This window comes from Nannobrachium achirus (genome assembly GCF_963921795.1).
Source record: "Nannobrachium achirus genome assembly, chromosome: 10".
NCBI lineage: Eukaryota > Metazoa > Chordata > Actinopteri > Myctophiformes > Myctophidae > Nannobrachium > Nannobrachium achirus.
This window is the reverse complement of record NC_137819.1, coordinates 51,862,619-51,927,257: the sequence shown is the minus strand read 5'-3', so window position 1 is coordinate 51,927,257 and position 64,639 is coordinate 51,862,619. Positions and strand designations below refer to the sequence as shown.

The following is a 64,639-nucleotide window of genomic DNA, read 5'->3' as shown; positions in this document are numbered from 1 at the left end:
CACCAGATAGCATGGTCTGCACACACACACACACACACATACGTGTGCACACACACACACACACACACACACACACACACACACACACACACACACACACGCACACACGCACACACGCACGCACGCACATGCACACATACAGCATGCTTACACAGATTAGAGCAGGGGATCTTCAACGGGGGGTCCAGGACCCCTAGGGTGTCCTCAGAGTTACTACAGGGGGTCATCCAAATCTTTTTGTGATAGAAAACATTTTCTCCTTTTTTATATGCATGCACTTGAACCCTATAGTGTCCATATCCTGAGAACTTTAGCAAAAAATAGCAGATCTACAAGCTCACAACGCCTCGCGCTGCGAGGCATCGTGAGTTTGCAGATCGGCTATTTTCGGCAAAGAGGTTTGGTGTAGAGGGGGAAAAGGGCAGACCAAGTACAGAGTGAAAGGTCAAGTTTACTATTCAAGTGGTTAAATATCTGGAAAACACAAATTGACATGAATCCAAAATACACTGATGATGATGCTGTCAAAAAATGAAACAATATGGAATCTATGAAAAGTTTGTGGGGGTTCCTGCTTCATCTCTCTCTCAACTAAGGGGTCCTTGGCCTGAAGAAGCTGAAGATCCCTGGTTTAGAGTGAATTAGCCTTGTACATACTGATCAAACAGGTCAATTCCAATTTCTAAGATGTATCATCATAACGCATACACACACACGTACGCATACACACGTGCGCGCACACACACGCAGACGCAGTTTGTTTTATTTGTCCATCTTGGTGACACTTAGCGCTCAGTTCCGCTGCCACCGTGGGAAGATTGCTGGCACCAGTTGTCATGGCAACAAGAGAGACCCGGGTGCCGGGTTGTTAGGAGCCGTGCCTTACTGACCCAGCAGTGTGTGTGTGTGTGTGTGTGTGTGTGTGTGTGTGTGTGTGTGTGTGTGCGTGCGTGCGTGCGTGCGTGCGTGCGTGCGTGCGTGCGTGCGTGCGTGCGTGCGTGCGTGCGTGCGTGCGTGCGTGCGTGTGTGAGCGCACCCTTCCACACAATGTCCAGCTGAGTCCTTGTCTTCCTGCCTGGCCCACTGGAAGGGTGTGTTAGTTTAAACACATTACAATGCGTGTGTGCCTGGTCTTTGTGCAAGGCTTTCAATGAGCCGTGTGTGTGTGTGTGTGTGTGTGTGTGTGTGTGTGTGTGTGTGTGTGTGTGTGTGTGTGTGTGTGTGTGTGTTTTGTGCTTGTTTTGGCCTTATCTAATGCATGCTAATGATTCATAAAGGGGTTAATTCAACTCTGAGTGTGCATGAGTTAAAGCATACATGGGCAACTTGCGGCCAAGGGGCTACATGCGGCCCCCACCTTCACTTAATGCGGCCCGCGGGTTAATATTTGGAATACTGATGTATTATTGATTTCAGCTGTTACAATTCCCACCATTCTAACATGACTCACTTTAATTACTTCAGTCTATATTAGTAGCTTTTAGTCTTTTTTATGACCAATGAATTTGAATTTAAAGGGATATTACACTTTCAAAGTCATTTTATCGTCTAATCAGGCTTTTATGAACACCCTGAACAGTTTTTAATTTGCTTGATTCAATATTTAGATATTTGATGTAAATGTTACCAGGCCCGACACGCCCAGGCCCTCTCCACATACACACCCATTGTAACTTCAAACTCCATTTTAACCGTGATAAATTCATTAAAAACAACCATTATTTTTTCTGGTGACTCAAACTACCCTCCTAATACGTGAGCAGGCCGTGTTTTTTTGATAACTTTTTTCATTTATTTTTAATAATCCATTTTTGTATTAAATATTTGTCATTTTCCCAAATAATTATAAAAAATTAATGAAAAAAGTTATCGAAAAAACACGGCCTGCTCACGTATTAGGAGGGTAGTATGAGTCAACAGAAAAAACAACGGTGTTTTTAATGAATCTATCATGGTTAAAATGGAGTTTGAAGTAACAATGGGTGTGTATGTGGAGAGGGCCTGGGCGTGTCGGGCCTGGTAACATTTACATCAAATATCTAAATATTGAATCAAGCAAATTAAAAACTGTTCAGGGTGTTCATAAAAGCCTGATTAGACGATAAAATGACTTTGAAAGTGTAATATCCCTTTAAGTTCATGAAGTTAACATAAGAACAGTCATAAATGCATTTGAAATCAAATAAAATTTTAACTTTTCAGGAATCCAATTAAAATAGCTAAAAATAATTCCGGATTCCAATTCAAAAATAGCAAAAATACAAGCTCAAAACGCGTTTTGAGCTTGTAGATCGGCTATTTTTGCTATTTTTGACTTGTGTACATGCATTGTGGTCCTCTGGAGTGAACATGGAAATATAGTGGCCCTCTCCATCATCAAAGTTGCCCACCCCTGAGTTAAAGGAAAACAATTTGATTGTATACTGTGTTTTCTCTGGGTGTGCAGTCACTTTTTATTTTCGACATACAGTAGGCCTACACACAGTTGTGTAATCTTACATGCACCTACACATATGTACATAATGGTGTACCACTCATATAATCACAGTTAATTTAATGTGCATCAAAACGTATAACACATTTTTATAATTCCTTTCCTTTAGTTTTTTGTTTATTTACTTTAATTTTAGGTTTCATGTAGTGTATATATTTGATAGTTATCTAATTCAGTTGTGCTCTATAAGTTTGTGTGTGTGTGTGTGTGTGTGTGTGTGTGTGTGTGTGTGTGTGTGTGTGTGTGTGTGTGTGTGTGTGTGTGTGTGTGTGTGTGTGTGTGTGTGTGTGTGTGTGTGTATGAGAGAGATAAATGACGAGTGTCGATAATCATTGGTGGTGAATGCACGCCAAGACAAGCGGAAAAGCCGAGATCCCTCTCTCTCTCAGTCTCCCTTCCCTCTCTCTCTCCCCCTTCTCTCTCCCTTGCACCATCGCTGCCTCCACAGCCTCCACACTCCCCGTCCAACATGTCCTTTCATTACCAATCATTCTTTAATTTAGGTCTGGATCTCATTTCAGTCCGTCTCCATCAGAAAAGAGAAGAAGAAAGAGGCAGAAAGAAGAGAGACATCTATGAAGTCCCGGGCCTCGCTCCCCGCGCTCCCTTACTGTTATTTTTATCACCCCCCCCCCCCCCCCCCCTTTTCCCCTTCCCTCTGCCCAACGCCCCCCACCGTCCCCCATAGCCCCCCAACCCCCGGTCTTCAAAGAATGGCTTTCTTCTCGGCCGTATCACAAGTCATTTTTGTATGAAATCACTTTGGTTTCGGCTGATCATTTTTTGGCCGTCCTCCACCTCTGTTAGACAGCCACCACCCGTCCACTTTTTTCTAATTCCCGCCTTCTTTTTTTTGGAGGGGGGGTCGGAGGCAGAGACGTGCAGAGAATGTTAGAGAGGCAGGGTCTGACATTTCTAAAAGGGCCTTTTAGTGAAAATATCGAAAATAGCAGACCTCCAAGCTCAACGTGTCGCTCTGTGACGCGTTGTGAGATTGGAGGTCGGCTATTTTCGGTGCTTAGTAAAAACTGCATTCATGGTCTGGAGAGGGCACTTTTTACAGACGGGTAAAAGGGCAGGGGCTCAAGCCCCCTTTGATGTTTATGTGTGCACGCCTGCACAGGCCTGGTTGGAGGAGGCAGAGGAGGATGAGGAGAAGAGGGATGATGCGAGTTGAGCGGAAAACGTGCGCGAAGTGGAAAGTAATTAAGAAGATGAATAAATAAATAAGTTAATTATAAAAATAGTTTTGGGGAGGGAGGGAGGGGACGGGTGACGGGAGAGAAAACACAAAAGAGAGCTGGCACCGGATGGTGGGCTGGAATTCTGGGAGATTTCTGGCGATCCTGGTCTGCCACTTCAGTCCTCTCTGCCCCCCCCCTCCCCCTCCCCCCCTCCCCACCCTGCCCACGCTCCCCCCAGACCACAACAAGGCTGCGTCCCCCTATTGAAATTAACAAGCTCATACTTTTACAATTTGCACACACACGCACACACGCACACATGCACTCACGCACACACACACACACACACACACACACACACGCACACACACACGCACTCACACACACACACACACACACACACACACACACACACACACACACACACACACACACACACACTAATGCACACCCACACCCACTCACTCACACCCACTCTCTCTCTCTCTCTCTCTCTCTCTCACACACACACACACACACACACACCAACAGCTACTTGATTATGAACGTGTGCACACTTGCAGGGACACAAGACGCTTGCATGTTACATGGCCAACCACTTTCTTTTTTATAGCCTACACACGAGCGCACACGCTCGCACACACGCACGAACACACAGAGACGCACACAGAGACACGCATAGGCCTAAGCATGCACAGCCCCCTCAATCACACAATGCGGACAAGGCATGCCCGCATTTTAAAAGGCACAAACACTCAGCGCAATTATTGTCCTTGATGCATGACTATTGCTATTGTTTTAAAGTCTGTGAGATGGAACCACAGCCTGGCATTTTGTTTGTGACTTAGTCTCTGCATTCATGTCAAACACAATAACTGCAAGTTCCACGCTTGACTCTTTGATCTTTTTTACTTTTCTGACTTTTTGAAGCCGATTCGAAGCCATTCCCCCCAGAATGAGGTGTCACCGATAGAAAGCAGCGTAGGTGATGACCTGATGGGCCAGCATGTTCCTGTTAGTCCAGGGACGTGCTGGGCCCCTGATTCAGCCCGGGAAAAAGAGTTGGAGAGGCCCTCATTGCGTGCTATAGAGAGAGATCTCTCTCTATAGCGCTGCTGCTACTCAAAGATTTGCCATTTCAGATCATGACAAGTGACAAGCCAGTGGGCCAATTACTGTACATGAGTTATATTTCGTCGTTGTCAGGTGGAAACCTTGTATGTCCAAAAACGTTTGTTTTGTATTTATCATTTTAAAAATGATTTAAACTAGTGAAAACAGCCGATCTACAAGCACACAACGCCACCGCGAGGCGTTGTGTGCTTGTACCGGTAGATCTGCTGTTTTCACTACTTGTGCAACGGCCTTATATGATGAAGCAGGGCTTTGCTTTGCGAAAAAATGTATACATTTGAAACTTGGAGATACAAGGTTTCTGCCCGACAGCGATGATTTACTTTGTTGGCCGCCCAGCCCCCAAAATGGAACCAAGGCCGACATTTAATTTTTATTTTTTTCCTAATGGCCGGCCTGGACCGGCCAGGAATGAACCGGCCGTTGGGGAGTTGTCCCGCTTTTCCCAATGCCAGCACGTCCCTGCCTGTTACGGTTGCTATGTCTGTGTAATTGAGTGCCAAGGACGTAAAAAAGAAAAGGCCTTATTTGGGATGTTCCTGTTGGGCAGGGTGTTCAAACTGTACCTGTGCTGTGCTGCATCTTAAATGTGACTACTGTACATGTAATGTTGTCCATTGTGACTAATAAAATGTTCAATCAATCAATCAATAATGTCATTGTCAGTTTAGAATCCAAAGAGACCGTCAGCTCCTTGGGTTTATATTCATTTGAGTTTGAATATGACTCTGCAAACAATATGCTCTGCATGTTGTATGAACTAAAAACACTTTCTGGTGTCTTTTGAAACACACTTAAAAAAAAAAAAAGAAAAAGAAAAAAAAAAAAAAAGGTTTAGCCATGAATGGAAAGATGCAGTCATTTAGACCTGAGGCCTGAATGGGTTCTAAAACTTAAAGCTATACTGTGTAAGTTGCTCAACTAGTGGTCAGTAGCGTCCGCGTCTTTCGGCCGTTTTTCGCCGCGGACCGGGCCTCACACCCCCGCGTCACCCCCGCGTCTGCCTCCACCTCGCCGAGATCTATCTTTAGAGGGGTCCCTGGTTCCTGTGCGTTCAGGCATTCCGGAGAAACGGAGTGTTTCACCCGAGTATAGATAGAGACACACGGGCGCCTACAAATATGGCCGCCCTATTGTGATAGCTAGCGACCCCACTTCAAGATGCGCTGTGATTGGCCGGCAGTGTATAACCCTCGCTGTGATTGGCCGGTAGTGTATGACGACGTAATTTTTGCGCGAAAACCGGACCCCGGTCAGGATCATAGAAAACATATAAAGAGAAGGCTTCAGAAGCTGAAAATAACGGAGTGGGTGTTCTAAAACTTTAGCGATTTAAGAGTTAGGACAATTTTAAGATTTGTTTTATAAAAAAAGTTACATGGTACAACTTTAATCTAAGGTTTATGAAAACTATCAAATTCTTATTCAAAAACTTTAACATAAATGATGTTGCTAAATGTATTGCAAATACTGAGTAACAGAGGTGGCTCCCAGTTTGAAAGGTATAAGGTCACCTTGTATCGCACGGTGAGATTGTAGTATCTATCAATTTTCACTCCTGGAAATGTTTGCCTATTTTTGCCAAATGTGTTCAAGTGACTATAACAGTTGAATCATCACCTGCAGCTGTATGGATTGGTGTGTTAATTCTGTTCTGTTCTGTTTCCCAAATACTGGGATGGGACACATTTTTATGGGTCGCGAGTAAATATCTCAGTATTTCTGTTTCCTAAAAAAAGTTTAAAGAGAAAAACATCACACTTTTGAGCAATAAAAAAAAGAAAAAGAAATCAAAAGTATTTCATAAAAAAAAAAAAAGATTCTAATAATTTAGAGTATAAATAAGAGTATAGTGAAAATAGCTGAGTGCCGCGTTGTGAGCTTGAAGATCTGCTATTTTCACGAGTTTCAGTCCCGGAGAGACATCAAATCTTCTCAAACTAAAGGGTTTAGGAACCACTGTTCTAGATGTGTAAACATTTTCTGGATGGCCGTTGTGCCAAGCCACACCACGATCGGATATTGATCTAACTGAGATGGCCCATTGTATTTTGGCGAAATAATGTGGTTCCAGAGTGCAGACATAGACTTTCACGGTTTCAAGATAATGAGGCCTCCCATGTTGTTTGTTCCCGTTTTAGGCTCCAAGCTCTGTAATTTGCGACGCATTACATCCATTGTTTGGGTGCTGACATTTGAGTCGGTTACGTAGGTGACAGTGTTTACAGAAACACTCAACGGAACTTATTATGTAGACCTACGGTTTGGTTATTGCTTATGATCCAGCACTGTCTGTGAAATCTTGCAGCCCCTGCCAACCCCCAACCCCCCCTCTTTCTCTCCTGTTTTTGGCTTTGGAACCGGGGCTGATTTGTTGAGTGTCCAATTTGCTCAACGGGGGACCCACTTTTTGCGCGGTGCCGGTATTTGCGACATCTTGGCCACATGCACCCGGGAAATGAGTCGGTTCCTCGCTGCTACGAGGCTTTTGTAGCGTACAGTCTGCAATCTGGTGCTCAGTGAGGAAGGTCAAAATCTGGATTGGCATGGGAACTGGCACCCGAGTATTTTGGCAATGTCCAGTCTGAACCCCGGAGGGAATTATCTGCCTTTCAAACATGCAAGGAATGCCTGAGACCTGTGTGTGTGTGTGTGTGTGTGTGTGTGTGTGTGTGTGTGTGTGTGTGTGTGTGTGTGTGTGTGTGTGTGTGTGTGTGTGTGTGTACGTGTGTGTGTGTGTGTGTGTGTGTGTGTGTGTGTGTGTGTGTGTGTGTGTGTGTGTGTGTGTGTGTGTGTGTGTGTACTTACGTGCGCGCGTGTCTGTCTGTCTGTCCGGCCCACTGAGAAATAACCTGGATATGTCAGCTGGTCCTGGGAACGTCGGCTTGGATCCCGGGAACCAGAGATCTACGAGGGATTTGTGACGGTTCTGTTCCCTCTAAAGATCAGTGGTTCTCAAACTTGGGGCCGGGACCCCAAGTGGGGTCCCCAAATTATTTTGTGGGGTCCCCAAATGATTATCTTAATGTCATTTCTTTCCTCACTCAATGGTAAACAAACCAACACACAGTATAAGTGTATACAATCTATACATGGTATCTGCACATTTCTAAAGTGACAATTTAAGGACTTTCAAGACCGTGTTAATACCAAACAGGCCAAACTGTCAAATATTGAGTAAGCAAGAGGCGAACATTGTGAAAATAGCGAGGCGTTGTGAGCATGTAGATCTGCTATTTTCACAATATTTATCTGTGGAACCGAGTCACATTAAATGTAATACCTACAATTCCAAGTGCTTGTCAGGGAGGGGGTCCCCAGTTCAAATATGTTTATTTTGGGGGTCACAGCCTAAAAAATGTGATAGAGATAATATGAGCTGTGAACTATAGATAGAGAATGGATTAGCGTTTCAGCGATCAGGCTGAAGGATGGAGACAGACAGCCATGATAGAAGCCAAGGTGTCATGCGGGTAAGCATGTAATAGCAACAATAATTCAATGACGGAGAGAGAAGGGGACAGAGAGAGAGAGAGAGAGAGAGATGGAGAAAGATACAGAGAGAGAGAAGGAGAGAGAGTCATCCTGCCTCCCCTACCCAAAGATAAATAAAGAGGGTAAAAGCCAAAGGGAGGAAGCAGAAAGGGTCTTTTGTGGCTGTGGAGTGGGGTCTCTTTCATGGCGGTTCCCACAGCACTGGGCCTGTGATGACATTCACCATGTTTCACACACACACACACACACACACACACACACACACACACACACACACACACACACACACACACGTACGTGCGTGCGCGCGTGTGCGCGCGCTCAGGGCGCGCTGATGGGGCCTGTGACTGCGGTGACTTTCGCTGGTGCCGGGCCCCAGACGGAGAGGCGAGGGCCCCGAGAGCCACAGGCAGCCATTGTGCTGTCGCCGCGGAAACCAGCCTCTTCATGTCAGACATGTTTTTCTGTTTGTTTTCTTTTTTATGTCTTTAATGTGGGCAAGGGGGAATGTTTCCCCTCTCATCTCCCCCCTGCTCCTCCTCCTCCTCCTCCTCCTCCTCGCTGCTCTGCGTTTCTACCCAAGCCCCCCGCTTCCCCCCCCCCCCCGCTTCACCCTCCCACCAATGCATTTACATTTGTTGCTATCCACGTCAGGGGTGTCACAAGGGGGGGAGGGGGGGAGAGTGGGACTGAGTTACTAGGGCCCAAGGCGGAGGGGCCTTAAGTATTTTATACTTTAGCTATTGAAAAATAGCAGATATACAAGCTCACAGCGCGGCACCGAGTGCCGCGCTGCGAGCTTGTAGATCTGCTATTTTTGAAAAGTTGTGAAAATGTGTGCAAAACTTTTTATTTTTCAAGCGAACATTTGTAACTCAAATTTTGCTTTTTGGGGGGGCGAGGGGGGGGGGGGGGGGGGGGGGGGGGGTCCCTGGAACTAAATATTTTCAGATGGGGGTCCGTGGCCAAATACATATCATTTTTGGGGTCCTTCACATGAAAAGGTTTGAGCACCACTGACATAGAAACATAGGATTAGCCTAGGATTTGAAATATTCAAAGATTTTCAAGATTTTTCAAAAATAGCAGATCTACAAGCTTGATTGAGCTTGTATATCTGCTATTTTTCAATAGTTAAAGCACCCAGGGCCCAGAATTAGGTGCGACACCCCTGATCCCCGCCACCCCCTTAACCCTTGCCCTCCCTCGTCCTGTACTCGCTTCTTCTTCCCTTAAGTTTGCCTGTCTTTCTTTTTTCCCTCCCCCTGGAGTTCGTCATTTGTAAAGCTCTTTGCTTATAGACAGCCCATATCTTTGTCGTGGCGTTGCGGCCTCTCCCTCTCACTCGGTTCCTTTTTATCTTTGCTTTATGAGGTTTTGGCACAAACTGGTACTTTATTCTTCCTGGAGTGCAAAAAAAAAGAAAAAAGAAAAAAGAGAAAGAAAAGAAAGCCCCCAAAAACACAGTACACGCAACTCTACAACAACAAAACCTATCCCCAAAGAATTCTTGCCTTTCCCACGCTAAGCCAATTTTCTTCACAAGATTAAACAAACTCCAACAACAGAGAGAAAGAGAGCGAGAGAGAGAGAGAGAGGGTGGGGAGGGGAGACAGACAGACAGACAGACAGACAGAAAGAGAGAATCTGGTTATGATTCCATTCTCCAAAAAAGCCAGCCAAGGATGCCCCCACAGTCCCTGCGATGAGAAAAACAAATCTGAAAAAAGGCCAACTGTTACTATTTTTAAGTGCCTAAAGAATGCCGCTCGGTGCCATGTCTCAAAGGCACGCCGTCTCTCGTCCGTAATCAGTTCATTCTGACTGCGCTCCTCCACCACATCACACGCAGGACACAATCTTTTATGGGCCGCAGAGAAAGGGGCGAAGTGAAGGGGAAAAAAAGGGAAAGTGAAAAATGAAAGAGTTCAGGGCTAATCGGTTCTGTCCCCCTCAGCCTACGCACGCGACTCTAACTTGTTTGAAGACTTGGCTGATATTAGCCTCTGTAAAACTATAGCACAATGACTATGGGGAAAGGCACAAGGCAAAAAAAAAAGAAAAGAAAAAAGAAAGTTATGCAGCAAACCAGATGTTTTTAACTAGCAAACAGTAATAATGAATATGTCAACTGTGGCGTTGCCCCTGTCGCAGCAATAATTTATATGGGATAAAACCCCATAAATTAATTACATTCTGAATATCCCCCCCCTGAGAAAAACAGATGGGGTCTTGACGCTAGAATGTACAGCATATGTACCACGATGAAGTTTAAGTACACAAAACATGCAAGCAATAAAACAATACATCAGCGGGGGAACAGGTGTGCAAAGAGAAATAATAAGAAAGTGCATGACATTTCTTTTTTCCTGCTTAAACTTGCATTGAGAGCTCCATTTTTGACCAAAGATTTAGAGGCTGACTATCATTAATGCTTAATGTTTTGTCCAAAGCACTTTGAAAGGCGAGTAAAGCAACTTGCCTTGCCTTGTCTAAACATCAATCATTCATGTTTACGGTATAGCCTACTGTAAGATTTAATGCATGGCCATAAAATGTGTATCGTTGTGTCAGTGTGTTTGACATGAGGCCTAGTAAAACCGGTGAGGAAATTAAGTTTTGAAAATTGCAGATGACATGTACACATCCGGAATGAGAAGCATGATGCACGCTGTACGCATCCGGAATGGGGAGCATGCAAGCTGTAGCCTACGCATCCGGAATGGGAAGCATGCAAGCACAGGGATTTAGAAATGCGGTCAATTTATATCTATTCAAATTCAGGGCATTATAATGTCACATATACTGTGACAACATTTATATGATATTTTCATTCCTATTGAACATCTCTTTCAATTTTACATCCCATGCAGTTAGTGGTCCATTTGAAAGCAAAAGAGGAGGCTCTGCTAGCCTGTTTTCAGTTTCTATCATGATGACCCAGGCAGGGGTGTCGCACCAAATTCTGGGCCCCATGGGTACTTGAACTATTGAAAAATAGCAGATATACAAGCTCACAGCGCGGCACCGAGTGCCGTGCTGCGAGCTTGTAGATCTGCTATTTTTGAAAAATCGTGAACATTTCAAATCCTTCTAAGGTTTTTTGAAAAACCTATATTTCTATGTCAGTGGTGCTCAAACTGTTTCATGTGAAGGACCCCCAAAATTAAAAATAAATAAATAAAAAATAGCAGATATACAAGATCGCAGCGCGGCACTCTGTGCCACACTGTGAGCTTGTAGATCTGCTATTTTTCAATAGCGAAATTATAAAATAATTCCAGGCCCCTCCACCTTGGGCAGTTGGGCCCTAGTAACCCATGCAGTCCCACTCCCCCCCCCCCCTTGTGACGCCCCTGGGGACAATATTGTCCTTGTGTTCATACAGACCCCAGACACCCTTTGACACGCTTTCCTGACAGCCTCTCACTTTCCCAAATCCTTCTATAACTTTACACCTCTGAGTGTGGCCTTATCGGGGAGGCATCCAGCCGACACCTCGTGGTGACGGCGGCCGTGGAGAGCAGGCGTAAACCCCTGAAAACCAGCATTAAAAAGACCTGCCGCCAACCGCACCACAGATCTGTTGGGTAATTTTAGACTTCCCGGAAGGGGATTAAGGTGAGTGTGCGGGAGAAGTGGAGGAGAGGCGAGGAGGAGTGGGAGGGAGGGAGAATGAATGGGGGGTTCGCTCAGAACAGCATTTTTTAAAATAATTTATAGGCATTTCTTTATGTGTTTTGAGTGAGGTTTTATATGGAAGAGAAAAAGTACATACTAAACTAAAGGTTCTACAGTATGGAACCATTTTACTTGGTTCTTCAGCCAAATGGTTCCATATGGAACCTTGTAGGGGTCATATGTTTGGTTTCCGTTCTCGTGCTTACTTTTGTCAAAGGGCCTTTCCATAACTCAGTAAGTACGTGGTTTTATTTCACAGTTTCTATGTAAAGGACTTTGGTTTAGATAAATGCTCTATATGCCTAAAAAAGTTGTGTTATTATTATTATTATCATAATACTGTTTTTATAAGAGTTTTTGTAAGAATTTGGTCTGAATTGTTGCATTTTGTGCTGGTTCCTAAATAATACCCTTTGTGACAAACAAAAACCACAGTCTGTATGTATTGGAACATGCAAGTTTGTGGAACATTCGTGAATTCTGTTGTGTGCACGTGTTCCGCGAGCCGCTCAGTCTGCGCTGCGGTGAGCGTGTCAATGTGATACTGCTGTATCTGAGCCTGCAGCCTGGGCCACCCGCCCGCTGTGTTTTTGCTTTAATTACAATGCGGACTCTCTTGTCATCGCACACAAACACAGGGGCACAAAGACAAAGCTTTAGGTTGAGCGCACGGATATACAGACAACACACGCATCCACAATGAGCATGCGAGCTCTCATGCCCTTTAGTAGTACACCCACGCTTGGGCTCATGCCATGGGCAAACATAACGCTTGAACATGGCGCAACCACGCATACATACACACACACCCACCCAAAAGCAGGCCCATGCTATATTTGTTCATAGTTCATCACTAGTTATATAATAAACAAGACATTTTGACCAAATCCAGTTTACACCAGAAGAAAATACACTGGCTAATATCAACGCATTGTCCGAGAGTAAACAAATGGAATCAAATGTACCCGTTCGGTTCCATTTGCTTCCATTTGTACTCTCCCGGAGTTAAATGGACCCTGAGGATTTGACTGTGAAGGAACACTCTCCAGCCCAGTGGTTCTCAAAGTGGATTCTAGGGACTCTGTGGGTTCTTTTAGAGGGGTCTAAATTGACCAATACAAGTCTGTAACTCTAACAGAATAAAAATGGAACCAAATGGACCCTGATTTGGTTCCATTTGTACACTGTCAGAGTTAAGGGGAGACCTTGAAATTTGAAAGTTTGAGAAACACTGCTCCCGCCAACCTCACACACCAGGCCTTGATTCTTTTCGCCCCTGACCGAGGAACGTCTCTGCCCCGCCTGGGGCCCTAGGCTACCGGAAGCTCTGTGGTCTGGAGCAACTTCTCTCGCTGCTCTCCTCTGGTGCTAAATATACAATAATAAAAAGGCTGACAGATTTATTTCAGGCTGTGCTACATTTCCTCCTCGGCAAAGAGAAGAAAAGACTATAGGGGGAAGAGACAGACGTCTCCAGATCACCGAAGAACATTAAGCGGTAATTACAGACAGAGAAAAGACCACCCCCTCCCCCCCTCTCCCTCTCTCTCTTTTCTCTCTCTCTCCCCCTCTTTTGACTTTTCTCTTTCTCTTCCTCTTTCACCGCCACCACAGAGGAGAGTGGCGTCTACAAACTAAAGAGGGGCGCCCGTCATATTAGAATCCCAATGATTGGCTATGATTACATTATCTGATCCCAAGGGGGGGGGGCGGAGTGACAGGGACATGCACGCATGGATACATGTACACACACACACACACACACACACACACACACACACACACACACACACACACACACACACACACACACACACACACACACACACGACGTCTGCATCTCATTGCTTGGTGATCACAGCCCCCTCAGAAGTCAAACATAGCTTGAGACATGTAGTCCATGAAGGAAAATAAATCACATTCAAACATTGTCTTTATCATCTTCAAAAGTATTCTTTGAAACAACTCTTGCATGCATCCGCACTAGAGCGCATGCACGCACACACACGCACGCACACACACGCACACACACACACTCTCTCTCTCCTATATACTCTGCTTCACCACCAGTCCACCACACTCCACTCGGGGCTCTTTGATCCCCGGTCGAGGGTCCTCTCCGCGGTGCCTCCGTCTGAATTCCGAGGATTCTGGGATAATTCAAACGCTTCACGGCACATACTTGGTCCCCCCCAGGAGACAGCGGCGGAGATGGAAAATGCCACCACGGTCCCCGTCTCTCTCTCCCTCCATTGTCCCTAGTCTTTAATCAGGGAGCCTCTGTGGCTCGCGCTGCCACCGTGGTGTGTTGTCTCTGCCTGGGAAAATGCCGGCCTAAGTGGCTGTTATGTGCTGAGGCACCGACCACAAGGACTCGGAGGGGTGCTGCTGGAGTCCTGTGTGCCAGCCATGGGTCTCCCGGGTGGCTGACACACACAATAGGAGCACTCCCAAATCTGGATGTGCGCCTTACATAACAGCCACCAAACGGCTTCCTCTGTGTAGGCTTTTGTGAGCCGGGCTCCGATCAATAAATCACAGTGCCGTCGTAATCACAGGCGAGAGGCGCAAACCGGCCATAAAACATAAGCTTATTATTATTTTGTTTCCAGTCGGTCACGGGGTGTCAAAACCGCCGCGCCATCAAGACAAGATGGGTACTGCAGAGGAGTAGATCCTCCACCACGTCTGTTTCCTCGCTACACATTAGCTAGCAGGGTAATTACATGGCAACGAAAGGTCAGTGGAGGGAGATTTTCTCATCTTCCTATACCACGTCATGGTCACAGTCACAGTGCATGGCAGCATGAAAAGAGTCGCAGACGCAGAGAAGCGTCTTGCTCTCTGTAAACAAATGACCAAAACAAAGGTCCCGCGTGTGCGCGCGTGTGTGTGTTTCCCTGACTCAGAGGGAGAGGAAGGTCAAGAAGCAAGCAGCCATCTCCAAGGTCACTTCAGTTCAGCGTTGCACTGAAGTAGCCGTAGCGCCAGGGCCGGTCTACTGGGTTATTGCCTGTACAGTAGGTTTGCCTGCTTGCCTGCAGTGCAGCAGCCTGGTGGAACTCTCCATCAGGTCAACTTTACAGGCATCAGGGCACAGCACACTGGCTTATACTGGTTTATATTTAGGGGTTATGAGCATGAATAGAGTTTTTATGGGGTGCCATAAATTTCATTTTCAAAAGGGGGTGAGTATGGAGGCTCATGTACGCCTACTCTGTGGTTTCCCCAGGCCACCACGAAGCCTTTGTGTTCGAACGGTTTACCATGGGAAAATATCTGAGACAAATCAGTTGCCCGAACCGGGACCCCTCAGCGTAAAAAAGCACACTTCTAAAGGCTGTGGATTGTGCTGCGAGGGCGCGGCGCAGTGTTGAAGGAACTACTTGTTTACTCTCACCATGTCCGAAAATAAAAGAGGGAACTATTTTCTCCTCGGAATGGAAGGCAAATAAACAAGCATTCCTGTGCAGACAATGTGGGCAGCAGCGACTGGGCTGCGGTTCCGCAGCGGCACGCTGGACTTAGGGGCATGTGAGGAAGGGGCCCACAAAGTTGGCCCCTCCGCCGACCCACCCGTCCTCCTCGCCATAATGATCACTGTCACTGCATTGGAAAAAGAGCTGGAGGTCAGGTCCCAAACTTTTGGTCACACTTTAACTTCATTACTGTGAGCCTTCACGTCAACAGCTGTGGCCTATAAGGCGTACATGTGTGTATGTCCAGGGGGTGGATGATAGCATCTTGTTTTAAATGTAGATGCTAATTCCTATAATACCCGTTGTGGACAATTTCACAGCTTGAGGCCATGCACACAGGTTCAATCAAACGAACGCTCGCCATATTCAATGTGATCTCCGCAAATTAACCACTTGCGCTGACCACATAATGATGTGAATTGTGGTTGAAAATAGCATACCAACAATGAATGTTTTATAACTCTGGACACCAAGGCACGTGGGTATGTTTGGGTTTTGTTGCACTTTGTGGAAAGTAAACCTCTGCTCTTTTTCTTTTCCCCATGTCAATTTTCAAGGTAGCCTAATGTTTCTTAACAATCACAACGTAGGCGTTTAGCACACGGCAGAATCTGAATCAAGCTATAGGGTCCAAGCATACAGGAGTGTGTTTTTGCAGGTCTTCCAGTCCGAGTGTATCAAAAAAGCAACTGAGTTAAGCACTGTTGGTCCGACCAGTTTAACATTCACCAGGTTAGCATTCACCAGCGTCGCCAATTATTTTGGGGGGTCCCCAGATGATTAACTTAATGTGAAACATTGTTTTCTCACTCAACTGTAAACAAACCAACCTTATGTTTAAGTGTATAGAGGGTATCTTCACATTTCTAAAGTGACAACTTAAGGACTTTTTAATACCTCTAAAATGACAAATTAAACAAATTGTCCAAATTGCCATATGGCAGAAATTGTGAAAATAGCCGGTCTACATGCTCACAACGCCTCGCATCGCGAGGTGTTGTGAGCATGTAGATTTGCTATTTTCACAATAGAAAGTATTATTTTATTTTTTTCAACTTCGACTTTCTCTGGTGGGAGTCGACTTGTGTAATGAAGTCGACTGAGTCGACTTGTTGACTTGAATGCCCTACCTCAGACTTTATTAGTTAAGTAACTATAAGCACTTTAATGTGTTGTTAGAGGACAATTGTATAAGTAGCTCTGGATAAAGAATTGTATTTAACATTAATGTTGTTTTCACAGCCTGTTCTTATTTCAATATTAATTATTAGGCCTACACTGTTGTATTATGCCTTCTGTAATCTCTGCATCATTGAAAATGAGGGCTCTGCCATTGATGTATTTCCGAGAAAATAAATTACGTTTGACTGAATAAAGTAAGGGAAATTCAGACCTACTTTATAGTGAACTCAGAAATGAACTGCATTTATAGTGAACTCAGAAATGAACTGCATAATGCAGTGAGTGAGAGTGAGCGAGACTCAGTGTGTGTGTGTGTGTGTGTGTGTGTGTGTGTGTATGTGTGTGTGTGTGTGTGTGTGTGTGTGTGTGTGTGTGTTTGGACGAATTTGACCAGGTCAGGGGTCAATGACCGTCCGTCCGTCTGTCAGTCACAGTGACACTGTGGTAGTCAGTGAAGCGAAAATAGCGAGCTTGCAGTAGTAACTAAATAGATTTACTCAAGTAATGTACTTAAGTACAATTTGGAGGTATTTGTACTTTACTTGAGTCATTTCCAATACTTTTATTTCTACACCACTACATCTCGGATCAAAATAATGTACTTTTACTCCAATACATTTATTTGATTGATTGATTGATTGATTGAAGCATTTATTAGAAGTTTGCATAGGAAAATGTACAGTTTCATGACATTACATTTCACTGGTACAATGTCAACTAAAAGGATAAGCTCAGGTAAGCCGGCTTGTTTCCATTGAGATCCTTTTTTTCAAACTCATATAGCATTTAATGACAGAGCAATCTGGCCAGCCATCGTCAAGGAAAAGTTCGCCGCTCTTTTCACTCAGTTGTAACTCAAGCTCAGTTCGGCTGTTCTTGAGAGACTAATGACAGACAGATAGAACACAGTAGGCCTACTGGGCAGTATAGATATCATCAGAAAAACAATGCAAACATAAATGGATTAACAGTTAAAAAGACTTTTGATTCAATTTGATTCATTTTGATTAGTCGCTTATCAGTTCAGCCCTAGGCTATTTGAAAATGGTTGATCTACAAGCTCACAATTGAGCTTATAGATCTGCTATTTTCAAAAGATTTTTATACATTTGAAAACTTGAAACAGGACATTCTGCCTAATGGGTACTTTTTGGTAGGCTATACTTTAAGAGGGCTATATATACTTTTGAATATGGGACTTCTACTTGTAACAGCACATTGCAATATTGATATTTTTACCACATAAAACATGTGAGTATTTTTCCAACACTGGTGGTAGTCACTACTCACTAGCAGGGGTCTTCAACAGGGGGTCCGGGACCCCTAGGAGTTCCTCAGAGTTACTACAGGGGGGCCACCAAATCTTTGTGTGATAGAAACTTTTTTCTCCTTTTTTATATTAACCACTTTAACCCTAGCGTCCATATCCTAAGAACTTTAGCCACTGAGAGGCTTTGTGAGCTTGTAGATCGGCTATTTTTGGCAAAGTGGTTTGGTGTAGAGGGGAAAAAGAGCAGACTAAGTACAGAGTGAAAGTCAAGTTTAGTAAATGGTTCAAGTGGTTGAATATATGAAAACACCAATTGACATGAATCCAAAAATACACTGATGATTGACATTTGTGCTGTCAAACAATTAAACTACAGTAGCTTAATTGTTTGACAGCACAATGTCAATCATCAGTGTATTTTTGGATAGAATCTATCATGAACAGGGGGAGCTTGTGGGGGTCCCTGCTTCATCTCTCTCTCAACTAAGGGGTCCTTCCTTGGCCTGAAAACGTTGAAGACCCCTGGACTAGTCAGTGAAGCCCTGGTGAAGCCATATTCATACTTCGTCTCACAACGGTGTCGCGTGTCGAAAATAGCCGAGCTTAGTAGCCTAGTAGCTCGGCTATTTTCGACGCGCGACACCGTTGTGCGACGGAGCATAGTTGACTGAATGCGGAAGTGTTGTGGTGCTGCTGCTGCTGCTGCATGCAGGGCCAGGCTAGCTAGCTGTTACTGTTAGCCCTGCATAAAAACCTCTTATGAGTGGACTTTAGTCATCTTTACAGTCTTGACGGGTAAGATTACTTAATGGCTACGTATTGAGCTTCATGAAAACACAGTTGGCAAACAACAATGCATTGTAGTATGTGTAATGTGTGTGTTTTTCTTGGGTAGCTAGGCTAGGTAACGTTAGCTACATCACACAAGCTAACATAACACAACAGTATTTTAGATCAAGATGAAAACGATGTCATGTTATGATTCCTGTCTGTCTTTTGCAGTCCGTTCAGATAAATACTCGTGTAAAGTAAAATATTTATATAATATGTTAGTGCTGGGCCCAGTGCAGTGGGTGATTGGGTGAAGCATCGGTGCACCCCGGCTGGTTTAAAGCCCAGCTCAGTTGCAGTGAGTGGGAGGTGGAAAAAGTAGACCTACCCTTTATTTAAGTAAAAGTGTCACTGTCAGTACTGCTGCGGGACCGTACGCTATTATTCCTACCGTATGTTCCCCAGGTTCTATGTTCCCCAGGTTCTATGTTCCCCACTTTCTTACCACCTAAACATACCCGTAACCCTAACCTCACTCAAATTAATGCTGTGAGGTGGGGAACATAGAGAGAGGAACATAGAACCTGGGGAACATAGGGTGGACCCCAGTACGGCAATGTAGAAATACTCTGTTACAGTAGAATTGGAATTCAAAATGTACTTGAGTAAAATTACAAATGTATTGGCATCAAAATGTACTCATTATGGAGAATGTCCTGTTTCATGTTTTCAAATGTAAGCTATAAACATATTTTTGAAAATAGCTGAAGTGGTTAATTTAGGTTTTGTAATAATGATCAAAATCTACAAAGTAACTAAAGTTTTCAAATAAATGTAGTGGAGTAATAGAAAAAATATATATATTGGAAATGTAAATACTCAAGTAAAGTACAAATGACTCAAAAGTGTAAGTACACTTAAGTACTGTACTTATCGTAACTAAATGTACTATAGTTTCTTTACACCACTGCATTTCACTTGGTTCATGGGACATATGTAGCGTTGCAACTCTTGTAGTGGGGCACACATCTGTAAAACCATTCATGTGATTAAGTGATGTCATTACGTGCGCATCCCGCATCAAAAACTCATTCAAGTCGCCCAGGGACTCATTCATGTCATGGTCCTGGGGTCCCGGGGATGCGCCTCCATTGGAGTCCATGTTAAAATAATTTACTTCTACTTAAGTTGCTATATTAGTTTAGATAGTTTAATTATTTCTTAATGTATTGTGTAAGATAAACACTGTAAAGATGTATTATCAGTTAAACCTGGAACAGCTAAAAACTATTTTCACTAGTGGTTCTCAAAGTGGGGTCCTGGGTCCTTGAGGGAGTTCCAGGGGGTCCCCAGATAAATGATAGTTAGGAACCAAATAGAACTTTATGGGTCTGTAACTCGGTGAACAAATGGAACCAAATTGACCTGTTCCATTTGTACTCTAGTATTTTAACATTTAATATAAATTGGGGTCCCAGTGATATAAATATAATTAAATGGGTGTCTGTAGCCTAGTGTATTTAGAAATCCTAGTTCTAAGTTCAAACATTAGCCAAATTGTAAATTAAATATAAGAAATAGGCAAACATTTTGAAAATAGACGATCTACAAGCTCACAGCGCTCGAAAACATTGTATTGAGGACTCATAAAACTTTTCTGGGACCCATTTGAATGACCACCTGTGGGTCCCGGGACCCATTACCTTGAAAACCTAGTAACATCACTGGATAGGTGAAGAGTATCACAATATAGTCTATTACAGTGGGGTCCAGGGGTACTGTGTGTATTTGTCTGTCATTTAATGCCTCATTGACATTAGTACAAACTAAAGGACCCCAGTGTAAGCAAGCCTTAGTGCCTTCTTGGCTTTAAATCCTATAAGTAGACCTTGTATGAATCGGAACTCTACTGGCCTGTCTGAGTTATGGGGGCCGTTATTGGAGAATTAAAAAGTATGATAACCTTGATTGAATACTTTATTTAACTGCTTGCAGAGACATGTACAGGGAAGTACAGTACAATACAAGGTCTGCTAAAAGGATGTTTCCAAGAAAGCCTATGGCTTCGCTTGTTTCCATTGGGGTCCTGTGTAATTAATGAATCGAATTTAATGACAAATATACAATACTATGCAAAACGATGGTCTATTTGGTCACTTTAAATTATCCTTTATTCCTCCCTCTCTGCATGGCTCTAAAGCAATATCCCTCCCTCTGTCTAATCATCTTTTCCCTTATAGCGCGTGGTGAGGTGTGGAAGAATGGATGTGCCCTACTACCTGTCCAAACTGCTATGTGAGCTCAATGAACAGCGTAAGCGAGACTTCTTCTGTGACTGCAGCATCCTGGTTGAAGGGCGAGTCTTTAAAGCACACCGCAATGTCCTGTTTGCTGGGAGTGGCTACTTCAGGGCACTTTTGGTTCATTACTTGCAGGTGAGCAAAGCTTGTGGCCACGAATCTAGTATGTGGTGTTCAGACTGTAAATTGATGAGACTGCTGCCCTGAGCTTTGCAAGCTTCCTGTTTTGTCAAAGTCGGGTAATAGTACCCCTGGTGGTTCATGGCTCCATAAAGGGGCCATACATACATAATACATCTGTGATTTAGCTTACCAAACACACCTGTTGGCATAGCTAATTCGGCCTCATTTCTAAAGATATAATGCATATACCCTCCATATATGGGCATAGAAGGGACACAGCCAGACAGACGGGTACAGCAGGTACAACGGGTATTGCATGGCTGGGTGGGGCTTGCACCTCCCTACTTGCATTGTTCCCGACTTGCATCGTTCCTGAGTAATATATACAATAACAAGGTTTTTACAGCTGTAAGACAATGTCACTTCAGAGTACACAGAGTAAAAACATCAGTGTTCATTTTACTCCAGAGAGCGTACAAATGTACCTGCTTCTTCGGCAGAGGAATGAGAAATTAAATATGACCCTTTTGTCTTTCCAATATAGCAGACCTACAAGCTGATGTGTTCAGTGTGTAGAACGCCGTTGTACATCGGTATGACTTTACTTGAGAAATGTACCCTGATTTTCCACTTTGAAAATACTGGTAGACTTTTTATGACGCATCATGGAGTTACACGCAGTTTACATCAGAAGCAATTGGAAAGTCAAATAAATGTTTGAGTAATCTCAAATTCACAATATAACTTAAAACCCAGCATAAACACTTAAGAGCATAATGAAACACTTGCTTCCAATGTGGTCCTGCAATGTTGGTGGCTATAATCGATTATGTAACATAACTGCATTGATGCAGAATCGAAATGATGTTGGAATAGCAACTTGTGTCATCTGAGCATCCACATTTTGGAATATTTGGGCCAGCAGCAGCACTAGTTCCACATTTTAATTGAATCTAGGTACAGTTTACACCCTCAGTTCCCTTGAATCCTACAGGCAATAAAAATTACTTGCAAGCTTTCTTGCTGTGTTAACCGTATCCTCAATATTTGTGCCTGACTTGAAGTCACTTTTGTACTATTTCTTCAGGACAATGCTCAGCGCCACAGCACAGCGTCCTTGGACATCGTGACGGCGGACGCCTTCTCTATCATCCTGGATTTCCTCTACTCCGGCCGACTGGCCGTGAACAGCTGCAACGTCATCGAGGTGATGTCGGCCGCCAGCTACCTGCAGATGACCGACCTGGTCAGCTTCTGCAAGGGTTACATCCGCTCGTCTCTGGAGATATGCAACCGCGAGAGGGAGAAGAACAAAGAGAGAGACTCCAGGGGGCAGAATGGAGGCGGAGAGGGCCCTGCAGATAGCGGCACGCCTGCCCTGCCCATCCCCAGCACATCGGGGGCTGTGGAGTCTCACTCACAGGAAGCAGAGGCCGACAGAGGTGCAAGTGTAGGTTCAGATTCCATGGACTCGGCCAGAATCCCCCCTGATGTGACCACAGTCACTCCTCCGAGCACTAGCAGGGACACCAGCAGGGACACGGAGAGCGACTATATCTCCCGGGGAGACTTCAGCTCTGGGAGAGAGGGTCGCAGGGAACAGACCTTTGATCAGACCAACACCTCATCCTCTTCGTCCTCTGCTCCGATCCTTGAGCTAGTGCGCCCCAAAATTGAGTATGACCCCGACGAAGAGCTTGAGGGGTCCCCCGACACTAAAGACCTCACCTTGTATCATGGTCAGGGACCCCCTCCCCATCAGCCTCATAGCAGGCTGCTTCCTCCCAGCCCGTCCCCCAGTAACAGCAGCTTCAATGCCAGGCAGTTTATGGAAGTGTTGGCCAAAGGCGGAGGCTCCAGTCCTCTAGGAGACAGAGTGGAGCAAGGCCCGCTCTACCACGGAGTCAGGCCTGGTCCCAGGGTGGATGAAGGCGTCTGGTCGGGAGGATCTTCTATTATGGAGATCCAGGTTGATTGGTTTGGAGAAGACACAGGTAATTGAATGTGGAATGATCAACTCAAGATGAATAGAAAGTAGCATAAATATGTAAATAGCCTTTAACCACATGATTAGTCCTATTTGGGTGATACAGAATTAGTTTAGTTTCTTTTGATTCAGTGTCTGTTCCCCTTAAATAATGTATTGATTCGAGTTTGAACTTGAAACTATAGAGTGGGGCTGGGCAAAAGGGTAGTTTTGAACAACTTGCAGTGGCAACATAAGCACACCCACCAGTTTCTAATAATACACTTGTTTTTCACATTTCTTGGCTGCTAATTTGTGATGTTTATGTTCATAGCTAAATACCATTACCTCTCAATTACCTCTCAAAACCACTGGCATAAGCGACCATGTCATGTTGTTGAACTGCGGGCCTCTCACTCCCTCTACAGGCGATGGCTTGGTAGTACCAGTGAAACTCCACAAGTGCCCGTTCTGTCCATACACAGCCAAGCAGAAGGGAATCATGAAGAGACACATCCGCTGCCACACGGGAGAGAGGCCTTTCCCTTGTCCCATGTGTGGCAAGAGGTTCACACGACAAGAACACCTGCGCAGCCATGCCCTCAGTGTAAGTGTGCTTGTCATTGTAGGCACACATAAGGCGCTTTTCGACAGGCAAAGAACCTGTTCGGGTTCTTTCTCCCGCCTATGGGATGAACCAGAGGTGAGCTTTTCCACCGAGAACCAAGTTGGTTCCGAACCGTAAAAGTTGGTTCGGAACGGGAACCACAAAATCCTTGGTTCCTCTGGTTCAGTCTGGTGGAAATGCAAGCCGGTTCGCAAGAACGAACCAAGGTTCCAAGAAAGTTGAACGGCACTGGTTCTTTTGGTGGAAAAGGGGGCTTGAGCCCCTGCCCTTTTATCCGTCTGTAAAAAGTGCTCTCTCCAGACCATCAATGCAGTTTTTACTATGGTGAAAGAAATGAAAATGGCCTCTTTCCATGCCATACCTGAAGGCAGCATTCAAAACTCTCCTGAACTTGTACGTTGCATTTTATGTTGAAAGAATTGCCCTCTCTGAGTAGGAATCCATGCCGTACACTGACTAGTGTGGTATCAAGCACCGAAAATAGCCGACCTCCAAGCTCACAATGCATTTTAGAATTTTCAGCCCCTGCCTCTATAACATTCTCTGCACGTCCCTGATTGTGGGAGTTAATGGGCCTATGAAAAATCACTGTCCGTTTTATGACACATGATTTTGTGCATGGCCCAACTACCAGATGATGAATAGATGCATCTTCATTGGTAGAGGAATTATGTCAACACCATACAAGGCATGCGGAGCAGACTTATGGGTCATGGACAAAAGCTTTTCAGTCTCTGTTGTTATTCATGGGTGAAGTATTTTTCGAGTGTAAGAAGAATAAATAAAGCATGGAGAGGATCTAACGCTGACAGCAGAAATGCCATTGATTTAAGAAGAAAATGGGTTGATTTATCAAGGCAGCTGGTATGTTAAACCAAAATAATGTAAGACACACATAGCTGTGTAACTTGGTGCCATATTTTGCGGAACTGTGCTGTCAGTTTTACAATAATAGTTTGTATCTGCCTGAAAAAAAAAAAAAAAGAGTACAACTCGGATTCCACAAAACATTATTTTATATGTAGCATGTAAAATGAGATTCATGAAGCAATTTCCCTTGGCATATGGCGTTTTGAAAACTCTATGTTAAACACATGCAGCACTGATAAAGTACATGTGCCTACAGTTCAGTTCAGTGCTCTTTAATAACTGTTGTCTTTAATGACTTGTGAAATGATTTTGTGTTCGTTACGGCATGGTAGGTTAGCTCAGTTAAACATCAGCAACAAAATCATATTATTCACAATGACTAGCACAACAGACGGTATTGTGTCCACAGACAACTTTTACATTATAACACTGACACAACTGTTCAAAGTGCAGGTAGATTTGTTGTGGTGTCCTTTCTGCAGTAGGAAAGAATCTGTTTAAAACGGGATGTTTTGTTTGATAAGAGGTGTGCAGCGCCTTCCAGAGGCCAAAGAGGTGGTCGGGGAAGAGATGCTTTTATCTACCGTATTTATTATTTGTGATATTGATTTAACTGATGATGGGGGGTACCAATAGTCCTGGATAATGTAATGTCTGAGCTGCAGTTTTTAGCATGTGTGACTCCATGCTGCCGTTGCTGATACTGATGATTTGAGGATGCTCTCAGTGATACGTAGCTGGGGTGGGGCGAGGGGCGAATGACGCGACCGCAGTTTTCCCGGTGAACCTGAGCGCAACGGTGGGGAACAAACACCACTGATTATTGCCGATGATGGAGAGGTTATATAGCTTTATGTATTGAGAGGCACTCTTGCTGATTTCGGAAAGAGAGTCGTCGCCAATTGCAATTTATTTAAAAGTTATTTGGGGCCATGAAGATAACCTCTTCTTCCCACTACTAGACTAAGGATTTATATTGTTTGTGTTATTGTTTACAATCACAATTATTCACATGTGGCAAGATCGTGGTTCCACTAGTTTTACTTGTAGGCTAGTGTAGGCTTAGAAGCATTTTCAGAAGTTAATTTAATGTTTTCCATTTAATGATTTCCTTTATCCTCATCGAATCTTGTGCTAATGCACGCAACTGTTTTCGCCATAAAGCCTAGTAGGCTTTTCAGAATTTAATTTAATGTTTTCCATTTAATGATTTCCTTTATCGCCATCTTGCGCTAATGCACACAACTGTTTTCGCCATATTTTAAGGTCTTATTTTAGTTGTTTCTCATAAGCTCGCAACCCTCCTTGCCCATCGGCCCCCACCGTTGCGCACAGGTTCATCTGGAAAGTCGCGGGAGGGGGAGCAGCTGTTGCTGGGTTTAACGGTACATTACAGAACATGCATTTTTAGCCAGTAATCAATTAAACACTGACTGGATGAACCTCACTGTTCTAGTATCTTGAGTGCCGGGCTTGTTATGAGCATAATGCACATCCACTGACTTGTCTCTCCCTGCACAGGTCCATAGGCACTGCTGGCCAGTGTCATGCAAGAGCTGCAGGCGGACCTTCACAGGCGCAGACGTTTCGCAGGGACTCCGGCGCTTCAGCATCTGTGATAGCTGCAACTGTGTCACAACCACCAACGACGAGTCTGCTCCCATGCACGCGGCTGGCCAACCGGAGGCCGCGGAGCGCGAGGACGGTGGCCCTGATTGGTCAAGTTTCATGGACGATGTAGATGAGGTGGAGGTAGGCAGGGTGGAGAACTTGGTGGAGAAACAAATGCTGTCGGAGTCCACTGTGGTGTTGTAGGCTGGCCCTGTGTTGACCTACCTGCCTCCCTTGACCAACGGACCATTTTCCAGAACCTTTTTGTACCACTTGAAAAACAAATGTCTGTGGCCATGCATTTAGTGCTAATAGGTTTGTGTTGTAAGAGACCTTTTTATTTATTGATTCGCATGTGGCGTGAATGCTAGTGAATGTGGTACAGTATCTTGTTGAATAACAAGAATGGAAACTGTTTTGAACTCTTTGGTGACTTCATTTTAAAACATTATTTATAAACTCATTTCAAATCAAGATGAAGAAATAAAATAAAAACCAGTACATCACACTTAATTAATGTATTTGTCAGATACATGTACTGTAATTGAAATTTGTTCTCCACCTTTGACCCATCTCTTGGAGCGGTGAGCTGCAGCCGCGCTCGGCAATCATTAATGGTGATCACTTGGTAGGCTTGTTTTTTTTTTAAAGTCATTCAGCCGGTACATGCATTTGTACATGAAATTCCTCAGCAGTGCATGTATTGTCGGGACATTACTATTTGCCAACACATAACTTTCACCTGTCCACCTAGAGCAGGGTTCCCCAATTAGTTTTCCCCAAGGGCCGAATTATGTCTAGGGTACCAAGCCTAGGGCCACAACATTGCAGGGGGCGACGGTGGCGTTCCCACTACTCCAGCGACAGTTTTCGTCGTCGTCGGATGAAAATCTTGTATGTCCAAAACCGTTCGTTTTGAATTTATCATTTTAAAAATGATTTAAACTAGTGAAAACAGCCGATCTACAAGCACACAACGCCTCGCGGTGCGAGGCGTTGTGTGCTTGTAGATCTGCTGTTTTCACTACTTTTGTGCGACGGCCTTGTATGATTTGCGAAAGAACGTACAAATTTGGAGATACGAGATTTCCACCCGACAACGACTTTATACTAGTGTTGTTGCTGCTCTTAATCCACCATTATTACTGGGGTTGGTGGGGGCCAGACAGTAGCCCCCCGCGGGCCGCAAATGGCCCACGGGCCGCCTATTGGGGAACCCTGACCTATAGAGAGTTTAAGCAAGATTCTGAATGAGTAAGTAATATGCCACTTGAAGTATCCTTAAAGCTACACTATGTAACTTTCCTCTTCTACCTGGATTTGAACCTGTTTTCTTTGCGCAAGTGCTGACATTTTTACCGTTTAGCTAATAGAGTCTGCCTGCTTGCTCAGGGGATAAATTGAATCTTGACCATCAGGTTAAAATATGTGTCGGATCCTTCCGTCTTGTGTGGCCACTGGCCAGAAAGACAAGTTGCCTCCCACTATTTTCAAATGCTTCCAGTCGTTGTGGAATAGTTGGAATAGCTGGCTAGTACACGAGACTAGCTGAGACATGACCTTTGCCACAATCTAAATGTCTCAACAGAAGAGTAGGGAGACAAAATACAAGCACCCCAATATTGTTTACCTTATATTGTGTTAAGATACTGTACTCTACCATACAGATTGTACCAAAAAAATGTTACATATTTAAGCTTTGCTATAACTGCACCACAAGTCTGCTTTGTTCGGTGGAGTACACTATGCTTTAATATACTATGTTTAATAATATATTATGTTTTAATATCAATAGCCATGAAATTTACATGGCAGTATATTGGCAGTGTTTGCAACACTGACACTGCACATCATCACGACATACAGTAGGTATTCTCTGATGACATGACCCAGGTATCTGCCTACAGCAGATGGTTAATAACTCTCTCACCATACGTCCAGTGTTGCGTTCTTAACATTTCAGATAGTTCATCAATATACAAATTAAAAAGAAACGGTGACAAATCCCCACTGACCTAGTCTGATATGAATACAAGTACCTTGTAGTTTTACGGTGAATCACGATTCATGTCTTGAAAGCACACACACTTTTTAGATTCTGTCTTCTATACTTGCAAACAGCTTCCTTCAGTGCATGTATAGGCTACACAAATCCGTGCCATGTTTATTTTTAAAGCCAAGTTGATGGTTGTTCAGTGGTTACTATAGTCTTGAAGCCTATCCAATAGAATTTGTTCTAGAATACTTTGGACGGTACGCTAGCCGGGTCAATTGGTATGTAATTTTCTATACTGGATGACTTACCTCTTATCTGTAATTGTTACAAATGGTTGGGTTATGAACTTTTATTTTTTGTAGAGGCCGAGCACAAGCAATCTTAAAAATGGCAAGTAAGGTAATGGTAAACAATTACTTCTTACACACCTACAATAAATGTGGAGGGTATAATATCAACAAGGCAAGAGTTGATTTCAAGTGAGAAACAATGTCTATCAGTCCATCTATGGGATCATTGTCATAGTTTTACGGTAATGGAAGGTACAGTTATCAGTGAATGAATGATACGAGATCATAGATCTGTAATACCTTCAACCTTGTCAGTAAAAAAAGGATAACAACTCAAGAGATTATTCACTTGAAGATTATTTTAAACATTAAAATCGGATGCATTTAAGACATGGTCAATGGTGTTCAATAGCCTAAAGATCTATATGACTTGATATTTGCATTATTTGGTTCAGGAAAATACTCTCAGATTGAACTGTGATTTGAATTGTCAATTTGTCCTCCTCACATCATGTCATATAGTTTCTCCTTTTTCTCATTCAATGCTCAACAAATTTCAATTCCATACATTGTCAATGCCTTTTCATGTAACTCATGACTATAATTTAGCATTTTCATCTGTTTAAAACAAATAAGGGGGGGGGGGGGGGGGGGCATTACACTAATCTCAACTGTTTGCCATTACAATGCCTACAATATTGATATTGTTTCCAATAATTGTGAATGTGAATATTACATTTGATTTTATTCTGTGCATTTTTTCTTCTTTAAAGTTTGAATACAACAATATCCTACACTAACAGAACAAGTCTGTTAGGAAAATTAAGAGGGGAAATATTAAAACATACATATGCTTACATATTAATCAACAAAGCGATGCATTATTCTCGCCGAATAAAAACTGCAGTATGGATATAGATGATTGTTGTTACTGTGTTCTTACATGGGTCAACTTTCACTTTCACAACCCGATTTAAACTTCGCCGTACGATGGCGTGGCGCGCACAGCCTGCAGACCATAGATGCAGACCGGATTTCCTGCATTTCTAGAAGTACCTGTCCTGATGGTCCTGAGCTGAAGAACACAACAACACATTCTTCACAACACAGACGGACAGACACCTGAGCAAGCGGTGGTTCATGATGGTGCCACAGGTCCGATCCGCCTCATGTCTCGTTGCATGGACCGCGCTCTTGGCGCTGCTGTCTCTTGTACCGGGTCCTAGTTGTGGAGCGCGTTACACGGCCGACTGGAAGAGCCTGGATGCCAGACCCTTACCCAAGTGGTTCGACGAGGCCAAGGTCGGGATCTTCGTGCACTGGGGAGTGTTCTCGGTCCCCGCGTTCGGACAGTACAGCGAGTGGTTCTGGTATTTCTGGCGTTCCGAAAAACGCCCTGACTGTGTCGCGTTTATGAACAAGAACTACGAACCGGGATTCAAATACGCCGACTTTGCGCACAGTTTTAAGGCAGAGTTCTGGAATCCTGATGCTTGGGCAGAGATGATTGAGGCTTCAGGTGCCAAGTAAGCATGAAAGTGGCTATACGTCGTATTTTTGTTTTGGACTGTAGTGTGTGTGTGTGTGTGTGTGTGTGTGTGTGTGTGTGTGTGTGGGGGGGGGGGGGGGGGGGGGGGGGGTATTGTATACAAGCCATGTACCATAATAGGCTGCTGTCAGATTTTTTTTTTTTTGTATGTTTGTGATATATTTATTACTAAAGACCAGTGTCTCTGTCTCTGTGGCTAGGCTTTGCAAATATAGCCACACCTTATTCGTCTGGTTTCTATGTCAGGCATGCAAATGCTGGTTAAAGGCAAGCAACCACATTTAGTAGTGAGGTTCAGTCAAACTTGTATTATTCAGGATATATATAGTCTATAACTACATGGTTGTTGGGGGGAAAAAGCTTGCAGCTCAGTATTGTATTGTTTTTATTTTATCCATCCAGGTATGTAGTGTTTACAACCAAGCACCATGATGGCTTCACAAACTGGCCTTCACCAACCTCCTGGAACTGGAACTCTGTGGACACTGGTCCTCACAGGGATATTGTGGGAGAACTGGCTGTGGCCATTAGGAAAAGGTGAGAAGCAGCACAGAATATGATGATAAGAGACTGACAGGTTATGTCCCCTGAAATGTAGTATGTAGTTTAGGCATATGCTACTGTATTCACTGTCACCTGACTTTTTGTGCAACAACAGGGAAGTGCATCAGCTGGTGATCTGCAAAGAAACCCACACAATTAGCCCCTTCTGAGCAATACCAGTTGGACTCGCTGGTGCAGTTATACTTGTTACTCAAATTCCCCGCACTCAGTCAAATGCATGTACTGTATACTGCAGGGGTGCCCACATTCTTTTGACTTGAGAGCTACTTTTCAAATGACCAGCTCAATGTGATCTACCCACCCAAAAATGTACCTGAGTCCCTGAGGGGGCTTTGTCATTACATGTAAGATAAACACAATTAAATGTAGGGGGGAAAGTCCCATTCTGTATGGAAGTGGTACGTTTTCGGGTTCTTTACTGACTCTTGAAGGCAAAGCATTGCATTCGGGGGGTTTGCCTACTTTAGAAGCCATGAAGTGAGCTGACAGGCCCTTCTTGATATCAATCAATCTAGTCACCTCAATTCAAGTGACAGATGCAAAAAAGAGGGGTTTTATACTGTATTAGCCTGGGTTGCCAGCCTCTTTTCACACACTTCGTTCCTCCACCACCAGGGGGTGGAGTCGGGCTGGAACCCAGGCTAGTAGTGTAAGGGATAATGTCTGCGATGGGTCAGCTGTCATTATCGAGAAATAAAATCCTGACAGGATGATAGCCGACAGGATGATAGCCGAGCGGAGGTGGCTATCATCACTGGGGGTCCGTCGAGCACAAACAAGGAAGTGTTTGATCAAATAGAATCCATATTTGGTTACTGCATCGTCTATTTCTAGCTTCAAATGTTTTCAGAAACATTCTTGAGAGCAACGTTTAGTTGAAAATGACATGACTTTCATGTTGGATACGGCATAAAATTCATGCAGTGCAGCAGGTACTCTGAGCCTTTGATTAGGCAAGTGTTGGAAAAGCATGGTTCAGATAACGTCTTCTGAGATTAAAACAGACATAGAACGTTTTTATACACAGCGCGCTGTCTCACGCATCGTCATCACGTTAACCGACAGCTCTTGCTTCGTTTCCTGGGCAATCATGGTTGTGGTGGTGACACATATGCACAATGTGAATGTTTATAACAACAAAACTGTGGCAGATAACTCGAGGGGAGAAATACCATATGTTAAACAGTCTAACATCGATTGTTGGTACAGGAGTAGGCTACTGCAGCCCAGGGTTCAGACTGCTACAAGGACAAGCGAAAGCATAACAAATACGCAGAAACTAAAACAATATGGCTCCGAGAGGCACAGGCACTTTTAACCACATTGACACATGCAAATGGAAAATGGTACGAAATTAGCAACCTATAAGAAACAATAAAATAATGCAGGAAAGGACATTGTTATGTGATTTAATGCAGCTATTTTTTCTGCATTATATTCCTTTTTTGCTCTTACCAATGCCCATCTGGTCATTTCCCAAAACATGACAAATGGCATTATCATGTCAAGAATCGAGCATAGATTTATTTTAGAGTTGTACTCTAAACTATGGAAACCCATTTCCGCGACTGAATAAAAGTAGAACGTGCTATTCAGATCTTCTTGCAAGTCAGACTCATATGTCTCAGCATTCAGTTTTATTCAGTGTAATTGAAACTTTTGATCTTTAGTGAGTGGCTGAAATACTGACTCTATAATGCTGCAGTCAGATACTTTACTTTGGGTACTCAAAAGGGGAATATTGGAAAATGGAAGATGATGTGCTCTGAGAGAGTCACCCCAGGGATTGGGTTAGATTAACCTTTGGCGACCGAAAGCTGAAATTACTTTTAAAATTCACACACACATTCTCATTTCATAGATCTGTGCACTTGGGATTGTACCACTCGCTGTTTGAGTTCTACAACCCAGTCTTCCTTAAGGATCAAGCCAACGGATTCAAGACGCAGAACTTTGTCTTTGAGAAGACACTTCCAGAGCTAATCGACCTTGTGATGACCTACAAGCCTGATTTGATCTGGTCCGATGGTGATTGGGTTGCAGATGACCCTTACTGGAACACCACTTCGTTCCTGGCTTGGCTCTACAATGATAGCCCAGTGAAGGTGAGTCCCTCTGGACTATATATTGATATCATATTATGAGACTAGACTAGATTCAGCTTGGGGAGTTAGGATTAGGCATTTGGTTGCTTTGTGTGAAAGCTTCTACGAGAAGATCAATGCGCTCTGCAAGAGCTTTCCGAGTGTCTCTGAATATCTATCAGGTTTAATATTTGGTTCTATGGCAGACTGGGCTGCGATAAGCACTGCGAGAAGCAGGGAGCGAGCATCAGTTTCAAGCAGTGAGAGAACAGTACAAGCCGATCCTCCTTTCCTTGGGTCCATGATGTGTTATAGTGCATCAAAACCAAAACAAACTGCGGAGACCTCTGGCAGAGTCATAATCTTCTGTATATGTATTCACTAGTTTTAACAGAGTTTCACACAAACTTCCAGCAGCGCACACAAACACATCCCTCTCAACCAATCCCTGACCTTGAGACTGGAGGTCAGGATTCAATCCCCGGACGATCATGCCAGCAATGACCATAAAAGTGGTTCCCAATACCAATTGCTTGGCATTCAGCATCATTATGTGCTTAGTTAGGATTGCGGTTTTGAATGGTAAATTGTTTTATAAAATTGCTGTCCTAATATAATATTTTGATGTCTTCACAAGTACAATAATGTGTGTGTGTGTGTGTGTGTGTGTGTGTGTGTGTGTGTGTGTGTGTGTGTGTGTGTGTGTGTGTGTGTGTGTGTGTGTGTGTGTGTGTGTGTGTGTGTGTGTATGTGTGTGTGCTTCTAAAGGATGTGATTGTAACCAATGACAGATGGGGTAAAAACTGCGCCTGCAAGCATGGAGGCTATTACAACTGTAAAGACAGGTACACCCCTGGGACCCTGCCGGACCATAAATGGGAGAAGTGTCAGAACATTGACACCCACTCCTGGGGCTACCGTCGAGACATGAAGCTGAGTGATCTAATGGACCTGCCCTCCATCATAAAGGTCAGTGCTCATGGAGAGTGTAGTCTGAGATATATTTACTAACATGTGTGTGTTGTGCACCCAAAAATATATATCTACTGCACTCAATTTAGTATAAAAGAGAGCATAAACTCGGCCAATGTCAACAACAGTGATGCTCAACTTTGCATACCGTCACTGTTGAGCAGAAACCTTGTATCTCCAAGTTTCAAATTTGTATGTTTTATTGCAAGCTAAGTAAAGCCCTGCTTCATCAGACAAGGCCGTTGCACAAAAGTAGTGAAAACAGCAGAGCTACAAGCACACAACGCATTGCACCACGAGGCATTGACAATGACATGTCCTGACACTGGCATAGTTGTTTTGCATGTGTCTAGTTTAGGTTTGGTTATAATGTTTGTTTAGGCAAGGCAAAATAGAAAATAATACAATAAAAACGGATAAACATATGAGGATAAAGTTATGGTTTAGCACAAGTAAGGAATCAAAAACCTCAAAAGGCAGCAGCAAGCAGAAAGGTCTTCAGCTTGGATTTAAAAGACCCGAGAGACGTAGCAGACCTGCAGGTTTCTGGTTGTTTGTTCCAGACATTATGGCGCATAAAAAGTTAAACTGAACACTGCTTCTCCAATGTTTAGTCCTGCATCTGGGGATAGAAAGCAGACATGTTCCAGATGACCTAAGAAGTCTGGAAGTTAATAATTTAGCACACGATCGAAAAATATATTTGGCCTGGCTTACACCACTCAGTGCTCTATAAACCAACAGCAGTAGCAGTAGTATTTTAAAATCAATTCTTTGACAGACAGAAAGCCATTGTAAGCCAAGGTCTCAAAACTGGACTGATATTGTCTACTTAATTAATAAGGGCTCAAGTAGGAGCGCCTGAATAAACTGCAACTTTAGGGAGACCAAGACTCAGTTGCACGTTTTTCCAAATCCTGTTGAGACATAAGTCCTTTAATCTTTGATATATATTCTTGAGCTGATGGAAGTCAGACTTTTTATTTATTTTTGTATATTATTTCTGAGCCTTTATTTGATAGTTACAAAACAATTAATTCAGTTTAGTTTTTGTTTAATTGAAGACAATTCTGGCATCGTTGATTTGTTCAGTGCATTTACTCAGAGCTTGTATTTGGCCATAGTCCCCTGCATAATTATAACATATTTTGTTGTTTTCCATAATCTGAGCCAGTGGGAGTATGTACTTTATTCATTAGGATCCCCATTAGTTGGCACGTGAATACCTGTTAGTATTTACTGGCGCTCATACAATAAACAGGAAAAACATAACATTTGTCCTTACAGTAAAAAAAAAAGAAAAAGAAATACAGGACACCTGATCTCACCAGTGGGAGAGACGAAACAATAAATCACATCAGAGTAAAAAAAGAAGAAAAAATAAATCAAAAACAACAAAGATTAAAAGTTGGGACAGATATCACAAAATCAAAACTGTATAAAATACATCCAAAAAACAAAAGAAGAAGATTTTACAGTTTTGGCCATATGAAGTGGTAGGCTTTTCCATTCAACTATTGTTGATTTCAGCGGATGGAGTGACAAGACGGCCCTGAGTTGCTGTATTTCTTAGCTTTGACTGAAGTCTTAAGTTGATCCTCTGGTAACACCTTCTCATTTGTGTTTGTTCAGGACATGGTGTATACAGTGGCCATGGGGGGTAACTACCTGCTGAATATTGGGCCCACGGCGGATGGTATGATTGCGCCTGCGTTTGAGGAGAGACTGAGGGGACTTGGTGCCTGGCTGAGAACCAATGGGGAGGCCATCTACGCTTCCAAGCCCTGGAGGGTCCAGACCGAAAACTCCACTGTGACAATCTGGTGAGAGATGATGCATTAGCAAAGAGCATGAACAACAACGGCATGGAGAGTCTTTGAAGGATAAGGCAGAATATGTCAGCATACTGTACCATAGCAGCCTATGAAAAAGTACAAGACAGTGGCTTTGGCCTGCATAATTCATCGTTGTGATGAACTTGAGCGTTGTAATCTTTCCAGGAAACAACTTTATCATGTGCCTGAGAACGACAATAAGAAAGTAATCACAGAAAACTCCAGCCTTATCCTTTAATATTTTACCTTTTAAATGTTCTCTGAGGGAAGTTATATGAAGGGTAATATGAGTGTTTTTGTCAAATAAAAAAAGATCAATGTTAAACTTGAACTAAAATGTGAAAACAATGTGACTGCCAAACGCTGCCTGCAAGGCTCTTGGTGGGCTGTTTGTAACTACCGTTTTGCTCTCCTACACAGGTACACGGCTAAGAACAGTACCGTCTACGCGACGATGATAGGGTGGCCATCCAAACCGCTGCTTAAACTTTCAACTCCCAAGACATCTGGGGTTACCCAAGTAAATATTGAAATTCATACAAATGTAGTATATAATTCATAAAATTCCCTCTGCATCTTGAACATTTTTATATTTTTATTGTCATGTGTTTTATGCCCATAGGTTACCCTTTTGGACTATCCTAGCATGGCATTGAAGTGGGCACCATTGACACAAACAAGTGGATTAGTGGTCATGTTGCCCTCAATGCCAGTACAACCTGGCAACGCCTGGACTCTGAAGCTAGAGGGAGTTGCCTAGCAACTGGAGAATCGGCCTGAGACCATGAATGTTAAGGGGGACAGACATTAATTATACAGTTTAGACTATGAACTTCTATGAAATTTTATGAACTTGTATAAAATGATTTAAATCTCAGGGTCAGATTGAATACTGTATGTAACACTTTTAGAACTGTTGAGAACTATTGTCGCATCACAAGTTTACACGAGGTATAAAAAATGTTTAGTCTTTTTGTCAAGTCAGGTTGTTTTCTGGGATCTTATGACCTTTGATGAGTATATGCAGTTTAAACTTTCCCTCATAAAGGTGTTTTTGTTTGTTTGTTTTTTTACTTTCTTAACATTTTTACCTTTTTCACATGTGTATAAATGGAAAATAAAGGAGAATCGAATCTAAGAGTACTGGAATGATAATGGGACATGACTGGGATAATGTTGTAACATACAGCAGCCTACTGGTCATGTTTGAATAAAATAATCTTAATACAAATGGTCACAGCCCTATCTATTAGTTAGGGCACATAATATTCTTGAAATACCGTAGTTTTAGCCCATGCAGACACCCGTGTGTGTGTGTGTCTGTCTTTCTGTCTTACACACACACACCCACACACACACATACACACTGTTGTTTGCACATCAGAGATGCTATATTATGTGGATTTGTCTTAATTGAATTGGCATGAATAAAAATGTGGTGCAGCCGTGCAGGATATAGCAAATTAGTGTGGTTGCCCATTCAGGGCAACCAGACAATAGTACTTGTTCACATTTGTTTTTCAATATTCATTGTCTACCTTAATTGGCATTTTATGCACAAACCGATTTGGTCTAAAATGCGAATTACTTGTTTTTTATTATTATTATTAATTATTATTATTACTTTATTAGCAGTTTGCAAAGGAAAATACAGTTAGATACTAGGTCCACTAATAGTTCAATTTAACTCAAGAAAGCGTTTTCATTGGGGTCTTGTACTCATTTCATTGACAAATATTAATAATTGCTTGCCTACTGCTTGCTTGTCAATACATAATATAAACTCCACAATAGAATAACTTCTTGCTTGCTTGAATATGGACTTGAACAAAACATCACGTCACATTATGTCCCTTTAAAAAGGAGCAGCCCCTGGCTGCAGCCACTAGGGGCTGTGGAGGAGTCTTGTTAAAAAGGCACAGTCATGTGATCTGAAAAGTTTAACAAAGCAGTCATGTGATCAGTCACGTGACGAGAAATATGACTTCCTCCTATCCAAATGTTTTGGTCAGTAGAGCTAACATTACCAGATTACCTCTATGAGAGATAAGGGCGTTGGATAAGTGGCGTAAACACTTCCAAGCTATGAAGATCAAGATGTTCACAATCACATCGAATGCTGTGTTCATCTTTGTAATCAGTGCAGTTGCGACAGAGGCGCGGTACACAGCGGACTGGAGCAGTTTGGATGCCAGACCCCTGCCTTCATGGTACGACGAGTCCAAATTTGGCATTTTCATCCACTGGGGAGTGTTCTCTGTGCCCGGGTTTGGCAGCGAGTGGTTCTGGTGGCACTGGCAGGGCCAGAGCCCCCCCGACCCCAAGTGTGTGAGCTTCATGACACACAACTACCCCCCTGGATTCACTTACCCGCAGTTCGCGCCCCAGTTCCATGCCCAGTTCTTTGATCCAGACCAGTGGGCAGATATATTCAAGGCTTCAGGTGCCAGGTGAGCCTTTCATTTGTGCATTGTGCACTGTCTGTCCTACACTGAGAGTGTACAAATGTAACCAAATGGACCCATAGGATGTGTACACTCTGAGTTACAAATGGATAATTGAGTATTTTACTGTGTAAAGGCAACCTAGCTATTTTTTCCAGTGGTGGAAAAAGTACTCACATTTCGTAAAGTATCAATACTGCAATGTAGAAAATAGAAATGTTCTGTTACAAGTAAGTCCAGAATTCAAAATGTACTTGAGTAAAAGTACAAAGATATTGATGTCATAATGTACTTAAAGTACCAAAAGTAGAAAGTACTCATTATGCAGAATGTCCCATTACAAGTTTTCAAATGTATAACAATCTTTTGAAAATAGCAGAGCTACAAGCTCACAAGATTGTAGATCATCTATTTTCAACTGGCCTGGGAGTGTACAAATGTAACCAAATGAACCCATAGAATTTGTACACTTTCAGAGTTACAAATGGATTGTGTATGAGTATTTTACTGCGTAATGCAGCCTATTTAATTATAATACTATTTATTATGTCAGGTATGTCGTCTTGACTGCCAAACACCACGAGGGTTTTACCAACTGGGAATCTCCAAACTCATGGAACTGGAATTCTGTTGACACCGGACCACACAGAGATCTGGTGGGAGATTTGGGAGAGTCTGTACGCAACAGGTGAGATGGCAGAAGAATCCATTCCACATGGCCACACTTAATAAAGGTCTATTAAACGGAGCCAGGCATTTAGCTGGGTGTCTTTTATTCAGGATATATAATGTTAAAAGGGTTTTAATTATAATATTGAGTCTTAAAATACTAACCACATTCACTGACAGGTGGTGAAATGTGTAACGTCTCATGCATGTTCAATCTCACATGGTTCTTCTGAGTAAGGGCCGATGCTTACTCTACTTTTAGAGACGAATTTATTTCGGTTCGGTTCTGTCTAAATTACAATATGACGTCAGTCAGAGGTTTAGGGGGTGGACACCGTCATTAATTCAACTGTTTGGTGCTGCCGAGATTTTGTGACTCCCCGAACCCATCCGAAATAAATTTGGCTCTAAAAGTGGAGCCCTACGCCTTTACAGGTCAGTTCCATTGCTGTCCACTCTCTGTTAGTTAAGGTGTCGTAAATGTCACCCAAAGGAGGAACCTTGAGTGAACATGCATGCTTGTGCTGTGCACAGGCATTATTATGCAGGAGTCCAGCTCAGTGGCCTTGTGGTTAGAGTGTCCGCCCTGAGACTGGGAGATCGGGGGTTCGATTCCCCGGTCGGGTCATACCAAAGACTGTAAAAACGGGACCCAATGCCTCCCTGCTTGGCACTCAGCATCAAGGGTTGGATTGGGGGTGGCTGATCACCATTACTGATTCCCGAGCGCAGCACGGCTGCAGCTCATCACCGCTCCAAGAGATGGGTCAAAGGCGGAGAACACATTTCAAATCACAGCAATGTGTCTGACAAATAAATAAATAATTATTATAGAGTCAGGACATGTATGTGGATCATGTTTTTTTTTTCTTCTCTCCATTGGTTTGGGAGACCCTTTTTTCCCTTTCAACTTAGCACACCTAGTGACAGAACATAACAGGAGGACATGATAAACATCTATGCAAGTGCTGAAAACAACTCTTGTTAATTGTGATGAAAACCAGCACAATTTGGTAGTGAATGTTGAATTATTCTATGTTTTTGGGGACCGTGGCGTGGACGCCCAACTTGAAACCGTGACAATCACGGACAAATGGGACATCTGGTATTCTTTCTGAGTGGATCTCTGTTCTCCAGATGTTCCCTAGTCCGGGTGTGACCGAAACATGTCACAGCTCCACTTGTCTGGCTTTGTTCAGCTGGCTCCTGTTCAGCAGTTTACCACAGATTTGCATAGCGAAAGCCAGATTCTTTGGTCTGGGTAGACCACTGATTATGGCGATTAACATTGTTTTGAGTTGACTGATAATTGAACAAGCAAACAAGTAAATAATACACACATGAACTGAACTTTGTTTTGTTTTATTTAACCACTTAACTGCATTGTTTTACATTTTTCAAACATGGCTGATCTACAAGCTTACAATGTGACACATTGATTCATTCATTTACACTTTGTAACCTGGTAGATCTGCGTTTCTTTTTTCTTTTTTTTATGAAAAGTTTGATAATTCTTAAACTCTTGAAACGTAACAAATAGGGACGCCAGGGTGAAAGTGGTTAGATATCTGGCTCTAATGTATACTCTGCTCAGTTGAGGACTTTTCAGTGAACTTCGTATATCAGACAATTATGTTTCTGATCATCTCTAGGTCCTTGCACTATGGACTCTACAACTCCTTGTACGAGTGGTTCCATCCCCTCTACCTGTCTGACAAGAAGAATGGCTTCAAAACACAAGAGTTTGTACGGAATAAACTGCTGCCAGAACTTTACAACATGGTTGTGAGGTATTTAACGCTATGATTTTATAATATCAAAGTTCATCGCAATGATTTTTTTTACAATTACTGATACAATATTGTGTGAGTGTGAGAGATCTGTGTGTGACATGTGCAGGCATCCCCTCCTATGGAGTATTTTGTGTGAGAGTTTAAGGACTGAATTGTGTGGGTGAAGAATATGCATCCCAAAACTAATAAATAGTATGGAGCACTTTGTGTGTTGCAGCCAGGAATTTTACAGAACCTCTGTTGAACCTTCTCTCTGTCCGTTGTTCTACAGGTACAGGCCTGAGCTGATCTGGTCTGATGGGGACTGGGAAGCTCCAGACACCTACTGGAACTCCACCGATTTCCTGGCCTGGCTTTACAATGACAGTCCTGTTAAAGTGAGCATCTCTCTAATCCAACCATATAAAGCTTTTTGTTTTACCCGTTTATGCCAATGAATTCCTCCCCGCACATTTCTTGGCCACTTCTACCTGCCTGTGAGGAGCCCCAACCAGGAGGACATAATCGCCTCTGTCCCGTTCAACGGGCCCCGCCCCCAGCCTGTTGCTTCTTGTTTAATCAAGAAGCGATAAAAAAAAGAAAGAAAAGAAAGTGCGGTCAACCATAGAGTTAAAGTGACTAACATGAAGATTTCGGAGAAGCAGAAACAAAAGATACTTCACACACAAACCCCTGGCCTGCAGACAGAGCTTGAGGCACACAAACACATTTACCTGTTCACAAACAATTTATTACTTAGGAATTATGTTCAATATGAGCGGGTGGCTTAAAAGGGCCATTGTGGGTGTTTTTGTACAACTATATGATACATACAATACATGGACCACAGGTCTATTTGGTTCCATCTGTACCTTTGCAGAGTTCAATTACGGATCGTGCCAAAAAGGTTCGCTAATATGGGGTTGTGAGATCAAAAATATTTGAAACACCCTGATATAGCCTATTGGATTTGGTAGTGGCCTATTGGGCAGGTACTAGGGCACCGCCCAAGCATATAAACTCTTGGCAGGCAGACCCAGATTAGAATGTGTAGACCTACATAGTATTATCATAAGTCATTGTCGTCCAGTATAGGCCTATATTAGTTTCCATATTGAACTATATAAATAAATGCCCACTTATTGACATTCCAGGACAGTGTTGTGACCAATGACCGCTGGGGGGCAGGCTGCGCTTGCAAGCACGGCGGCTACTACAACTGTGAAGATAAGTACACACCGGGGCAGCTGCCGAAGCACAAGTGGGAGAAGTGTACGTCTGTGGACACTTCATCCTGGGGCTACCGTAGAACCATGCAGATGGCTGACTTAATGGATCTACACACCATCATAGAGGTGAGGAAGGACATGATATGGTTAGTTGGTGTGAAACATGAGGCTAAATTCTAAATCTGTCCACCAGAGGGTGCTGAAAACATGGCTTAAGAAGGTACACCTCTAGACTTGCCTTGTTACCGCCAGTGGTGGAAAAAGTACTCAAAATGTTAACTTAAGTAAAAGTATCAATACTGCAATATTAAAATACTTGGTTATAAGTAAAAGTCTGGGATTTAAAATGCACTTGAGTAAAAGTACCAAAAGTATTGGCATCAAAATGTATTTAAAATACCAAAAGTACTCATTATGCAGAATGTCCCAATTCAAGTTTTCAAATGTATAAGAATCATTTGAAAATAGCATCATAAACATCATAAAACATTGTCCAGTGTTTTATGATTCTTTTTAGATCGGCTATTTTCAAATGGCCGAAATGGAATCGGTCTACAAAGTAAATACTAAAATGTTCAAATAAATGTAATTGGGTAAAAGTACAATATTTGGATCCGAGATGTATTGGAGTAGAAGTATTGGAAATTGTAAATACTCAAGCAAAGTGCAAATACCTCAAGATTGTGCTTAAGTAAATTTACTTCGTTAATTCATACCGCTGCTTACCACTGAATGCATCATAACACCTTGATCTTGGTATCATCAGTGTCAGGAGACCTTTCGCGTCATCTCAAGTCAGACAGACGATGACCATCAGTAATGAAACGGTTACGTGATCAATGTGGGTTCTTCTCGTTTTCCGGGGACTGACCAGACTGACCGGTCTTCCTCCCTGCACAGGATCTAGTTCGCACTGTGGCTCTGGGAGGCAACTACCTTCTGAATGTGGGGCCCACACCTGATGGCATGATCCCTCCGCTGTTTGAAGAGAGGCTCAGGGGAGTGGGCGACTGGCTCCAGCTCAACGGAGAGGCCATCTACTCGTCCAAGCCCTGGAGGGTCCAGGCAGAGAATAAAACTCTGCCAGTATGGTAAGAGTAAACGCCGCAGTGCTAGTCTTACTTCTTGGCCTTTTCAGAATGAATCATTTAACTGTGTTCATTTTATTATTTTATGTTTTAACTATTGAAAAATAGTAGATATACAAGCTCGAGCTTGTAGATCTGCTATTTTTGAAAAATCATGAACATTTTTGAATCCTTCTAAGGTTTTTTTAAAAAAACAAACCTATGTCTATGTAAGTGGTTCTCAAACCTTTTCATGTGACTGACCCCCAAAATGATATGTATTTGGCCACGGACCCCCATCTCAAAATATTTAGTCCCAGGGATCACCCAGAAGCAAAATATGAGTTACAAACGTTCGCTTTAAAAATACATACAGTATATTCAAAGATTTGCACACATTTTCACAACTTTAAAAAAAATAGCAGATCTAGCTTGTATATCTGCTATTTTTTCCAATAGTTAACGCATTAAATAATTCTAGGCCTAAATGGCTTAATTCAGTGAATTCCCCTGTAAATGTTGTCTGGTTGTCAACAGCGCTGATGGCTTGTTTTAATGATTGTGTCAAATAAATGAAGGCTGAGTTTGTAAATTCACTCGTGTAAATTCATTCTCATTTGTGAAAATGTTCCCGACCCTACCACGCTCTGATTCCAGAGCAGTGCTTCTGTGGATTCATGAAAAGCAATCATACTGACAAGTTGCTTTGAACATTTTCACAGTTGTGAGCAGCACAGAACATAATTAGTGATTAATTAATTAATTAGAAAGCAGAGTGATTGATTAACTCTTACTTTGCCTATCCCGGACTAGTTCGGCTTTATTTCGGCCTTTTTATCGTCTGGGGTGCCTATCCCGAACTAGTTCGGCTTTTTATTAAAAAAAGAAAAAGCATCCAGAGGCCTTACCGAAGCACCGGGCTAAATTTTCGAGCCGGCAGCCGGCCGCAATCTGTTTACATTGGCCCGCGAGAGCGTCGCGCCGCCGATATTTGCCGTCCACTCCAATGCAATCCAGGATCTTTAGAGCTCATTTTCTCTGTTCCATGCATATCCATGAGGTGTGCAAGGTTTAATCACGGCTAAATCGCCGAAAATAGGGCTTCTAAAATGCTTGGTAGCCAATAGCTAACTTCAAGCTAACTTCATCCTGTTCCTGTTCATGACACAAAGGAAAGTGTTCAGGCGCGTCATGGCTGCGCATGGCTTGTGCATACAGCGTATGTCTATGGTGGATTCTCTGGCCATTGGGCGCCCTCTAGTGGAGATTCCTGGCACTGGATGAGTTAAACATTGATGTTACTGTACAATTCTTGCCTCTGTCGTTCTAGGTATACTTCCAAAGGTGCCACTGTTTATGCCACCATCACAACCAAGCCTCCCCTGTCTACATTGCATCTGCTTGAACCTCGCACGTCCGGGTCCACCAAAGTAAGTACATTTGTGACATTGTTTTTGGGTGTTGAGTGGTTGGCTTCACACTATACATTCTTGACATGTCCTCTAAAGTGTGTTTGTTTTTTGTTTTTGGTAATAGAAGAACAAACGTAATGCTTGTTAGTTATTCTATGTCATTTTTTTATATAGAGACTTGCATGATCTTATAAAATTACAATAAATTCCCAATTTATTTCTTAAGTGCCCCCCTTCCCAAAACAAACAAACAAACAGAACACCACCCATCTGAAAACAAACACCTTTTCCCCTATAAAAGCTTCAGTGTGAAGCCTTTAGAATAGATGAAGAATCCAATTTGTTCATTCTTAAAGATGGGGGTGCCATGATTTTTTTTTTCAACCCTAAAACATCATTATCATGTATTATGATTATACTAGGAGGAAGATCTTTTCCAAAAAAGTGTACAGAAAGTGTTAGAATTATGTTTCTATGTGGCCACACCCACCAGTTCATTGAGTATGCCTGGTTGTCAGGTGGGTGGTGACCCAGCTGAAGTTAGCCACACCCACAGTGTTAGGTGTATAGAGACACACGGGCTCCTACAAATTCACGCCCACAATTGAAACAGCGGCCCCACTTCGGGTAAGGGAGAATGGTGCACTGCAAACCAGCCCATAGAAAGTCATTGCAATTCAGCTGTTGTTAGCCTAATATTAAAATAATCCTACACGAACTGCAGACTATCTTGATTTAAATAAAAATATGTTTCCAGATGTATGGCCTGACCCTGACAACATATCTTCTTGTTTGCTAAATACATGATGTGTGTCACGTTTAATTTGCCACTTGAATGGGTTACCCATAATGTTAACAGAGAAGAGGGGAAACGGCAGAGAGAAAACCTGTCGCTTTTCAGTGACATCACTGTCTTTACTGCTGTGCGTTTAAGAGCGCCGACTTTGAAGATCCCGGACCTTTTCAACTACAGAGTGATTTCTCCAGATTAGTATTGATCCAAAAATAACCTGCAAGACTCCGTTTGGAAGAAGCGAGATGCGACCATTTTCCAAAAATAAACAGCCTAATTATACATGAGAGACGAGCGTATCTGGGTATAGAAAACCTCAAGGGATGCATCCATGACGTTTGTACCATGCGACCACCTAAACTTAAGATTTCCAATGCTAGCACTTTTGACTCACAGATGAAGTATATTAAAGTATATTGTAGGTATTGTGTCAAGATGACAGATATGCCACTTTAAAAAGGCAAAATTAAACTCATGTGACACTTTATTAGAACACAAAAAAAATCGCTATGGACTCAGTAGTCAACCACTGAAATTATGATATTTCACGATGCCTCTCATTGGGATTGCATTGGCAGCTGCAGTTCACCGTTCATCCTTACCCGAAGTGGGGTCGCTATCACAATAGGGCGGCCATATTTGTAGGAGCCCGTGTGTCTCTATGCCTGGTTGTCAGGTGGGTGGTGACCCAGCTGAAGTTAGCCACACCCACAGTGTTAGGTGTATGGTAAAATGGGAGGGGTTGATTTTATGATGTCATTAAATCAGAGTCGATTGGGCCTTTTGACTCGGAGGCTTTCAGCTTTCAGGAAGAAACCAAAAATACACAGGGAGGCAAATTTGCACATTATAACCACGCCGATGGTCTATTAGATTAATTAATGTTAACTCCATAGACACTTACAAAACAGAAAAAGTACAAAACTATGGCACCACCTCTTTAAGTGATTTGCTGAGGTACTAGAATATTGATCTTTTACCTCGCCCCTCAGGTGACACTCTTGGGGAACCCTGGGCCTTTGCCATGGTCCCCGATCTCACCTAGCGCTGGCCTGATTGTCCTGCTCCCTGAGCTGCCCTACACTCCTGGCCAAGCTTGGACACTCAAACTGGACGGGGTTCTGTGAGCTTCAGGGACCCGATGTCATCATACATTGCATAGGTGGGCATTGAGAACAGATTTCTCCAAGTGTGATTTGCTTGGAATTTAATATAAGGTGGAATTAGCATCGATTGCCTTGGGTTGATGGGAGACGTGTATTTTCAATCAATGCTGGGTCATTGTAACATAATAAACATCATGAGATTTTTGCACTTAGTATTTCGTGTGGCAAGAAAAGAATGGAACACTTCTTTTTGATGATTTTACAATCTGTGCCAACTGCCAAGTGTGGAGAGTGAAGCCTTGTTTCCTCCTAGAGTCAACAATGGCACAGAGTTTTATTTGGGCTTTGTTTTAAAGAGTGATTTTGAATGGAATGTCATGTTTATTGTTCTGTTTTTTAAGACTCGCTATCGCTGCTTGTCATTGTCAGCCACTGAATTGCATCATATTGCAAGCAATTTTTATTTTTTATAATTGATAACATAATTAACTATTTTTGTACAGAATGACAAGACCGCAATAAAAATGCATTTCCTACTGGGACATGTTGTAGTTATTAAAGGACCACTTTGTCCATCTTCAACATTATCATTGAATAATTGGTCCTATTATTCTCATTATAAGATGGCACCATTTCCGTCTCAATGGTGGGCTGTGGACAGTTCAGAAACCTGCCTAGTGCCTACCAATGACAACAGATAAGGGGATTCCAAGGTAATGGAAACTACAGTCTCCAGCAAAGTTGTCATGCTGAAACTCACTTGCTGAAAAATTAAAAATAAAATAAATCTATAGATGTCATTAGTGGGCTTGATTCTGGGGGGGGGGGGGGTTGGACTCCCCAAGGTCCTATTAAAAAGTTGATGTCAAGCCCTGGGGGTGGTTTGGGCTAAGAGATGCAAGTCTTGAGTGATAGGGTAGCGATCTATCTATCGGACTCTCAGCAGCACAGATATTCCATAATCGAATCCTAGGCTGTTCTACAACAGTTCAAGTATCAAATCAATCAAAGTATAGTGTGGACATGTATGCTTAAGACTTTTACTTTGAAATAATTTGACTTTAATAGCATGGCTGCATCCTGCATGCATGGATACCATTTCAGCCATTAAAACGGCGAATCAAATGTATGTGTACATAAATCGATTTGATGACTGAAGCAAAGTAAGACACATTTGTAATAATGACCAGTTAAGTGAAACTAAAGTGTCATTAACCAATGGAATCCTAGCGTTCCCAGAATGGGACAAACATTCTGTCAGCAAAGAGATTTGGTCCTAGTATAGAGCCCTGTGGGACTTCACTCAACTATATAGCACTGGTTCCCAAACAGTAGGTCGGGACCAATTTGTGGGTCACAGATGTGGCACGACGCAAGTATAAATCCCATTTCTTTTCCTATATTAAAAAAATATGAGGATTTCAAAAGATATATTTTAAAATAATGATTTCTTTTATAAGTTTATACATTTTAAAACAAATCTAAGAAGTGCCATTAATACTTTTTTCCCCCCTTTTTTTGTGAAAATAGCCGATCTACAAGCTTGCAATGCGGCTCGACGTGTGCTTGTAAATCTGGCATTTTCACCATGAAAAGTAAAGGGCTTAAGAGGTTAAAATATGTGAATACAACCCAAGTTTTTTGGTGTGCTCACAAAGACAATGTGAAAATATACCTGGCGAATAAAATGATTCTTGTTCGTTGGGAGTCAGGGAATCCACACAAAGGAAGACAAAAGATACACGTCACCAGGTGTTTAACTCGCTAAAAATAGCTTTATAATAATCATTAATAGTAATAATAATAATAGCCATTAGAAAATGTTTTGACAACGTTGACAGTGTTACATTCTGTGTTGGGAGGGCTAAACCACAGTCACAGTGTACCATCTCTCTGGACTTCAGCGCTAGCAGACGTGCTCCTGACACATCTAGATCCATAAACCTATGAGGATCAATGAATAAAATCTGTATGTACAAATTAAAACCACAACACAACAAATGGAATCATATGATTTTCTTTTCTTTTTTTTCTTCTCCCCCCAACATCACACACTGTGCGACACCCGTGAACATTGCTCAGCGCACGTTCAGACCACAGCCGGTTTCTTTAAAATACCACGGGTGTTTACATGCATCTGCATTGTATATCCATCTGTGTGCATTACACAAAACAACACAATGTGTTTTCTATGGTATCACTATTGCTATATATGCTCCGGTCAATCCACTTCCAAGAGGGGAAGGGGAAGAGTCGAAGAGAATTGTATGTACAATGTTCAATATTGGCACTGAATCAAATGCATGATGTGTATAAATGCAACATGAAGGAAGAATATGCAGACAGACATAAAAGCTTGCTGTGTTAAACCCGTCTGCTTAAGAACTCTTGTGTTCGGTGACCAAAGGACAAGAAATAGAGAAAAGAGAATCTGGAGGGTAGGGGGAACTATTTCTTTTTGCTACACCATATAGGACCATCAAAGGGGTTTGTCTGTTTGCTTCTTTAGATAAAAGAAAAAGGAAAGCATAGCGCAAGAGCTCTGAGTGAGACAGCTGTATGGATTTGCTCTTGTGACTGGATCATCCAGTCTGTCCCATCTCTTCAACGGTCTCTCACACATCTAAAGGAGACAGGAGTGTCCATCGGGGACCATGTAGAAACGTATCAACCCCAGAGCTGTTGTCAGTATTCTCTACCCCATATTAGCAGCAATAAAACACATCATTATTGTCAGGTCAGATGAGTAGTTCTTTTTCTTTTCCATTTATTGTACATGATTCTTACCCTCGGGTACAAAGCAATGTTAGCCCCCTGCCATCATTGAAATGTCAACACTATAATAATGACAGCGATGATGTTGTAATGACAATAATCCTACTAATAATCCCACTAATTGTAATAATATTACACGTAATTTTGAGCAACATCTGTTGGCATCGGGTATTTACATGTTTGTAAACGTGACGGTAGCAGGGTAGGTTTGTACAGTGGTTCCCTGTATGTCTACTGCAGAGCTGTGGAGCAGGTCATCAAAGTCACAGTGCAATTACACACACACACACACACACACACACACACACACACACACACACACACAGGCTACAGTTGACCTTTCACCTCAGCCACGGCTAGACCCTAAGTGCTCCTTTAAAGACTCTGAAAATGGCTACGAGTGATACTGCGCTCTAGGTGATGTGATGCTCAAGGGATCTTCAACATTCTGTTGCGTTGGAACTTCTCCTGTCCTGTCCAGGTCTCCAGGGTCCGTAGTTGTGTGGTGTTCAAGAATCCCCTGAGGACAGAGGCTGGGGTCGGGGTTGGAGACACCGCTGCTACAAACTGAGGTACTTGGAGTTGGATTGTCCATCTACTATACAGCAACTGTTCATGTGTGGTTTCAGAAAGAGGTTAAAGTGTTCATGTAGTCCATCTTGATGTGTTGGTTTAAGTGCCCGGGTGACACTTGTACAGGTTGCTGTTGTGATGGTTCTTCTAGGCTCCTATAATTGCACTGTGCAGTAGAGCCCGACCCGATGCCATATTTTTGGTTTGCGATGCCGATCCCAATTTTGGAGAGTCCCTAGCCCACCAATTACCCATGTTTTGTATCTACAAGATCTACTCACAAAGCGTCGCGACACAGCGTGATAGATTGGCTATGTTTTGAAAGATTTTAAACATGCTCGCCTGTAATGACATGCCCGAAATAGGGACACCAAGTGTAAAGTGTTTAAAAATCAGGACACATCAGCTGCATAATTGCCGATACAGATGTTGTCTAAGAAGTCAAATAAAGGCCCATATTTCTGGCTCTACTGTACAGTCACTGGACAAGTAACACGCTGAGCTCACTCTATGGCAATCACACCCACACCAACACAATACGTGTTTACAATGGACCTGTTTCAAGGCAAGATGGTTGGCTTTACACCACCACTCATCTAGTTAGTTACTCTGTGCGAAACAAAGAACAATAGAGGAAAAAAGTTAGTAATAGTTTGAGGAAAAGCAGCCCATGCTACTGCGGATAAACATCCAAAAAACGAGGCCTGTTTAGTTCCTGGCGTCGTCCCCACCCCCATAGGCAAACCTGCAAGGGAAAAAGAACTTGGCTTCCCTCTGCAGAAAAAAAGAAAAGCGTGTCCGTGTTGAGGTGCTTTTATAGGGGTGGCGTCCATTGTTCACTTCACAGTGGAGTAACAGTATAAAAGCAGATGTTTTGTGCTTTGTTTGATGAGGATCATGTCAAACACCACTGGGGATGCATTAAAACACCTGTTCTCCGGATGAAGTGTTTGGGGCAACGGAATTTAAAAGCCACAGAGTAAAAGATGAAGGGCAAACGCTGCTGTGCCCCATGTACCAGGGAGCAAGCCTCAAGGTTACTGCAAAATGAACATACTGTAGATGTTTGGTAGTTTTATCTTTTGTCCAGGCCAGCCTGTTTAGGTGGGAGGATGTCCAATCGATGTGTTGCTGCGATTAAAAGCACCAAGTCAAAACAATGATGGTTGTTTCATGGTGAGAATACAGTATCATCATCCTCAGAGGATATAGTCTCTCTTTTTTTTTTTACTCCTTTATATATTTGATTATGAAATAAAACCTGCTTTCTCGTGTCTTTGCTAAAAAATCAGGGAATGCACTGAGAGGAAATGTTTACAGGCTGCATCTGCTTTCCTGGTAATAGGTGGTTGAAAAAGAAAGAAAGATAGCCTCCAATCAATACATTTCGGAAAACATGCAGTGTTATTACAGTAGAAATCAGCCGATCATAATGTGTGTCGGTAATGGTGAGTAAGGAAAAGGCTGTATTCAATACAATAAAATACTTTTTCTTTAACAATATTCTACACAGACTTTGTTTTGTAATTTTATGTACAGGTCTGTATATTTACTGTATATAAACCATATTCCAAGAAAACCTCCTCACATAGCTGGTTAGGCACATGTAGTTGGTTCAGAAGAAGGGAGGAGGGGTTTGGGAAGAGGGGTTGGGATGGGGTTAAGGAGAGAATATAATATTTTCTCTTTTCTAGAACCATAAACAGAGAGGATATATAGTGATAGGCCTAAGTAGGATCATATTTGGCAAAGTGCACTCTTGCCAGTTATACCCTGTGAATGTGACCCAGCTTGCTCGCACATACTGCAGATATATTAGGAATCTCTTATAATTCACATGTACTGAGTCTGGATATGCTACACAAGTGTAGTATCACACAATACTATACTCTATCATAATAGGACTGTAGTATTTCACATCTGATATAGTATGTCTATTTTCTTTATGTTTATACATATACTGTACTCAATTGTGTCTACTAATCTAGAAATGTAGATTACATTATAAAATATACATCTCCCAGTAAAATATTTTCAATTTCTCAACACATTCCATCTCAAAGTTTAGAAAGGAAAAAAAGGTCATGCTAAAAGATTTGTCTCTTTGTTTTTTTACTTCTTCAAAATGGCTGACTTTGACTTCAGTATTCATTGGGCCTCATCTTAAAGTTATCTTTCCTCTCTCACAAGCAGCCCTTGGTAGTCACAAATGCCAGTGTACAAACAATTGCACTCCCAGACAAGCTTATACGCACGTACAAAAGGATGGAGAGGAAATTTCATCCATCTCTTTTTTTGACACAAATTTGCCAAACATAAGAGGGATCCTCCCCGAATATTTTAAAAACCATGCTACAATTTGTTAGGAGGAAACACCAGACAAAATGATGTGTTCTCACCTCAAAGCGAAAAAATAAATACAAGAGGGAAAATGGATCACGTCTTTCTTTTTTCTTTTTCGTTGAGCGAAAAACAATAGTTCCAATGCAACTGCAAATGTGCAGTGATCTCGGCCAAATAATCACCATTGTCCACCTTTCTTCTCCACTTTTTTAAGGGGGGCAAAATAAATGTACTTGAGATTTCTCATGACTCTGTGGCGAGGCGTTGGAGAATAGATTTGACTGTCACGGTTCCATACATTGAGATTAGATAGAGAGAGAGAGAGAGAGTCAATCACAGAGAGGGGGTGGAGGTGGAGGGGCACAGAGAGAGAGAGAGAGAGGGAGAGAGAGAGAAAGGCATTGGCATAACAAGGTACAAATCTTTGTTTTCTTTTACCTCGCAGAGGGATCATCCCTTTAGTCGGTAGTGTGTGAAATTGAGAGGATTGTATTGTGCACCTCTGGCGAGAGTCATGAATTTGAAGGGAGTTAGGCTGGTGGATTCGCCCAAGACTTTGGCAGCGCTGCTCTTGCTGTCTGCTCTATGGTCCATTTGGTGGACCTGCTTGGTCAGATGACCGATGAGGCCAAAAATATCTCGGCTTGGAATCCATCACTCCATCCATCTTCATTCTAAAAGCAGTGTAGGCTACTAGAGAGAAATTATGAAAAAGTATATATCATAGGAAAGAAAGAAAAAGGTAAGAAATGAATCTCTTTTCATGGCTATTGTGTCAGGATAATTGTTAGTTCCTGACAGGTGTAATTGTAATTGTTGTTGATGGTCTGTTTCCTCCTTTGACCACATGGGGGTGTTGTAGTCTCACAGTGAATAAGGGCTCCTTCTGTAAAGTCTTATAAAGCCACAAAGATTCAAGCCCTAAAATTCCCCCAGATCCCACCCCACAAACACTGCAACTTCAGAAAGAATATATAAAAAGCAAACGGCTCTGTGTATTTTGTCTGTGAAGCTCTCCGCCTGTGAGGGCTGTACTGCTACACTGCAAAGCTCCCTCTGGCAAACACGAGTGTGCACACTACACTATGTACAAACAGCACTCGCTTTCGTCGCATGGCCTTGACTGCTGAATACTGAGGACAAATGATGGTTCCATGGGATATGAGGAACGAGAGCTGAGATTGAGAATAAGAGAGGATGTGTGTATGTGTGGAGTGGAGTGGAGCTGTCCCATTTTTCTTCTGATTGATTGATTGAGTCTCGCGGCTGCTGTGGGTGGTATTTGCAATTGGTTAACTCTACATCGAAAACTGTCTTTGTGGATTGTCATCCATCTGAGTTTTAGGGTACTGTGTTGGTACTGAAAAAAAAAACCTTTGCAAACCACCCGATCCATCCTTCCTTGCTGATGGCACCACTGAAGCGTATGAATAAGTGTTATACTCACATAGAATAGCCGGCGGAAAATCTCAGCTATACGTAAAGAAAATATTCTGTTGTCAGTAGCATTCGTAGAGGATCCACCGGAAGTTATTCTCTCTCCTCTCTGCTCCCAAGAGATTTTGTGCCTGTTAAGCCCTTTATTTTCCAGTGAGAGAGAAGTGCTGCGAGAACACGCACAGGCATGCTACTACTGTCCCCTCCACTGACTGTTGTGAATTGAAATGATTCTCGCTTTCTTTCCACATACAATAAAATATAAAAGAAGGAATATACAGAAAGAGTGAAGTCTCAAATTGAAAACCATGAGCCCCCGCCTCGGATCCAGGCTTCTCTCTCATCCAGCCGGACGAGGGCTTGAGTTGTGTGTTCGTTCGTTCGCAGTGAGTAAATCGAAAAAGGCAGAGTGAAAGTGAATGAGTGACTACGGTGATATTAGCAGAACATTAAAAAGATCCCAAACATGGGCTCAGAGAAAGACAGTAATCAGTTTACATGTCAACTAACTGCGGAAAGGGGGCTTGGCAGAGACCCGAGAGGCTGCTGTGGGACAGCCCTGCTCAGAGTCGAGTCTGGGCCTCGGGGATGTAGATCTCGATGCTATCCGCACTCTCCGTGGCCGAGTTCTGTCGGAAGGAGGCAGTCCGCTTGGTCTGCAGCAGCCTGCGTCTGGCCTCTGTCCTCTGACGGTCCCCCAGATCAAGAGACTTCTCCCTGACTGGCAGCGTGCGGCCGCCCACGCGAGGGACCACCAAGCCCCCTGCCCCTCCTCCACCCCCTGCGTCGCCAACGCTGTCAGCCCGGAGGGTGCCGCTCACCCCCCCAGCTGGCTTCTTTGGTAAGGGAGGAGGAAGCTTCTTATCCTCCTAGGTGTGGTGGTGTAGTGGTGGCAGGGTGTGGTGCAGGGGGGGGGAACGCAGAGGACAGCGTGGAGGTACGACATCGGTTGGTACACGACAATGGTTTTGTGTGGGGTGAGTGAAGGAGGTCACGATTGGAAAGTGCAGGATGTAAGGGACAATGGAGAGAATGAGGGACACAACGGGCAACGTAGCAATGGGTAAAGAATTGAACGATCAACGTTTGTGAGTGTGAGGAGGCGTTTATATGTGACAAGGGCACAGGCAGGTTGCAGCATGGACAAACGAGTGGCACAATCAAAGAATCATCACAACAAAAAGTCCCACCATGCATTGCCATCAGGAGGATGCAAAATAAGGTTACAGCGGGAAAGAGGAGGATGAAGAGACGAAAGGCGAGGTAAAAGAAAAAAGAAGAAAAGAGAAACAAGTGTTAGTTATTGTTATGTTGTCAAATGACACAGTAAAAGAATTGCAATGGTTCAGTGTCTATTGTTTGTCAGAGCTTGATTCCAGTGTGTGTCACATATACAGTAGATTAGTTAGTAATGGAAAGACAATATCATTTGAATGCCAGCATTAAAGATAAATAACAATTTTCACAAAATATTAGGCAACATCTTTTGGGCTCCAAAGTCTTGTCGGGGCGGCTCAGGTCCTTTTGCCGTTCTGTAGTCTCACAGCCAGCGGCGGCTTGGAGGGCTGGACCACCTGTGCCACTCTCCTGCACACGGCCATCTTGGCTCGTGGGGAGTGCTGAAGGGAGACCAGGGCCGAGCAGACCCTCGGGCAGCTCACCTTCTTTTCAGGCGGCAGCCTCCAGCCGGAGTCCTTAAGCCTCTGGAGATCCTGGAACTTGATCCTGACGTCCTCCATGTTAAGCTGCAGCAGGTCCCAGAAGCCTGCGAGGTCCTGAGTGCTGGGCTGGGGGTAGGCAGATGGGTCCTGGACAGGCATAAGAGAGCGGAGGGGGGGGGGGGACCAAGTGAATAATCGTGGAAAAGGAGTGAAGAAAAGACAAGAGGAAACAAAGAAAGAAATTAGACAGGAAACCCGTTAAGCCAGGGGTCTTCAACAGGGGGTCCGGGACTCCTAGTTACTACAGGGGGTCCTTCAAATCTTTGCGTGATGGAAACCTTTTTTCTCCTTTTTTATATTAACCCTATATGAACCCTAACTAACGTCCATATTCTGAGAACTTTAGCTAAAAATAGCAGATCTACAAGCTCTCAACGCCTCACAGCGAGGCGTTGCAAGGCGTTGTGAGCTTGTAGATCGGCTATTTTCAGCAAAGAGGTTTGGTATAGAGAGGAAAAAGAGGGTAAAAAGAGCAGACTAAGTACTAAGTACAGAGTGAAAGGTCAAGTTTATTAAGTATTGACGGTTCAAGTGGTTAAATATCTGAAAACACAAATTGACATGAATCCAAAATACACTGATGATTGTGCTGTCAAACAATGAAACTATATGGAATCTATGAAAACGTTGTGGGGACCCTGCTTCATCTCTCTCTCTCAGCTAAGGGGTCCTTGGACTGAAAACGTTGAAGACCCCTGCATTAAGCTGTTTTGCGCCAGGGCTAATTCCATCCTCCATAATATGCATTGAATCTCTGCAAAGCCATTATGCTATTGACCATATTCACACAGTGGCCGTTTCGTGAATACATCACAGCAATTTGGCCGCTGTGTCAGTGTGGTCAATAGTCGTTACGTGATTTAGATGAAACAAATTATTTTGCGGCGGAAATCACGCATGCTCACCACGCTTTGCTGGCAAAGGCGGAAGAACTGTTGGACTTTTTGAGACATGAGCATCTGGGCACTGCCAACAGCGTTACGAATCAGCTCAAGAACTAAAGGAAAAGAGCAGGAAGTGGAAAGCACAGGAGAGAAGGAAGTAAGGGTCAGAAGCTGTAAATATAACTAACTTATGTATAATCGATTAGGGATGGGACGATATGAAAATGTCATATCACGATTATTGTGACAAAATGAAATCTCGATTTACGATATTATCACGATAATCAAAACCATTATCCTGGGGCGGAACATTTGCCGATCTACAAGCTCAGATCGAGCTTTTGGATCGGCTATTTTTTGGCAAAGACATTTGATAGAGGGTGCAAAAAAAGACTGTACGTATGTATATTATAAGTGCTTTTTACCAATAATAGAGGGTTTAAGTGATACCGGATATGCAGCTCGGCAAATAAAAGGTGAATTGATCCCAGTGCATGACGGAGGACGATATCACAATATATTAAATCTCCACGATACGATTATCACGATAAACGATAATATCGCTTATCGTCCCATCTCTAGAATCGATACATCAACCTCTCTCCCCCGACCTCTTGCCCATTACTCACTCTCCTCGGGCAGCTCGTTCTCCTCTGCCTCTCTCTCCATGCTCTGACACCATCCCTCCATCCTCTCCACCTCCGTCTGCAGCAGGCGCAGGAAGAACTCTCCGTCTCTCATGCAGGGGGAGGCACGGCCCGAGTCGGGCAGGCTCCGGGGTCCCTCCAGGGACGGCGTACCCGCCCAGGCCCGCTCGGAGGTGAGGGGCAAGGGGGAGTGGGCGCGAGGGGGCAGGTGGGGGATCTGGTGTGAGCGCGGGTCTGCCGGGCATGGCTCCGTGGAATAGCCACTCTGGATATAGTCCTGGTACAATACGAGAGAATAACAGAAAACGTGTCATTCATTGTCTGTTCACAGACTCGATATTTACACTGCGTGTTGTTATAAGACTTTTAAAATGTTACCAAACTTACCTGAATAACTAAGTCAATATTGGCTAAAGATAATGCAGTTAATAAGTCATGGATGTTTGATTTTTTTTTATAGCATTTTACTTTACTGCAGTACTAGGTGAAAGAATGGCTATCTAGAGCAAAGTTTAGAAATAAATAAATACAGTATAGTGACATTAATATAACTGGGTTCACTCAAGAGATCAAGCCCATTAATTAACACAGAGGACTCTTTGAACCTTGGATTTAAGTGTGTACGGTAGTTCTGAACATACAGTACCTCCCTGTAGGCCCACTGTCCCTGGGTGTGGACAGTCCGGTGGTACTCTGTGTACTGGCCAGCTGACTCAGGCTCCGAGGAGTGCCGCTGGAAGGAACAGCCGAACTGGAGGCTCTTGTCCTGTGTTGGTACAGTGATGCTGAGCCCCGGGAAGCCCTCGGGATCCAGGTCTGCCTGCACGCTAGCCGTTACGCTATTGGAGCGCTTGAACCGAGCCCGCCTAGTACAAGGACAGAGAGAGGAATGAGTCTCTCACAACACTAATAAGTCTTTATTTTCTATGAGTGATAACTGGTTTTCTGTGTGCCGCAAGTAGGCAAACTGGAATCAAGGAAGCCATTTTTTGATTGTTTTTATGTATTCGTTTTTGTTTTTAGTGTGGTTGACGTTGCAGGGAAACCAGACTATAGTACTTGTCTGACTTTATTCCATCCATCCATCTTTTCCCCCCAGATAAACTTTTCTTTGCCGCGCTACTCCTCCCACAGTTTTGGCACGCACTTGGGCCACATGTCAAATCGACCGTCTTTTCATCGGAAATTGATTGAATTCCTTGCATTTTGCTAAGAGATACGTTACATAGTTTAACTTACACATTTATTTGTGTATCCATTGACTTTAATTAAAATTACACTTTTCGGGCATTCCCAGATATGGGTTTAATATAGATGACATCAGGGATCTCCATATATGGTCATAAAAGGGACAAGGACGGAATGGTTAACACCGCTCAAATAGAGGAAAGGACTGACAGATACAGAGATATTTGCAAGTGTGACCTGCATCACGGCAACCACACTTGCCATCTCCAATTGCATCATTGCATGACACCTTTGTATGACACATTCGAAAGATTACAATCTGCATTTTCATAATGTATAAAAAACTGAAAAATGTACATGCCGTAATTACTATCAGTATCAGTTATCAGACTCTGCCACATTTGACCAAGTATAGTCACGTTTTTTTGTAAAAAAAAAAGAAAAAAAAAAGAAATGCCACTGCAACGATAACGAAACGTTTGCTTCTAAAATCCCATGATATGGATGACACAGCAGCGCGTTTGAAATGTCATGTTATTGGAAGGCGTGAAAAAAATAAAATGCCGTTGCGGCGAATACGAAACATTTGCTTGGGATCTTTTTCGTAAACCTACTAAAATCCCATGATTATGTATGACAAAGCAGTGCGTTTGAAATGTCACGTTCCTCGGCTCTAAGTTAGGCTCTTTCCCTCTTCCGCCTTCACCGTCTGATGAGGTGTGACTCATCGCACTGCTCTCACTCACTTTGTTTTCACTCTGGGTGTCACATTTCTCACCCCGCCTTCCCCCTCGACGGCTGCGTCGAACACTTTAACAAGAGCACAAGCAGGGACATGCTGGGCCCCTGATTCAGCCCGGGAAAAAGAGTTGGAGAGGCCCTCATTGCGCGCTATAGAGAGAGATCTCTCTCTATAGCGCTGCTGCTACTCAAAGATTTGTGACAAATTGACAAGCTAGTGGGCCAATTACATGAGTTATATTTCGTTGTTGTCGGGTGGAAAGCTTGTATGTCCAAAACCGTTTGTTTTGTATTTATCATTTTAAAAATGATTTAAACTAGTGAAAACAGCCGATCTACAAGCACACAACGCCTCGCACTGCGAGGCGTTGTGTGCTTGTAGATCGGCTGTTTTCACTACCTTTGTGTGAAGGCCTTGTATGATGAAGCAGGGCTTTGCTTTGCGAAAAAATTTACAAATATGAAACTTGGAGATACGAGGTTTCTGCCCGACAGTGACGATTTACTTTGTTGGCCGCCCAGCCGCCAAAATGGAACAAAACATTTTATTACTTATTTTTTCCTAATGGCCGGCCTGGACCGGCCGGGAATGAACCGGCCTTTCGGGAGTTGTCCCGCTTTTCCCAATGGCCAGCACGTCCCTGAGCACGAGCGCATGCTGGCGGAGGTGTGTGTGCACGCGCGTCTCTGTATACGCAGTGTGTGGACACATGCGTGTTATGTGTGAATGTGATATCTGCGGGTGATGCTGTGGATAGTTTTGGAGACAGACTGCGTGTACTTGTTAAAGTCATCATGTTGCGAATAGGAATTGCAGTTGTCATGGTTACAGTAGTCAGAAAGTGTGGGGAAAAAGTAGACATTTTTGGAACGGGTTCACTGAGCTCAAGTAGTTAACCACACTTAAACGCTATGTACTTTGCTGACCGGGGTCCCACGGGGGACGGTAAATGGCCTAGCAGTTTTTTTCGATGTACAACCTCAAAGTGCCTCAGTGCCAAACTTCTACTGCTAATCTAAGTCAGAGTTTCTCAACCCTTTCAGGCCGCGACCCCCAAAATAATCACATTTTAACTGGGAACCCTGACGAGCACTAAGAGTTGAGGCATTACATTTTGCATAAGACAGTTCTATTGTGAAAATAGCCGATCTACATGCTGTGAGCATGTATATATGTTAGCATGTATATCTGCTATTTTCACAATTTCTGCCTCTAATATTTGACAATTTGGCCAATGTTTAATATCTCATTTTAGAGGTATTAAAACGTCCTTAAATTGTCACTTTAGAAATGTACATAAACCCTCAATACACTTAAACTTTATGTTGGTGTGTAAGTTAATCATCTGGGGACCCCCCAACATAATTTGGGGACCCACAGGTTGAGAACCACTGATCCAAGTCAGAAAGCCTGTTTGGGCAAAGTATCTATTGCGCTTTGAGCTCCATAGTCCAGGCATTTCGGGCAGTATTTTGATGGAATCGTGCACTTTATGAAAGAAGCATGAAATTTGGCACACAGTTAGAACATGCCATATGGAGCCTTTTTGGCTATAGTGGCATCGCAGATTTGTCTTGGGAAACTTGTGGGAGCCAATTAAAGTTGGGCTCTCATAGACTTTACTATAGAGTAAAATAATACAAAAAAATAAATATGCTTTAAGTAGCATGTGAGGGGTCAAACTAGGTGTTTTTCGGGATTCTGAATCCAATGCAAACATTTGTTTTGCAGGAAAAACATTCCTTGGGCTAAAAACGGACCCCATAAAACTATGGTTTAGTGACGAGTCATCACTTTTCAAAGTTTTGTGGCGTCCGTTTCTTGGAAAGGAATGTGGAAACGATTATGACGATTATGCAAACGCTTGCATTGGATTCAGAATCCCAAAAAACACCTAGTTTGACCCCTCACATGCTACTCAAAGCATATTTATTTTTTGTATTATTTTACTCTATAGTAAAGTCTATGAGAGCATCTTTGATTGGCTCCCACGAGTTTCCCAAGACAAATCTACGATGCCCCTATACCCAAAAATATTCCATATGGCATGTTCTAACTGGGTGCCAAATGTCATGCTTCTTTCATAAAGTGCACGATTTTTGCCTGAAACGCTCGGACTACCAGTCAGTATTACTTATCAACCAGTAGGTGTCCTGCCTCAACACCAGGGTCTAAACTTCTCAATGAAAAAGTAGGGAGACGACTTCCAGATTCAAATAACATTTTGTTCATAAAAAAAAAAAAAAGATGGATTACAGCTTCCAATGAAGCAAAGCATGAGTTAAAAGACCTGAGTGTATGTTTTACAAGGGACGTGCAGAGAATGTTAGAGAGACAGGGGCTGACATTTCTAAAAGGGCCTTTTGGTGAAAATATCGAAACGCGTTGTGAGCTTGGAGGTCGGCTATTTTCAGTGCTTGATGATACCACACTGAACTAAGAATAATCAAATGAATACTGGAGATGTGGCGTAACGGCATGGATTTATACACAGAGAGGGCAATTCTTTCAACACAAAATGCTGCATTCAAGTTCAGGAGAGTTTGGACAAGGCAATTCTCTTGAATGCTGCCATCAGGTATGGCATAGAAATAGGGCATTTGCATTTCTTTCACCATAGTAAAAACTGCATTCATGGTCTGGAGAGGGCACATTTTATGTGTATGCTTTACAGTAGATGCTTGGTTTGTTCTTGGTTACCTCTTGTCTTCCTCCACTTGGACCCCTATGGAGTGCACCTCCCTGAGTGCTTTCCCCTCTGGGTCTGAGTCTGACAAGGTCTCTGAGCTGTCCACCTGGCATGAACACATAGAATACCAAAGAGTTGGCGCTCAGAGGAACACACTCTCACACACGAGACACGTGTCATTGAAATGTCAGAGCACACAAATTACCCAATCTTTTTTTTTTATTATGTAATGCAGGGGTCAGCAACCTTTTTGAGATGAAGTGCCATGTTTTTATTTTCTCAAGTGTCAGTGTGCCATGTCAACATAAATTTTAATGACAAATATTTTGATATATTTTGATTGGCAGGACATAACGAGCATTAAACCCAGAGCAATAATCCACCTATCTCCCCAACTCCCTCCCCAGTCAGAGTTCAACGTTTAACTTCATTTAATTGACCACGTTTAAAGAAAAAACTCATGACAAATATTTTAACATATTTTGATTGGCAGGACATTGTTATAACGATCATTAGACCCAGAGCAATAATCCACGGCACCTATCTCCCCCTCCCCAGTCAGAGTTCAGAGTTTTAATGAATGTAGAATTTTGTGCAAGATGTAATTTGCTATAAAATAGCTAACTTCATTTAATTGACCACGTTTAAAAAAAGAATAATGACAAATATTTTTACATAAGGTATTTCGATTGGCAGGACATTGTTATAACGATCATTAGACCGAGAGCAATAATCCATCTATCTCCCCGATGCCCTCCCCAGTCAGAGTTCAGAGTTTTAATGAATGTAGAATGTTGTGCAAGATGTAATTTGCGATAAATTATCTTAACTTCATTTAACTGACCACATTTAAAAAAGATTTGTTTTTAAAATAAAAATCCTCTCTCTCACACCTCTGCCAATGTGCCGGTGATCACCCTCCCCTGTGCCAATGTTGGCACCCGTGCCTAAGGTTGCCTACCCCTGATGTAATGGTACATTTTCAATGTGGAAAAGCTGCGTTTGGCCAACCACAGTCAAATTATATGTGTTAAAAGTGATAGTTCACCCTCAAAATCAGAGACTTGAATTCATGGATATTATTTTTTGTTTTTGTCGCATTCCTAAGCCAATAATTTCAGGAGACTCTTTGTGTCTCCATAGGGAACAAAGGAGACTATTTGTCTCCATAGGACACCACTGCTGGCCATCAAATGATTGGCTTAGGAATGTGACAAAAAACTAAAAATATCAAGTCTCCATGGGGTGAGTAATCGATAGAAAAAAAGTCATTTTGAGGGTGAACTCTCCCTTTAATGTATCCGTTTGCAACGTAATGTAGCCAAACAGACCGTTTGTACACTCTCTGAGATAAGTTAACACTGTGGATCAATTAAAAGTTGCAGTCGAGGGCAATTATAATACATTAAGTCATATTTATCTTATTAGCCAGGAATCCTTCTAAGGGCTTATGATAAAGACACTGATGAAGGCTTGTCTGGAGTCCATCACTAGTCTGTAGCTTCTAATAATCTGCACCTCACACACTACTATAGGAGTGTTCTCCGACAGATCATCAGGCTAACAACGATGCTTTGTTAACGTGAAGATCGGAGAGTGACGGCATCATGTAATGAGTTGGAATAGACATGCGCCCCATCCATGTCCCCTCTTCAGCGGTCTCACCTGAACGGCTATGGAGGGCCTCCACTTCCTGGCCCCTCTCCCATCCTCCTGCCCCGGCCCTCCGGCCTTGCTCAGCACCATGCTGCTCTGGGGCAGAGAGATGGACTTCCCCAGGCTGCCCCCGCCTGGCGCTCTGACGTCCCGCTCCCTGGCCGGCCTCGGGGGTCCCTCCAGCAGGCTGTCGGCCGAGCTGCTGTGCTTGGCCCTGACCCCCACGCCGGGGCCCCCTCCGTACGGCACCAGCTCCCGGGAGCCCCCCCTGCCGCCCGCGTCCAGGCTCTCCGCGGAGTTGCTGTGCTGCTTGGACCGGCCGGTGCCGACCGTGCCGGCGTAGAAGCCCCCCCTGGAGGAGGAGCGAGCGGACTGGCCCTCGTCCATGGAGGTGCTGTGCAGCTTGGGTCGCCCGGGGACCGGCGTGGGCTGCCCCGTGCTCTGGAAGTAGGCGTCCTGGGTGGACTCGGTGCTGCTCTGGGCCCGCACCGAGAGCGACGACTTGGACATGCGAGGTGGGAGTGGGGGAGGGGCGCCCTTGCGGTAGGGGAAGACTGTAGGTTCCGGGGCAGAGGGAAGAGACATAGTGATGTGGTATTAGTCCAAACGGTCAGTGTGCAAACATGGAATGGGGGCGGCGGGATAGAGAGGAAAGGAGAACAAAAGAACACGTTCAGACAACAAAACAAATTGTTTTGTTGTTTTTTTATTACTTATTGTTTTAAACAATAAGTAATAAAAAATTGAAAGTGTTACTTCCTTGGCCAAACATTACTTTTTTGATGCTGGATGTGCTTCAGGGAGTGGAGGAGAGACTGAGAGATGAAAGCGCTCATGAAGAAAAAGAAAAAAACCCTCCTCTGAGTGCATTTATGTCTTTTTCATCTTTTTTAAAGGATGTTATTTCCTGAAAAGAATCTCTCTCTCTCTCTCTCTCTCTCTCTCTCTCTCTCTCTCTCTCTCTCTCTCTCTCTCTCTCTCTCGACATATAATTAACAGTTTTCTTTTGATTAAATACATGTACAATTCTAGCGTTGTCATTCCCAACCCCCTTGTCTCGAAGCGATGCGATGAAACTTATCCAGAGAAGTTTCATAACTTCAACATGTTTGTGTGTGGGGGGAGGCGTGTGTATGCATTGGTGGGTGGTGGGATTGTACTCAGTGTGTGCATGTGTGAGGCAGATGGATGTATGACACTTCAGAGAGGCTTTAATAAATCTCCAGGGGACTTAGTGGTTTAAGCCATGAAAAATTAGTTCTGTAAGGCCCCACTGAGCACTGGAGAGCCTCTGCAGTCTCTCTGCAAACACACGCACGCACGCACGCACAGTCGCACACGCACACGCACACACACACACACACACACACACACACACACACACACACACACACACACACACACACACACACACCTAAAGAATAATCCACATGCATAGGCTAACACCAATGACGTGCACATATTCTTTTAATGTCTATTCTGCTATTTCTATCCATATTTCTGCCGTCTGTATTATACTTGCACTAAACACACGCACGCACGCACGCGCGCGCGCGCGCACACACACACACACACACACACACACACACACACACACACACACACACACACACACACACACACACACACACACACACACACACACAGTTCTCAGCAGATGTAAATGAGGTTTGACCAAGAGTCAGGAGGATCTGTGCACACGCATATATAAACCACAACCAACAAAAGGCAGTGTGGCAAGAAGAGCAATAGCAGAGAGAGAGAGAGAGAGAGAGAGAGAGAAGGGGGGGAGGATATCGAGGCCTAAGCTACAGTAGCAAGAGCTATTGAGCTATCATATCATCATAATCATGAGTGTTCCAGTCACTAATACTGAGTCAGAGGAGGCTAATACTCATGGGAGTGAGATGGAGAGATGACACAGAAAGATGAGATGCAGAGACAAGACGGGTGAGGGGGATAGATAGAAATGTTAGAGACGTACTGTAAGAGATGTGTATACTATATATACTCT

General features: G+C 43.2%; 4 protein-coding genes across 5 annotated transcripts in view; 3 read left to right on the top strand and 1 right to left on the bottom strand.

The window, feature by feature from the left end:
- The first annotated feature begins 18,603 nt into the window (after nt 1–18,603).
- Nucleotides 18,604–26,616, top strand: zbtb8b (zinc finger and BTB domain containing 8B). The gene is made up of 5 exons (XM_080734962.1): nt 18,604–18,714; nt 20,931–21,125; nt 22,201–23,107; nt 23,508–23,686; nt 26,099–26,616. The coding sequence occupies exons 2-5, from the start codon at nt 20,952–20,954 to the stop codon at nt 26,390–26,392; spliced, it is 1,554 nt and encodes a 517-aa protein (XP_080591088.1). The 5' UTR covers nt 18,604–18,714; nt 20,931–20,951; the 3' UTR covers nt 26,393–26,616.
- A 2,922-nt stretch (nt 26,617–29,538) lies between these two features.
- Nucleotides 29,539–36,636, top strand: LOC308292676 (tissue alpha-L-fucosidase-like). Its single transcript, XM_080735077.1, has 7 exons — nt 29,539–30,000; nt 30,426–30,560; nt 32,449–32,692; nt 33,440–33,640; nt 35,276–35,466; nt 35,899–35,998; nt 36,101–36,636. Exons 1-7 carry the CDS (start codon nt 29,615–29,617, stop codon nt 36,236–36,238), a joined length of 1,395 nt encoding a protein of 464 aa, XP_080591203.1. The 5' UTR covers nt 29,539–29,614; the 3' UTR covers nt 36,239–36,636.
- An 828-nt stretch (nt 36,637–37,464) lies between these two features.
- Nucleotides 37,465–49,395, top strand: LOC308292677 (tissue alpha-L-fucosidase-like). 2 transcript variants are annotated; one of them, XM_080735079.1, is made up of 9 exons: nt 37,465–37,928; nt 38,476–38,610; nt 40,244–40,381; nt 40,656–40,761; nt 41,518–41,718; nt 42,493–42,683; nt 43,990–44,089; nt 45,857–46,026; nt 49,227–49,395. In XM_080735079.1, the coding sequence occupies exons 1-8, from the start codon at nt 37,564–37,566 to the stop codon at nt 45,989–45,991; spliced, it is 1,371 nt and encodes a 456-aa protein (XP_080591205.1). In that variant the 5' UTR covers nt 37,465–37,563; the 3' UTR covers nt 45,992–46,026; nt 49,227–49,395. The 2 variants fall into 2 exon arrangements, with proteins under 2 accessions (XP_080591205.1, XP_080591204.1); XM_080735078.1 differs by lacking the exon at nt 49,227–49,395 and having other exon boundaries at nt 45,857–46,543.
- A 4,266-nt stretch (nt 49,396–53,661) lies between these two features.
- Nucleotides 53,662–64,639, bottom strand: part of dlgap3 (discs, large homolog-associated protein 3) — a gene marked incomplete at both ends in the record, with an annotated part of 95,794 nt that continues 84,816 nt past the window's right edge. Inside the window, 7 exons of the mRNA XM_080735569.1 lie at nt 53,662–53,967; nt 54,760–54,906; nt 55,725–55,816; nt 56,333–56,627; nt 56,997–57,216; nt 60,981–61,075; nt 62,635–63,179. Coding sequence (XP_080591695.1) covers nt 53,662–53,967; nt 54,760–54,906; nt 55,725–55,816; nt 56,333–56,627; nt 56,997–57,216; nt 60,981–61,075; nt 62,635–63,179 — 1,700 coding nt within the window. The remainder of the gene's footprint in view (nt 53,968–54,759; nt 54,907–55,724; nt 55,817–56,332; nt 56,628–56,996; nt 57,217–60,980; nt 61,076–62,634; nt 63,180–64,639) is intronic.

Bases quoted from the DNA above. Each gene is read 5' to 3' on its own strand.
- LOC308292676 (XM_080735077.1), top strand. From the start codon at position 29,615: ATGATGGTGCCACAGGTCCGATCCGCCTCATGTCTCGTTGCATGGACC. The intron at 30,001-30,425 runs GTAAGCATGAAA...TTATCCATCCAG, and splicing joins ATTGAGGCTTCAGGTGCCAA to GTATGTAGTGTTTACAACCA. The intron at 30,561-32,448 runs GTGAGAAGCAGC...CTCATTTCATAG, and splicing joins GCTGTGGCCATTAGGAAAAG to ATCTGTGCACTTGGGATTGT.
- zbtb8b (XM_080734962.1), top strand. From the start codon at position 20,952: ATGGATGTGCCCTACTACCTGTCCAAACTGCTATGTGAGCTCAATGAA. The intron at 21,126-22,200 runs GTGAGCAAAGCT...CTATTTCTTCAG, and splicing joins TTTTGGTTCATTACTTGCAG to GACAATGCTCAGCGCCACAG. The intron at 23,108-23,507 runs GTAATTGAATGT...CTCCCTCTACAG, and splicing joins TTGGTTTGGAGAAGACACAG to GCGATGGCTTGGTAGTACCA.
- LOC308292677 (XM_080735079.1), top strand. From the start codon at position 37,564: ATGAAGATCAAGATGTTCACAATCACATCGAATGCTGTGTTCATCTTT. The intron at 37,929-38,475 runs GTGAGCCTTTCA...TTATTATGTCAG, and splicing joins TTCAAGGCTTCAGGTGCCAG to GTATGTCGTCTTGACTGCCA. The intron at 40,762-41,517 runs GTGAGCATCTCT...TTGACATTCCAG, and splicing joins ACAATGACAGTCCTGTTAAA to GACAGTGTTGTGACCAATGA.